The 72,089-nt window shown below is 35.1% G+C and overlaps 1 pseudogene; it reads right to left on the bottom strand.

Moving 5' to 3' along the window:
* Positions 1 to 44,323: 44,323 nt before the first annotated feature.
* LOC119505156 lies at positions 44,324 to 56,514 on the bottom strand (annotated as a pseudogene).
* Between the last annotated feature and the right edge of the window lie 15,575 nt (positions 56,515 to 72,089).

Below are 72,089 nucleotides of genomic sequence, written 5' to 3'. Positions count from 1 at the left end.
AAAATCCCTCAGGTCCCATCCACTTTGCAAACAGCAAAGCCACTGTGTCTGACTGCTCTCAGGACACTCCCAGTCAGAGAGCATCAAACTCCCAAAGCCAATCCAATCCATGGCTCTACCTTCTCAATCTCCTGTCACTCACCTTGGACAATTGAAAATGCCTGGGTACAAAAAAGGCTCCAGTCACCACCATCACCCTGATGGAACCATGGGTAATGCTCTCAGTTGCAGGTAAAAATGTTTCATTCCTTTACTCTCCAAGCCACTGACTCACTCCTCAGTCTCTATTATGGGAATAGATGGCATACTCTCTAGGCCCCTGTAAACCTCTCCATGAACTTATGCCTTTCATAGTATACCATTTTCTCACTCCTTCTTAATAATCCCAGAATATCCCACTCATATTTTGTGAATTCTTGTTAAAAACACGTAGTTCTCTTTGAATAATGCATTAACTAAACTGTTTTAAGTATTTAGCATTATTCTAATAAGTTTAATTTTAATGGTAATAGTATGTTATAAAATGCTTGCTTAAGAACCATTTCCAAGATTGTTTTAATAACCTAGATGGAAAGGGTATGGGAAATGTTTCATTGAAAGAAAAAAGAAAGTAGTTTATTTTAAAATTTTGGGGGGATGAAATCTAAAAATGGGTACAGGATATTGCAGAAAGTTTACAAAAAGGGAAATTTATGTCTGTGGTTGAAGTTAGAAAATGGTAAAAATCTAGTGCTATCGGTGCTTAATAGTAAAACATCACAACATAAGTAGTTTTGCAAAACAACTTTGGCATTTAAATATTCTAACCACTCACTGCCATAGGTGGTACTTGTGCTTTGTGTGCATGTGTCTAATAATCCACAAAATGAAACCCAGTTTTTTTATCCTGTGTAAAATCACATGCAAAGTATTAATCATTTATCTGATAATCCTTTCTTTAAATACTAACACTCACTAACTTGTCTATAGCTCCACTTATTAATAGAATTGCTGTCCATATGTACTAGTTACTTGTACTCTGTTATATTTTTTGCTGCAAGTTATAAATGCAAAGTCTGTACTATAGTCAACACAAACTGTTGTGCAGAGGTAAATTGTGGCAGTCACTTGTCTGAGTAAAACAAGCATGTGGGCCTTAGTCTACAGCAGTCTATGTGACCTAGGCAGCAAATGATTAACTTATCATCTTTGTAAGCCAGGAAAGAGATGATAGTAAATTAACCTTAAAATGTAACTTTAAATATAAGACAGAATGTAAGCAGGAACTGAAAAACTCTTGGTCTCACAGAGGAGCAAGATGTCAATATACCCCAGACCTCCTACCCTCAAATGTTAGTCTAGTTCACATGCTTCCTAGGTCCCAAATATTATCACACTTAAGGTTACCTAAAAAGCCCCATCCTATAATTATCCTTTCCTTCCTGCATCACCCTCATGTCACAGAAGCCTATTCCTACATCTATGTTCTCCAACCCTTAGGAATGTCTTTACCTTAAACCCTTATATCTTTCTTGGCCACTTCTTTAAGTGTGCAGCAACTTCCCTGTGAATGCTGCACTGACCTGGTGAGAAACCACCATCCTAATCTACCTCTACATGACTTCTCACTGTCTGTACCAAACATCACCACATTGCTCCAACACCATACACCAATTAAAAGAAAAAGGAAAATAGTCTAAAATTCTATATATCCCACTTTGATAATCCTCTATCAAGACATGACCATGAATAAAGCTTGTAAAATTTGTCATCTTAAAGGTAAAATAAGAAATAAATCCTTTTATCTCAGATAGTCAAACCTCCACAACTTAAAACATCAAAATGGCTCAAGAATAAAAATCCCTCAAAACCTAGCCTCTGAGCCCACCAGACCTACAGCAAATGGGAATATAGGAACTGAAAAGATCCATGTAACTTTTTCTATGACAGAACTCAAGCCCCATCAATGACCTTATAAATACTGTTCTTTCTCTCTAATAATTGGGACCAGACTGCAGAGGAGGAGAGAGCAAGAAGGGACTGGACAAGGCAAGGCTCATAGCTTTAGCTGTAAGCAGTAATCAGCCATCTCAGGGACACCCTGGGGTAGAAGATACCAGGAAACTGTCATCAATGCAGAGAGACAGGGTGCTGGAAATGACAGTGCCCCCAAGAATGAAAGGAGCCCTGAGAGTGGAGAACCTCCATGTCCCTGTCCACAGTGTGAGAAGCCAGAACACTGGGCTTGATATTGCATTGATAACCCAAGGGGGAGTGAGGCCTCTCCAAAAGCCCTGTTGGCCACCCTGACCAGAATTAAAGGGGCCCAGGCAAATGGCTCCCTGGATCTCACCAAAGAACACTGAGATCATTGAGCTCTGAGTGCTTCTTGATGTGGTGGTTAAGACCATTTTTTTTTAATTAACATGGGAGCCACATATTTTGTCTTAAACTCTTATTCTGGTCCTCCCTCCTCTAAAACCTGTCCCATAGTGGGAATAGATAAAAATCTTGAGTCCAGGCACTTACCCCACCTCTCCCTTGCCAAATGGGGAAAAACCTGTGCTTTGTTTAATAATTGAATTAACATCAGACAAATTAGAATTCAAAAGTAAAACAAATAAAAGAGACAAAAAGACACTATATATTAATAAAAGGGTTAATTAATATAGAAAACATAAAGTCATAAATATTTATGCACCAAGCCAGAATCCCAAAAATACATGAGGAAGACACTGACAACACTGAAAGGAGAAGTAAATCCCTCTAAAATAATAGTTGGAGATTTCTGTACAGCACTCTCATCAGTAAATAGAAAATATAGACAGAGGATCAATATGAAAATGAAATTTTGGATTCTACAATAAATGAACTAGACAGACATTTATAGAATGCTACTCCCAACAACAGCAGGATACACATTTTTCTCAAGTGGTCATGGAACATTCTCTAGGATAGACCTCATGTTACATCACAAAACAAGTCTCAACAAATTTTAAAACAATAATATAGAAAACAGTTTCTCATATCATAATGGAATGAAGTTGGAAAAAAATAAGTCATAATGACATAAAATTCACAAATAAATGAAAGCTAAACAACAATTTTTAGAAAACCAGTGGGTAAAGGAAGAAATTACAAGAGAAATTAGTAAATACCTTGAGGCAAGTGACAATGAAGACACAGCATATCAAAACTTAAGGGATGCAACAAGGTGTTGCTGTGAGGGAAATTTGTGACATAACCACCTATATTAAAAGAGAAGAGAGAGCACAAATCAAGGAATTAACTGCTTCCCTTGAGGAACTAGAGAAAGAACAGCTAGCTAACCCCAAAACAAACAGAAGGAAAGAAATAACAAATATTAGAGCAGAAATAAATGAAATTGAGAACAGGAAAACAACAGAGAGAATCAACATACTAGAAGCTGGTTCTTTGAGAAAATCAGTAAGATTGATGGGCCCTGCCTAGGGTAACACAGAGAGAGAGAGACAGAGAGACAGAGAGAGAGAGAAGATGCAAATAAATAAAAGTAGGAAAGGGAAAGGAGATATATCTACTAATAATGTAAAAATAAAGGATAAAATGATAAGATACTACTAGCAACAATATGATAAGAAATTAGGCAACTTAGATGAAATGGACAATTTCCTAGAAAAGCATAAACAAATGACACTGACTCAAGAAGAATTAGATAATCTCAACAAACCAATTGCAAGTGAAGAGATTGAGTCAGTCATCAAAAAGCTGCCCAAAAATAAAAGCCAGGACCAGATGGCTTCAAGTGTGAATTCTACCAAGCATTCAAGATGGAATTAGTACCAGTCCTGCTCAAAATCTTTAAAAACAATTGAAAAGGAGGGAAAGCTACATATCTCATTCTGTGGAGCCATCACCCAAATACCAATGTCAGACAAAGATACTACAAAAAAAAAAAAAAGAGAAAATTATAGACTAATAACTTTAACGAATGTAGATGTTAAAATCCTTAGCAAAAGTATCACAAATTGAATCCAGCAGCACATTAAAAGAATTACATTGTACAAAGAAGTAGGATTTATTCCATTTATGCAACACTGGTTGAACACAAGGAAATCAATTAATGTAATACACCACATAAATATATCAAAGCAGAAGAACCCCAGGATCATCTTGATAAATGAAGAAAAGGCTTTTGACAAAATTCAACATCCTTTTTTGGGGAAAACACTTTAAAGGATAGGAATAGAAGGGGACTTTTTCAGTATGATTAAGGTAGTGTATGAAAAATCCAAAGCTAACATCATACTCAATGAGGAAAAATTAAAAGCTGTCCCTTTATGATCAGAAACAAGACAGGGATGCCAAGTGTCACCAGTATTGTTCAACATTATGCTGGAACTTCTAGCTAGAACAAATGAGAAACAAAAAGAAATAAAAGGCATTCAACTTGAAGAGGAAGAAGCAAAACTTTCACTGTTTCCAGATGACATGATTCGATACTTAGAAGATCCATAAAAATCTACAGCAAAGCTACTTCTATTAACCAAGAAATACAGCAAACTGGCAGGCTACAAGAACAACATGCAAAAATCTGTAGTGTTCCTGTACACAAGTAACTTGCAAGAAGAGGAGGAAATCAGGAATAAAATTCCAATTACAGTAGCAACCAAAAGAAATAAGTATTTAGGAATAAATTTAACCAGGGCCACAAAAGACCTATACAGAGATATGTGGAGGCATGGAAGTTTCCCTGGCTTGGCAAGTTAGTCAGGGAGCCCACCTCTGAAGCATTGTGTTCCTGAAGGCAGGCAGCAGGTTGGGAGAAGTCCAAAGCATCACGTGCCTGAAGGCAGGCACCAAGGCATTGTGCACCTGATGGCAGGCAATTAAGTTAGAGAATGATGCCAGGCTCCTTCTGTGCCCCTGCTTTCTCATCTGGTTCAGAAGTGATCATTCCCTGAGATTACTATTGTTCTCAAGCTTGCACCCAAAGATAGTAAACATGCTAGTCTTGTGATTTTAGAACAAACATGCTTGCCTTGGGAAATTGGAAAACAATTATGCAGCCCAAACAATGCTTATGCTATGTAATCCTGTGCTAAAAAGTGAATAAAGAACTTCTTGCAGGAACAGAGAGACAGTCACCTCCCTTCTTTCACAATTGGTGCCCCATGTGAGAACAGTTCAATTTTCAATTTCCTGCTAGTCATTTATTAACCTTTTTTCACCTTACACCTTTCGTCTTTCTTCATGTTACTTCTACTTGTCCCATTCCTCATGCTATCACAGTTTTCACTGATGGATCAGGAAAAACCAGTAAGGTGGCCATCTGGACCTCTACTCTTTCTCGCATTGAACATGACTATCCTACCATCCAACAAGCTGAACTTGGTGCTCTCGTTTTAGCATTTCAAACTTTTCCAAATGACCCAACCAATATCATCTCTGATTCTGCCTATGCAGATTATTCTATATAACACCTAGAAACTGCTCTTTTTAGTGCTAGCTGCTCAGCACCTATTCTTTTATTTCTTCAATTGCAGACTTTAATCCATGCTCATCATCATCCATTTTTTATCATGCATATTCACTCTTATACTTCTTTACCAGGCTTCTTAACACAAAGCAGTCAGGAAGCTGACCTCCTTGTGTCATCTCTCTTACACCCCACTATTAGATCCCATCAATTTTTCCAACATAACTGGTGCAGTTTACAAAAACAGTTTAGTTTAACAGCTCAACAAGCCAAGGATATCATCCACAGCTGCCCTTCCTGCCAGTTACATCATTTAGCACCACCTATCTATGGCACTGATCTTCACAGCCTTCAGCCCAAAGCCTTTTAACAGATGGATGTCACCCACTTTGCCCCATTTGGTCACCTCTGTTTTCTTAATGTTGCCATTGATACATACTCTTGGTTTCTCTTTGAACTTCCTCTCTCAGGCAAAAACACAGCTCATGTTTGTCACTTTCTGTTACAGGCTTTTGCCATCCTTGGATGCCTGCATCAACTCAAAACTAACAATGGCCCTGCCTACAATTCCTGCTTCCATACATTTTGTTCTCAATCATCTATACAACACATAAATGGTATTCCCTTTAATCCTACAGGACAGGCTATCATTGAACGTGCTCATCACACACTAAAAACATGTCTTTTAAAACAAAAAGGTGGGAATATGGATCCCTCTGCAAGAAGAGCTAAAGCCCTATTTGTCCTTAATTTTTTAAATCTCACAGATGATGGACTGACAACAGCACAGTTCCATTTCCACATACCATGTGAAACAAAAGATACAGAAATGGTGAAGCCTCCTGTGCTTTGGAAAAATAGACAAACTAGACACTGGGTAGGACCAGTGCCCTTACTAACCTGAGGATGGTGATATGCTTTCGTTTCCACCTCAGCAGGTCCCCAGTGTATCCCCATGAAACACATCAAACCATGGTATGGCATGGATGAAGCCAAATCCAGTTCCTGAACTCTGAAACTTTCAGATAGAAGAGACCACACTACCAATGATGAGGCTGCTGAAAACCCAGCAAGCCCAATTGATGACATGGGGAGTCCTGAAGAAAACTACACTAAAGGCTGAGGTGGTGCTGCAAAAACCAGCACCCCTGTAACTCCAGAAAAACTGTTTCTGGCAATGATTTCTACTATCCATTGCCAGAGTGTGGTAACCTTAGTCTTCCTTTCCTTATTCTCTTTTCTATCCCCATGTGTCTCTGCCCACCTGTATTGGGCACACATTTTAAACCCCACTCTGTTCTGCCCAGTAACTTGAGGTTGGCTCCCCTTTCCCTGTCTCCTATGATGTTATCACTTGGCTAGGTTGGGTACATGTGCCACCTAGCAGTCCTCTGGTTAATGGCAGTCAATGGACCTTAGCTAACAATAGTTTATCTTTCACCTATTATCATCTTCCCATTTGTGTATCTTTAACCAGTGAATATTGCATCAAATCCCATAATCATGTCTGGCTACATAATGCCTCCCAGTCACTTTCATATCCACAGGGAGCCTCACTTATGGAAATGAAACTAACCAGAATAATGTTTTCATGCCAGCTCCAGATCCCACAATTAGTTCATTGGGTGAGAAATCACTCTGTCCTTGTGGCAGACTCCTCTGAACCTATCATTTGGACCAATGGCTCATTAAGTCTTCCCACCTATCAACTTGACCCCTGGCTGCTGCAGCATACTGTGTGGTGGTTAGGACATGTCTTCCACAAAGTATCTGTCTGGCATGGTAATTATAACTCTTCCAAGCATACAACTATTACTTTCACTTATAACTTTACTCTTGATGTCCTAGTCTGCACTATGCATCTTTACATATTCCTAATCAGTGATTCCCTTAATATTACCTATTCTGATCATTACAACATTACCTTCTCAAACAACTCATATTTTACTTCTTGTATTTCAAACACTAACATAACTGAGAGGAATATAACAAGTATATTAGACTTAAAGAAACAAGCTGAAATATTTCTACCAGTGAATCTGACTCAAGAATGGCAATCTTCCTCCTCTCTTGCTGTTCTTGAACAGGATTTGCAAAAAATTCATGTCCCCCATTTCATATTTACTCTAAATGCAGTTCTTATATCCACTGTTGTAATTTTAGCCTCCACTACTGCATCTATAGTAACTATCACCCAAACTGTGCAAACAACTCACTTGTAAATTCTGCTATTGAGAATGTTAGTCAACAATTTATTGCTCAACAAAGAATTGATCAAAAAATCCTAACCTGACTTCAAGCCCTAAAGGCTGCAGTTGAATTTGTAGATGAATGGCAAGATGCCCTTGCCTGGCACCTTACCTTAAGATGTGACTGGCAGATAACATCCTTCTGCTTAACCCCTTTGCAATGGGACAATACATGCCACACTTGGAGTGATGTCAAAAAACAATTGTGGGAAGTGTTTCATGATAATTTAAATAGTGATGTGGATAATCCAAAAACACAAATTTTAGAAATGCTCAATGCCATCTGAATCAATGAAGAGTGAACCAATGCTATCAATACTCTACAATATCATTTGCAATGGCTAAATCCAAGCTCCTGGGGTCACATATTTTCTCTACCCTGTATAGCTAAATGGCTCTTACTTAGTGCTATATCTTGTGCTTTGCTTTTAGGACTCTGGTGCATGTGGACCAGCCTAACAAGATGTTGTGCCCATTCCTGGAACCCCTGTGATATCGCTATGAATGAGCTTTATGTTATTACACAAAATTGTAATCATAATCAAAAGTGGGGAGATGTGGAGGCATGGAAGTTTTCCTGGCTTGGCAAGTTAGTCAGGGAGGCCACCTCCTATGCATTGTGCGCCTGAAGGCAGGCACCAGGTTGGGAGAAGTCCAAAGTATTGTGTGCCTGAAGGAAGGCACCAAGGCATTGTTGGCCTGAGGGCAGGTGCCAGGGCATTGTGTGCCTGAAGGCAGGCACCAAGACATTGTGCACCTGACTGCAGGCAATTAAGTTAGAGAATGACTCCTTCCATGACCCTGCATTCCCATCTGTTTCAGAAGTGATCATTCCCTGAGATTACTACTGTCCTCAAGCTTGCACCCAAAGATTGCAAACATGCTAGTCTTGTGATTTTAGAACAAATGTGGTTGCCTGAGGGAATTGGAAAACAATTACATAGCCAAAAGGATGCTTATGCCATATAATCCTGTGCTAAAAAGCCAATAAAGAACTTCTTGCAGGAACAGAAAGATGGAGTTGGCTCCCTTCTTTCACAGAGATAACTACAAGAAAATGACAAAAGTAATTGAGCAGGAGCTAAAAAAAGGAAGAGCATAATGTGTTCATGAATTGGAAGACTAAATAAAGTTAAGATGACAATTCTACCTAAACTGATTTATAGATTCATGCAACACCAATTAAAGTCCCAAAAACTTAATTTGCAGAAAAAGAAAAACAACCAAATTTATATGGAAGGCCAAGGTGCCCCAAATAGCCTAAATATCTTGATGTATAGGAACACAGTTTGAGGTCACACAGTACTTGACTTGAAACATATTACAAAGCTACAGTGCTCAAAACAGCATGGTACTGGTGTAAGGATAGATATACCAAGCAATGGATCAAATTATGTTCAGAAATAGACAATTGCAGCTACAGAAAATTGATTTTGATAAGGCAGTTAAAATGAAACAACTGGGACAGAGCAGCCTCTTCAATAAATGGTGTTTGGAGAACTGGATATCCATTTCCAAAACAATGAAAGAGGACTCCTAACTCACATCTTATACAAAAATTAACCCAAAATGGATCAAAGACCTAAACATAAGCACTAAGACCATAAGACTCTTAAAAATATTGTAGGACAATATATTTAAGATCTTGTGATAGGAGGTGGTTTCCTAGACCTTTCTCTCAAAGCATGAGCAACCAATAACAAATAGACAAATTGCATCTCCTCAAAATTAAACACTTTTGTACATTCAAGATCTTTGTCTGAAAAGTAAAAAGGCAGCCTACACAGTGGGAGATAATATTTGTAAACCACGTATCAGGTAAGGGTTTCATATCCTGAATATATAAAGGGATCCTACAACACAACAAAAGAAAGACAAACAACCCAATTAACAAATGGGCAAAAGACATGGACAGATATTTTTCTGAAGAGGAAATATAAATGGCTCAAAAACATATGAAAAAACTCTCAACTTCACAGGCTATTAGGGAAATACAAATCAAAACCACAATGTGATATCTCACACATACTAGAATGGCCATTATCCCCAAAACAGAAAATTACAAGTGCTGGACAGGATGTGGAAAAAGAGGCACATTTATTCACTGTTGGTGGGACTGTGAAATGGTGCAACTACTCTGGAAGACAGTTTGGCAGTTCCAAAGGAAGCTAAGAATACATTGGCCACATGACCCAGCTATTCCATTATTAGGTATATGCCCAAAGGAATGGAAAGTTAACACAGGAATGAACATTTGTAAACTGATGTTTATAGTGGCAATATTCACAATTGCCAATATATGGAAATAGTCCAAATGTCCATCAATGGGTGAATGGATAAACATACTGTTATATATACACATGATGGAATATTACACAGCTGTAAGACAGAATAAACTTATGGAATATACAACAACCTGGGTGAATCTTGAGGATGTTAACTTGAATGAAATTAGCCAGAAACAAAAGGACAAATACTGTATGTTCTCACTAATATGAACTAACAGTAATGAGTAAACTTTGATAGTTGAAAGCTGATAACACAGGCTATCAGGAGCTAGAAAGAGGGTAGGGACAAGGCATTTGAAGCTGAAGGACTACAGAATGTTCAGCAAGATTGATTATGTAGGCCCAGAAAGAGATAGCATAAAACTTTGTGATAGTAGAACAATATTGTAAGTGTACTGAAAAAAATGTTTGTGAGTCAAGCTGAAAGAGGAGAGCTAGGGGAATGCATGACACCAGAGGTAAAGATAGACTAAAGACTGGGAATGTATAAAAGCAAAAACTGCAGTGGTCAATGATTGTGACTAAATCTGAAAATATAAAAATATTTTTACATGTGGAAGAATAAATTAATATCAACCACACAGAGTGTTGACAAAGGGATGTTATTGAGGAATTGTACAATCAAAACAAACTGGAATCTATGGTCAACAGTAACATTGTAATATGCTTCTGTTAAGTGTAACAAAGGCAGTATATTAGAGCTAAATATGTATGAGAAGGAGATATAAGGAAGGGACATGGGATTCTCGGTATTGGTGTTGTCTGATCTTACCATTATATTGTATGATATTTTAATTTTCTTTAGTTAGCTTCTTCATTATTTTAAAAAGTTTTTTTCATAGTAATTGATATGCTCAAGGGCTGATTGTGGTGCATAATGCGAAATTATATGATGATACCATGAACAACTGAATGTACACTGTGGATAATTGTATGGTATGTGTGTGTATCTCTACTTATTATAGGAAAAAATATAAATAGGATAAAAGTGCTGGAGAAAATGTGGAGAGAGCAGTGTACTTAATCATTGTTGGTAAGTATGCTGAATGGTGTAGCCTTTCTGGAGGACAGTGGTGGTTCCACAAGACACTAAGTATGTGAGTGCCATAAGGTCCTACATCCTCATTATAGGGTATATACTTGGAAGATCTGAGAGCAGGGACATGAATGGACATTTGCACAGTGGTATTTATGGAGGTAGTATTCATGGGGGTGTCCTAAGGGTACATTGATGAACTGAATGGTGAACTGTGGTATATCCATACAATGGAATATTGAGCAACTGGGAGGAGTGAAGGTGTGAGACACAATGACATGAAAGGATTGAAGATGATTCTATAACTAGGTAGCCCACAATGACATGAAAGGATTTGAGTGAAGTACAACAGAAACAAATGAAAACATAATGCCTCACCAGCATGGACTAACTACAATGTGTAAACTCAGAATTGAACTCTAGAGCACAGCTTATCAGGGCAATGCTTATTGTAATGGTCCCTAGATTTTAAGCTCTTACAGCAGTCACATATATTACTGAATTTTAATGGCTAACTCCAAATTCTGAGATGCTGATCCCTTTGTGTATAACCTGATCAGTCTCTGGAATTTTGGGTGTCTGTGTGACACCTGAAACTCAGAGCTAGATCTTGACAGCTATGAATTTCTGTATTTCCACATACAGTAACTGTTTAAAAAGCTGAAAAGGAGTCCAGACTTCAATTAGAGATATGTGTGAATTCAATCTGGTTAGGACTAGGGCAAATCAGGACAAAGGGTAAAGGTTTATACTGTGTTTTCAAACTTCAATTTCCATGTGAGATCAAGTGAAGAGATGTTCATTTTGTGCAGGATCTATATTTTCTGTAGTACATGAAACAATTTTATTTGTACAGTCATCTTGTTCAAACACCATAATTACATGGAACTTTGAATAGGAAGTGAGATCTGGTAGGGTGGTACAGGTTAGTGTGAAACAGCAACACATCCCAAAGTAATTTGGGCAGGACATATATACAGGGACCTCTGAGGATCTGAGGGCAAAAGTGGAACGGTTGGACTTCCTCAACAGGGTTGTTGCTGATGTTCTCACAAACATTGAAGATTCATGGTTTTGTATGCCAATCAATGGTGGGGCTTGCCCTTATGAAGCTCATTGCTCCAAAAGAGAGGCTAAATCTGCTTATAATTGTGGCCAAGAGTCTCCCCCTGAATATTTATTTGTTGCTCAGATGTGGCCCTCTCTCTCTAGGTAAGCCAACTTGGTAGGTAGCTCACTGCCCACCCCTCTACATGGGCCTTGACTCCAAGGTATGTAAATTTTCCTTGCATTACAGGATATGACCCCCAGAGGTGAACATGGACCTGGCATCATGGGATTGAGAACATCTTCATGACCAAAAAGGAGACACTAAATTAAACAAAATAAAATTGCAGGGACTGAGAGATTTCAAATGGAGTTGAGAGGTCACTCTGGTGGGCATTTTTACACATTATATAGACCTTTTTAGTTTTAGTGTACTGGAATAGTGCATTGGAGTAGCAAGAAGTAAATACCTGAAACTATCAAAGTGTAACCTAGTAGCTGTTAGGTTCAGAGCCATTCAAGAATCAACACAAATGCAGTGAGTCATGGTTTAAGTAGAGAATTTAAGGTTTATTAGAGGAAGAAAGCAGAAGAAAGCAGGTGGGAGCCATCAGAAAAGAAAGAAAGGAAAAATGGCTCTGGCCCTTTCTGAGAGCAGCATTTTTTAAAGGAAAAACTCACGTTGGGTATTGGGGGGGGGGAAGGTCCTGCTGAGTGTGTTCTGGGCCTCCATTGGGTGAGTGCTTATCAGTTTCTGCTGACTGGTTCCTAGGGTTTTAACACACTCCTCTTTTTTTTATGAAATTCAGTTTTATTGAAATGCATTCACACACCATACATTCATCCATCGTATACTATCCACTGTCCACAGTATGATAACATAGTTATTCGGTCATCACCACAATCTATCTCTGAACATTTTCCTTACATCAGAAAGAACCAGAACAAGAATAAAAAATAAAAGTGAAAAAAGAACACCCAAATCATCTCCCCATCCCACCCCATTTGTCCTTTAGTTTTTATCCCCATTCCTCCACTCATTCATACACTAGATAAAGGGGGTGTGATCCACAAGGTCTTCACAATCTCATTGTCACCCCTTGTAATCTATATTATTATATAATTGTCTTCAGAAGTCCAGACTGCTGGGTTGGAGTTTGGTAGTTTCAGGTATTTCCTTCTATCTATTCCAATACATTAAAGCCTAAGATGTGTTATCTATATAGTGCATGAGAATGTTCACCAGAGTGACCTCTTGACTCCATCTGAAATCTCTCAGCCACAGAAACTATTTCATCTCATTTTGCATTCCCCTTTTGGTCAAGAAGATACTCTCAGTCTCACAATGCTGGGTCCACATTCATCCCTGGGAGTCATACTCTGCATTGCCAGGGAGATTTACATCCCTGGGAGTCAGGTCCCAAGTAGGGGGGAGGGCAGCATGTTCACCTGTCAAGATGGCTCAGTTAGCGAGAGAGAGGGGGCCACATCTGAGCAACAAAGAGGTACTCATGGGGAGACTCTTAGGCACCATTACATGCAAGTTAATGCATTACAAGCAACTTTCCTTTGAGGTAATGAGCTTCATAAGGGCAAGTCCCATGCTCGAGGGCTCAGCACATCAAACTGCCAGTTCCAATGTTTGTGACATCAACACCAGTCCAGGTGAGGATGTCCAACACATCCACACCTTCCCCAGATCCTTGGGGCTGGGGAGGGGGAAGCTGTAAATATATTTTTTATCTGCCCAAATTGGCCTAGGATGTGTCACTATTTAATTCCAGCCTATACTAAACTATGGTATCTCACTTCCTATTCAAAGTTCCATGCAATTGAGGTGTTTGAACAAATAAACTGTAGAGTTGTACCATTTAGAAAATTTAGATCCTGTACCAAATGGATATCTATTCTCTTGGTCTCATACGGAAGTTGAAGTTTTAAAACACAATCAGTTTCAACCTTTACCCTTTGGCCTGGCTTGCCCTGGTCTTAACCAGAACTGCTTCATTCATATCACTAATTGAAGTCTGGGCTCTTTTTCAACTTTTTTTTTTTTTTTGACAGTGGCTGTATGCACTAATACTGTCATTCATATCTGCTGAGCTCTAGCTCTGAGTTTCAGGTGTCTCAGAGATATGCATTGTTCCAGAGACCAATCAGGTTATACGCTAGGGGATCAACATCTCAAAGTTTAGAGATAGGCTTTACAATTCAGGGATAGAGTTAACTGCTGTAAGAGCTTACAATCTAGGGACTATTACAATTATTGTGTCCACGTTAGGCTATGTTCTAAGATTCAATTGTGAGTGTACACATTGTAGTTGATCCATATTGGTGAGGCATCATCCCCCTCACCATGTTTTCTCCAACACTTTTACTCCTATATATATATATTTTCCTACAATTTTATAGAGTTATATTCACATACCTTACATTTATCCACAGTGTACAATCAGTTGTTCATGGTATCATCATAAACTTGTACATTTATCACCACAATCAGCACTTGAACAGACTGATTACTACAAGAAAAATTGTTCTTTTTTAGCAATAAGGAAAACAATGATAAAAAGAAAAATAACATGTCATACAATACAATATACTAGTAAGGACAGCAAATAACACCACTACCAAGAATCTCATATTCTTCCCCTATATCCCCCTGTCATATACATTTAGCATTGGCATATTGCCTTTGTTATATTTAATGGAGGTATATTACAATGTTACTGTTGACCATAAACTCCAGTTTGCTTTGATTATGTTTTTTCCTGAATACCATCCCCTTTTCAACTCTCTACATGGTTGACATTCATTTGCTTTCCCACATGCAAAAACATTTTTATATTTGTATATTTAGTAACAGTCATTGGCCACTCCATTTTTTGCCACGTTATACAGTCCCAGTCTTTATCATCTATCTTTCCTCTGGTGTCATATATTCTCCTCTCCCACCTCTTTCAGCTTTACTCACAGACATCTTTGTTCAGTGTACTTAAAATTCCGTGCTACCATCACACAGTATTATGCTATTTATTTCTGGATCTGTGCAATCAATCCTAAACATTCTGTAGTCCTTCAGCATCAAATGGCTGATCTCAGCCCTCTTTCTATCTCCTGGTCACCTCTGTTGTCATCTTTTAACTCCCAAAGTTTGTTCATTAATATCTGTTCACATTAGTGAGATCATACAGAGTCTGTCCTTTTGTTTCTGATAAACTTCACTCAACATAATGTCCTCAAGGTTCATCCACATTATTACATGATCCATGTCTTTGTTCTGTCTTACAGCTGCATAATATTCCATCATGTGTATATACCACAGTTTGTTTATCCACTCTTCCTTTGATGGACATTTGGGCTGTTTCCATCTCTTGGCAATTGTGAATAATGCTGCAATAAACATCAGTTTACAAATGTCTGTTTGTGTCTTAAGTTTCAGTTCCTCTGAGTATATACCTAGCAATGGAATAGCTGGGTCATATGACAAATCTCTATTTAGCTTCCTGAGGAACCTCCATACTGTCTTCCAGAGTGGTTGCACCATTCTACATTCCCACCAACAATGAATAAGTGTGCCTCTTTCTCCACATCCTCTCCAGCACTTGTCATTTTCTGTTTTTTGGATAATGGCCATTCAGGTATGTGTGAGATGATATCTCATTGTGGTTTTGATTTGCATTTCCTTAATAGCTAGTGAAGTTGAGCATTTTTTCATATGCTTTTGAGCCATTTGTATTTCCTCTTCAGAAAAATGTCTGTTCATGTCTTTTGCCCATTTTTTAATTGGATTGTTTGTCTTTCTGTTATTGAGATGCAGGATTCCTTTATATATTTGGGATATTAAACCCTTATCTGATATGTGGTTTCCAAATATCATCTCCCATTGTGTAGGCTGCCTTTTTACTTTTCTGACAAAGTCCTTTGATGTACAAAAGTGTTTAATTTTGAGGAGATCCCATTTGTCCATTTGTTCTTTGGTTGCTCGTGCCTTGGGTGTGAGGTCTAAGAAACCACCTCCTTTCACAAGATCTTTAAGATATTGCCCTACATTTTCTTCTAAGAGTTTTATGGTCTTGGTGCTAATGTTTAGGTCTTTGATGCACTTTGAGTTAATTTTGGTATAAGGTGTTAGATGGACATCCTCTTTAATTCTTTTGGAAATGGATATCCAGTTCTTCAAACACCATTTATTGAACAGGCTGCTCTTTCCCAGTTGCTTCAGCTTCACTGCCTTATCAAAGATCAGTTGTCCATAGATGCAAGGGTTTTAACACATTACTCTTCTTTGATGTGCACTATATTATCTATGTGGAGGAAGCAGGCCTTTTGGCTTGTTTGTGGTCATTCATCTTTATGGGCATATCTGATCTTGCCTTGTCTGCCCCCTGTTGTATAGGTGCCACTGTGACTGGGATTCCTAAAACAGCCTTCAACCCTTAGTTTATGGCACACCTGGTATTTATGAGATAAGCAGCAGGGCCCATGGATCAGACATTCCTTCTATATGTTAGACTCTACTTCTGGGGCCTGACATTCCTGCCTTTTATTTTTAATAAAAAATTGGTATGGGTTTGGGTAGAATTTTGGGTTAATGCTTTAACTTAGCTTGAAGCAACTTTTATTGGGGAAAAGGGACATCGCAGTTGTCTCTTAGCTGCTTCCAGCTGGGTTTGGATGGAGTTGGGGCAGAGTTGCTTTGAACTAAGTTTTAGCATTATTAGATTGATGTTTGGATATTTTTTCCTGGAACCAGCTGTTAGTGAGACTTTTTGCTGCAGGAGCAGATTTTCAATTTCTTTGTTGTAGCAGGAGCATGTTTTCAGAGTTTTGCTGGTTAGTCATGGCTGCTATTGACCTATTGATAAATTTAATTAGACATTGTAAGAAGTAAGGAGCAAAAAGGAAAATTAATATAAGGATAATTACTGGCCCCATAAGGGGGAGTAGAATAGCTTGTAGAGGCATGGAGAAGAATGAAAGAAAAATTGAGAGAAAGTTTTATTGAACATTTCTTACTTAGACTTACTCAGCAATTAAATTTTTCCTTTTTATGAGACATTTTCTTAGTTTTAAGAAACAGTATCTTGTGAACATTTTCTTTAAAGGGAAAGTGGGTGGAGGTTTTTTCTTGTAACTGCTCTTTTGCTGAGCAAGGGTTAATAAGTTTTTATATTAATTTGGAAGATGCTCTGGACATAAACTTAAAGATACAATACAGCCAACAATTAAGACAAACAAGTGACAAGCATGACACAAACTATGGTAATAAGGGCCATTTTCTATTTTATGGTAACTTCTTTAACCACTTAGAAAATGCATTTAATTCCCTATAATTTTAACATTATTACTATTTTGCATATAATTTAATATTGAAGAGACATTGTTATATTTATTTGGTATATATGTGTATCACTGAATACTAATGAATGTTTAAGTTTTTCCGGAGCTGCATTGGGTGTTAAGTTTATAATACCATATATGCTGTCTCCTCATAAGAGCAGGCCTTAGTGTTAAATTATATTTTTAGGTTTCAACCATACCACACTGGCAATTACAGCTCTGGGAGGTATCTTCTTTGTACAGTTTTAGTGCAGCATCATTGGTCCTCTAGGAAACAGGACGGTGGGCTCCAGGATTTCATTGGGCTGTTCCATAGCACCCTCTGGCACCATGCAGCAGAGCTTGTCTGGAGGCAATGTTCACCAAAAAGCTTAAGTGATTGAGTCTTTTCTGGCAGACAGAGGCAAAGGTGTCTGTAGTAAAAGGTGTTTGCAGTAACAGCATGTGTCCATTTACTTCTGGAGCACATCCATGTGATGTGGTTGACACACTTATAGCTTTAGGGACCACAGAAATGGGTCTTACCATTAACTCTGATGGGGAGAGAGTATGCAGGCAGAGTACTAGGAGCTTGGTTTAAACATGCAAGCACTTTAATTAAAATAGAGGTCTAATTTTTCTTTACATTTTTAGTAGGATTATGTTAGATAATGGGTAGAACACAATTTATATATTTGCCTTGCTTATTTTTAAAAGTGTTTCTTTGTTGTTGTTGAAGATGAAGCTTTGACTTGTAGCTAACTGCAAGCACTTTCAGGGAAGCATTAGAGTAAACAATGTAACTTATAAGGAAATTTGGCTGTTTTTGTGACAGATCACACTTTAAAAGTAACAAATTATAACTAGCAGTACTACATTGTTTGATATTATGCACATTAGTAACCAAAAGGTTAGAAGTTTTTAATTCTTATAACATTGTCTAAATGTTTCTTCTGCAACTTATAACATATTACATGAATTTAATCATTTTGCCTTTTATGTTGATTGAGGAAAACATTTTATAACATTTTTCTAGAAAATATAGGTTTAAACTTGTTAGAATGTTGCTAAATAATTAAAACACTAGTTAATGCATCTTGAAATAGTAATAATTATTTGCAAGGATTAATGGAATGTATAGGTGTTACATTACTTCTTTTTTTAAAAAAATGCACACGATTTAACTTTGCATGAATTTTGAAATTCATGAAAGTATTTTGTTTTTTTTTAGTTTTGTTAAATTTTGATAGCATATTGGCTTTATGAATATGTTGATTACTGTATTACTGAACACAGGTGCACGTACAAATAAGCTTTATAATCTTGTATAACAATTATTAAATTAGAGTATTTGAGAGGGTTTTACTGATTGCCATTTTATGGCTGCTTTTTATGCCCACCTTTTTATGTGCTTTAAGGTGGCTTCCTTGGTAGGTTTGGGACATATTAAGAGGATATGGGTTAAAGCTTTTGCTTTGTGATTACAAGCAGATGTTTTTCTAATTTAATTAATTAATTAGAGAAGTATTCTCTTGGATATATTTATTTGAGGCATGGATAGCTTAGAAAAGAAATAATAATTTTATACATTTACAAAGTTTTATTTAATATAAAATGAGTAAACATAGTTTTATTTACTGGCTAAACAAGGCTGTTAAAGGGACTTTGTGCTCATGTTACAGGTTTGTTTGTTACAATTTAAAACTATGGTTTCTATTAGAAAAGGTCTGAGACTTATCAGGTCATTGTTTAGCCAGTTTGGGTTTTATTAAGTAATCTTCCATTCAAATAAGAGTATAGGGACAGAGAATAATTTAAATGTAAAGATAATGTTATCATGATGCACATATATTTAATGTAAACATAATGTTAACATGAAGTGCAAGAAGTTATTTTGATAAAAGAGACTTTTGGCATCCTACCCTGATTATTTAGAAAAACACTTGTACAACCTTTTGTTAAGAAATAACACCTCAATAATTTAAGGAAACTTTTTCTTAATAAAACAGCAAGAGATTTAAATGTGAGAAGCTTGCAGTACAGTGAGGAATGTTTTATTTTGTGAATTATTAGGCACATACCCACAACATTGCATATTACTGCTTTGGGTGGTGGTTAAAATATTTAATGCTATTTTGTTTTATAAAACCACTTTTTTCATTAAGTTTTGAGGTTTTGTTGTTAAGCAGTGTTATTACTAGTTTTTGCCATTTTTTAACTTTGACCACAGAAATAATTGTTTTTACAAACTTTTTACAGCTTTCTGTACCTATCTTTAAACGTTGACTGCAGAAATAAATTTTCCACTCTACAAACCTTCTACAACTTTCTGTATTCATCTAAGCTTTATCCCACATTTCTATCCTTCCAGGCTTTATTTTAAACAGTCATTTAGGACAAAGCTACTTGCCTTTTTTCCTTAATTAGAAAAACATTCTTTATATCTTCTATACAACATTCTATTACCACTAAAATTAAGCTTGTTAGAATGATGCTAAATGTTTAAAACAGAACATACTTTATAGAGAGAGTCAAAGTTTTTATTATCAGATTCCTTAGTAGAGATATTATTTTATGACACTGGTTTGATAATTTGCACTTTTGCTGATTTTTAAATTGTATTAGTTACTTTTGATGTTCTCTCAGCAATTTTAGATTTTTGCAAGGATGCTTTTGACTAGGTTTTTTGACTTCTTAATTTTAAAAACTGATAGGCTAGCACATTTACATAATTACTATAATTTTTAATTGCTTTGGAAGTTGCGATATTAAAGCAGAAGTGGAATTTCCACATATATATTTAAACTGTAACTTTTCTTTTAACTTATAGATTTTTTTTTCTTTTCTTGTGACAGTTTGCTATAGCTAGCCATACCACACATAAAGGCCAGCTGGCTGCAGCTGGAGCTTATTAACAATTTTAATGACACTTTCTAAATTTAGAGTAATTATTAAGAATAGTTTTTAAGAAAGATGTAACTGGCACATTTTGAGAGTTACCCATGGCTGAACAACAACAAAAGAAATTATAAAGACAGAATATAGGAGTAGGAGCTGTTTAAATGTTACTGGTTTTTTACACAAAGGCAAACTGTGCAAACTGCACAAAATTTAAGAGAACTACAGAATCTGGGGCTATGATTAGTGGGGCTCAAACCCACTGAGTTTGCATGCATGACCTTTGGATTAACTTAATTAGCCTTACCCACAGTAGACTAATTGAAACAAAAGAAAGCAGAGTGAACACAATAAACAAAAAAATTACACACTTACCAAGCACAGGGAAAGTCCCAACCATAAAGCTACCTCAACTCAGATGCGTTCGGCACCTGCCTGCAGTGGTCACCTTTCACCCGTACTTCTGAGTCCTGGTACTCTAGGAAAAATTTCTGGGTAGCTGAGGGGAGCTTCACAGCCCACGAGACATGGATTAGGGCATTTGAAAACATGGTTTTAAATAGTTAGGCTTGGCTGACCTCTCATTAGATAGAGAAATAAGTTTTCTTTTTGTTAGGGGAGACAGAAATTTTTAAGTGACTTGTGGCTTAGAAAGTTGTTTTTTTATTTTTGGAAACTATATTCTTTTTGTTGGAGGGAGTTAAGGCTAGGGCAGCTGCACAGTAGGAGGTCATTCACACATGGAAGCAGCTCACTGGGATGTAAATTTAGTGTTTGTAAATCAGAGGCTAAACATTGTTAGGGATGGGATAAGTTTGTTGATAATAAAACAGCAGCAGACGGTAATTGAGGAGTTCTTGGCTTATTCATTTCTCCTCTGGTTATGCCAGTTGTGCATGCTCTGAGTTTGTACTGCACTCTCCTGCCTAGGAGAGGTGGGCTGGAGCAGGAGATGGGGGAAGAGCACACAGGCAGTGAGCGTGCTGCACATGGGTGGGGTGAGGTAAGGAGGGGGCAGCAGTGATGGGACGAGAAGTGGAGGAAGGGGTTAATTGCAAGGAGAGGGGAGCAGAAGGGGTTAGAGAAGAGTTACAAGGGGGATGATTTGCAGGGTTAAAGAAGAGAAACTGCTTAAAGGCTTTTCAGGGTTAACTGTAGTAGAGAGGAAAGCAGAAGACTTAGAAGGATTTTTTTTTTTGTGAAGGAGGAGGATTTGATGACAGGCAATACTGTGGCACAAGGATGGCCAGGATTAAAGAGTTTAAAAAGCTTGAAAATAAGGGGATTCAGACCATTTACCATTACACCAAATAAAATTATCAAGTTCAGTGAGAATTTGCCAATTAAAAGTGCCATTTTCTGGCCAATGTTTTGGTTGTTCTAAAGGATACTGCGGCCAAATTGTATTCATTCTACTTCCCCTTTTAATTGAAGTTTAAACATCTGAGGGGGTAGATGTAGGAGGAAATGCAGTTTTGGAGTTACTTAAAAGTGACTGTAAATTTCCCATGGTTATTTAAGAAATTTGAGAGGCTTGTGGTATGTTAGGGAACTTTGCTCACCGGAGGCTTACAGAGATCACCTATGAAAGATTTACAGTTTTCTGCTCCTTCAGGGGCTTACATTCTTCCCAAAAGAGGCTGAGATGAATTGTGGCTATGCTTATGGGAGGCTTACAGAGATTGCCTGTGAGAAACTTGCAGCTCCCCCGCTCCATTGGAGGCTTACAAAGACCACCCAAAACATTGCTGAAGTGAGACTAATGGCCCAGATCCATATGACCCAGTCACAACAACAAAGCAGGCATCCCTGGTTTGCCATTGGGGGTCAGGAAATTCATGCAGTCTTTTGCCCAAGTCATCCCCCAGTTTACTTTGACTGCTGCAATGGGGAAAGACACTCACGGAGTGTTGGAGAGTTTTGACTGAGCACTCAGGTTTTCCTAGGCTTACAAAGCTGGGTGTCACATTCAAGTGAGCTGAGGTGCCACCATGTGGTGGGCCGGGGTGTCCACAGGACACCAAACAAACTCCCAAGGGGGAATCTGGGCAGAAACATCATCACTTACATACCTAAGGCTGAATTAGTTGTAGAGATTTGAGAGCCATGAGGGTAAGCCAGCATCGCGTTAAGGTGGTCTGAGTTGATGGACTCAAGCCGCTGAATGCATGGAAACCTGAACAACTGCAGTTTGGGGAATGGAGTTGACTGGGAGGTTGCCCCATTGTCCTGAGGTGCCAGGAAACTTAAACCTCAGTCAAACCTCTGTCCCGGGTCTTCAGCACCAAATGTTAGGTTCAGAGCCATTCAAGAATCCACACAAACACAGCAAGTCATGGTTTAAGTAGAGAATTTAAGGTTTGTTAGAGGAAGAAGGCAGAAGAAAGCAGGTGGGAGCCATCAAAAAAGAAAGAAAGGAAAAATGGCTCTGGCCCTCTTTCTGAGAGCAGCATTTTTTAAAGGAAAAACTCACATTGGGTACTGGGGGAAAGTCCTGCTGAGTGTGTTCTGGGCCTCCATTGGGTGAGTGCTTATCAGTTTCTGCTGACTGGTTACTAGGGTTTTAACACACTACTCTTCCTTGAATGTGCACTATATTATCTATGTGGAGGAAGCAGGCCTTTTGGCTTGTTTGTGGTCATTCATCTTTATGGGCATATCTGATCTTGCCTTGTCTGCCCCCTGGAGTCTAGGTGCCACTGTGACTGGGATTCCTAAAATAGCCTTCAACCCTTAGTTTATGGCACACCTGGTATTTATGAGATAAGCAGCAGGGCCCAAGGATCAGACATTCCTTCTATATGTTAGACTCTTTTTCTGGGGCCTGACAGTAGCCTTGATGTTTGAAGATGATTCTATATCCATGTAGCCCACAAGGGCTGACAGTGTGGTGAAAACCTCATGGATCCCAACCCATTATTCAGTGTATGGATGGATGAGTAGAAAAATGGTAACAAAAACCAAATGAAAAATAGGGTGGGATAGGCGGATGATTTTGATGTTCTTTTTTACTTTTAGTTTTATTCTTATTTTTATTTTTTTGTGGTATAAGGAAAATGTTCAAAAACAGATTATGGTTATGGATTCACAACTATATGGTGGTACCGTGAACAGTACACCATGAATGATTGTATGGTATGTGAATATATCTCAATAAAACAGAATTAAAAAAAAAAACAGCAAGAGGGAAATGGCTTTATACTTTCATGGGGACCTAAGTTAAATTAACCTCCAGGTTCTCAACATAAACAGGAGAGCCTGAAATGTAGTGGGGTGTTAGATTTAAATAATGAAAAGATAAAGAAGTCAGTCAAAATTCTGTATCTGTCAAAACTGTCCTTTAAAATGAGAGAGATTAATACCTTTTCAGATCAGCAAAAACTGAAGGAGTTTATTACCACTATACATGCTCTTAAAGAAATCCTTAAGAGAGATTTTGAAGTTGAAAGAAAAGGACATTAGACATTTACTTGAAGCTGTAAGAATCAGTAACATTCTCTAATAGAAGAAACACATGGGTAAATATGTGTTTTGGCAATTGTGGTTTGTAAATTTTTTCATTGTTTTTTACTTTATAAACCATTTATTTTACATTTTTTTATGTTCACATTAGCAGGAGCATATAATATTTCTCTTATACTGCCTGGCTTATTTCACTCAGCATTATGTCTTCAAGGTTCATCCATGTTATCATGTTTCATGACATCACACCTTCATACTGTGGTGTAGTATTCCATCATGTGTATATACCATGTTTTATTTATCCACTCATCTGTTGAAGGAAATTTGGATCATTTCCATCTCTTGGCGATTGTGAATAATGCTGCTATGAACATTGGTAAGCGTATATTTGTTCATGTCACTGCTTTCAGAACTTCCAGGTATGTACTGGGAAGTGCAATTGCTGGATCAAAGGGTAACGCTATATCTAGTTTTCTAAGGAACTGCCAGACTGACTTCCAGAGTGGCTGAACCATTATACAGTCCCACCAACAATGAAGAAGAGTTCCAATTTCTCTACATTCTCTCCAGCATTTGTAGTTTCCTGTTGTTTAATGGCAGCCATCCTAGTTGGTGTGAGATGATATCTCATTGTGGTCTTAATTTGCATCTCTCAAATAGCTAGTGAAGCTGAACATTTTTTAATGTTTCTTGGCCATATGTATTTTCTCTTCAGAGAACTATCTTTTCATATATTTTGCCCATTTTATAATTGAGCTGTCTGTACTATGGTCATTGAGTTGTTGGATTTCTTTATATATGAAAGATATCAATCTTTTGTTAGATATATGGTTTCCAAAAACTTTTTCCCATTGAGTTGTCTGCCTCTTCATCTTTTTGACAAATTCCTTTGAGGTACAGAAGCTTCTAAGCCTGAGGAGTTCCCATTTATCTACTTTTTTTTTTGTTGTTTGTGCTTTGGGTATAAGGTCTAGGAAGTGGCCACCAATACAAGGCCTTGAATGTGTTTCCCTATATTATCTTCTAGGAGTTTTATGGTACTATCTTTTATACTGAGGTCTTTGATCCACTTTGAGTTAATTTTTGTGTAGGCTTTGAGGTATGGGTTCTTTTTCATTCTTTTGGGTATGGATATCTAACTCTTCCAGCCCCAATTGTTGAAAAGACTGCTATGTCTCAGTTCATTGGCTTTGGAGGCCTTATCAAAGATCCATCGGCTGTAGATCTGGGGGTCTATCTCCAAATTCTCAATTCAATTCCATTGATCAATATGTCTATCTTTGTGACTGTACCATGCTGTTTTGACTACTGTGACTTTGTAATAAGTTACAAAGTCAGGTAGTGTAAGTCCTCCCACTCTGTTTTTCCTTTATAGAGTGTTTTTAGCAATTCAAGGCATCTTCCCTTTCCAAATAAATTTGTTAGCTAGCTTTTCCAAGTCTGTAAAGAAGGTTGTTGGAATTTTGATTGGGATTGCATTGACTCTGTAGATGAGTTTGGGTAGAATTGATATCTTAATGACATTTAGCCTTCCTATCCATGAACATGGAATATTTTTCCATCTTTTAAGGTCCTTTTCTATTTCTTTTAATAGAGTTACATAGTTTTCTTTGTATAGGTCTTTCAGATCTTTGGTTAAGTTTTTTTCCTAGGTACTTGATTTTTTTAGTTGCTGTTTAAAATGGTATCTTTTTCTTTAGTGTCTGTTTACTCCGTTCATTTCTAGCATATAGAAACATTACTGACTTATGTGCATTAATCTTGTATCCTGCTACTTTGCTAATTTAGTTTATTAGTTCTAGAAGCTGTATCATTGATTTCTCAGGTTTTTCCAGATACAAGATCATATCTTCTGCAAATAATGACAGTTTTATTTCTTCTTTTCCAATTTGGATGCCTTTTATTTCTTTCTATTGCCAGATTGCTCTGGCTAGCACTTCTAGCACAATGTTGAATAACAGTGGTGACAGTGGGCATGCATGTCTCATTCCTGATCTTAGAGGGAATGCTTTCCATCTCTTGCCACTGAGTACTATGCTGGCTGTGGGTTTTTCATATATGCCTTTTATCATATTGAGGAAGTTTCCATTGTCTCCTAGTTTTTGAAGTGTTTTTATCAAAAAAGGATGCTGAATTTTTTTAATGCATTCTCAGCCTCCATTGAGATGATCATTTGATTTTTCCCTTTTGATTTGTTAAATGAGTTGTATTACATTGATTTATTTTCTTATGTTGAACCATCCTTGCATGTCTGGAATGAATCCCATTTGGTCATGTGTGATTTTTTAATGTGTCTTTGGATTCACCTTGCAATTTTTTTTTGTTGAGAATTTTTGGGTCTATATTCATGAGGGAGATTGACCTGCAGTTTTCCTTTCTTGTGCCATCTTTACCTGGTTTTGTTATTTGAGTGTTGTGAGCTTCATAAAATGAGTTAAGAAGTTTTCTATTTCAATTTTTTGAAAGAGTTCACATAAGACTGGTGTCAATCCTTTTTGAAAAGTTTGGTAGAATTCCTCTGTGAAGCCATCTGGCCCAGGGCATTCATTTGCGGTAAGATTTTTAATAACAGATTGGATCTCTTTGCTTGTGATTAATTTTTTGAGATCTTCTATTTCTTCTGTGGTAAGTCTAGCATGTTCATGTGTTCCCAGAAAATTGTCCATTTCCTCTACATTATATAGTTTATTTTCATATAGTTGTTCATAGTGTCCTCTTAAAAAATTTTTTTAAAAATTTCTTCAGGATCCTCACTAATGTTACCTGTCTCATTTATTATTTTGTTTATATGGGTCTTGTCTCTTTTTTTATTTTGTTAGTCTAGCTAGGGGCTTGCCAATCTTGTTTGTCTTCTCAAAGAACCAACTTTTGCTGTTATTTATTCTCTATATTTTTTGTTCTCTATGTCATTTATTGCTGCTTTAATTCTTGTTATTTCTTTTCTTCTACTTGGTTTAGGATTTGTTTGTTGTTCATTTTCTCCCTGCTTCAGTTTTTCCATTAGTACTTTGACTTTAGCTCCTTCTTCCTTTTTTAATGTATACATCTAGGGCTATAAATTTCCCCTCAGTACTGCTTTTGCTGCATCCCATGTTTTGATATGTTGTGCTCTTGTTTTCATTCATCTCTGGATATTTAGCAATTTCTCTTGCTATTTCTGCTTTAAACCTCTGACTGTTTAGGAGTGTGTTTTTTAACCTCCAGATATTTGTGAATGTTCTAAATCTTTGATGATTACTGAGTTCTAGTTGTATTCCATTGTGATCAGAGAATGTGCTTTGAATAATTTCCATTTTTAAAATTTATTGAGGCTTGTTTTATGGCACAGCATATGATCTATTCTATGGAAAGTTCTGTGAGCAATAGAGAAGAATTTGTTTCCTGGTGATTTAGGATGTATTGCTCCTCTCTCTCTCTCTCTCTCTCTCTCTCTCTCTCTCTCTCTCTCTATATATATATATATATATATATATATATATATATATATATATATATATATATATATGTATACACACACACACACACATACACACACATATATAAAGTCAAATTTATATCTCACATTGTTTAGGTTTTGAATTCCCTTATTGGTCCTCTGTCTGGTTGATCTATCTATAGAAGAGAGTGATGTATTGATATTTCACAAGTATAGTGGAGGCATCTATTGCTTCCTTCAGTTTTGCCAATATTTGTCTTTTTCACAGTGGGACACCTTATTGGGTGCATAGACATTTATGATTGTTATTTCTTCTTGTTGCTTTTTCCCTTTTGTTAGTATATAGTGACTTTCTTTGTCTCTTATGACATTGTGCATTTAAAGTATATTTTATTGAAGATTAATATTGCTACTCCTGCTTTTTTTGGCTGTAGCTTGCATAGAATATTTTTTCCATCCTTTCACTTTCAACTTCTTTATGTCTCTGGGTCTAAGATGAGTCCCTTGTGAGCACAAAATTGATGGTTCATTTTTTTAATCCATTCTGCCAATCTATATATTTTAATAGGGGAGTTTAATCCATTCTCATTCAATGTTATTAGTGTGGAGGCAGTTCTTCAATCAGCCATCATATCCTTTGGTTTTTATTTGTCAGGTATAATTTTCCCTTCTCTCTTTATGTCCTTTAATGTATCCTTACCAAAACTCTTTAATTCTGTGACCTTCTGAAGACCTCTCTCTTTTTTTTTCCCTCAGTTGGTAGGAGTCCCTTTAGTATTTCTTGTAGGGTAGGTCTCTTGTTAGCAAATTCAGAATTTGTTTGTCTGTGAAGATTTTATTTTCTTCCTCAAATTTGAAGGAAAGCTTTGCTGGATAAAGAATTCTTGGTTGGCAATTCTTCTCTTTCAGAATTTTAAATATATCATACCACTGCCTTCTTGTCTCCATGGTGGCAGCTGAGTCATCACTACCTATTCTTATGTTGTTTCCCTTGTATGTGGTGTATTGCTTCTTTCTTGCTGTTTTCAGAACTTGCTCCTTCTCTTCAGTATTTGACAATCTGATCAGAATATGTCCCAGAGTCAGTTTATTTGGATTTATTCTGTTTGGAGTTCATTGGGCATCTATTATTTGCACATTTATGTCATTTAGAATACTTTGGAAGTTTTCCCAACATCACCTTTGAATTCTCTTCCTAGTTCTTTACCATTCTCTTCCCCAATGGAAAACCATGATTCTTATATTTGTGCACTTCATGTTGTCCATCATATCACTGAGATCCATTTCAGTATTATTTTTCTATTTTTCATTTGTTCCTTTGTGTTTTCCTGTTCCAACCTGCTTTCTGCAAGTTTGTATATACATTTTTCTACTTCTTCTAAACTGTGCTATATGTTTCCAGAATCTTTTAAACTTGATCAAGAGATTCTTTTACTTCCATAAGATCATCTATTTTTTTATTTACTCTTGCAAATTCTTCTTTATGCTCTTCTAGGGTCTTATTGACGTCCTTTATATCATGATCAATGATATTGGTTTTTGTGATTCTTTATTTCTCCACATTTTGTTCTCTTCTGTTTTTTTTTAATTTGGGCATTTGAGTTATATGTATTTCCTGGTTTATTCATATGCTTTAAAAATTTTCTGTTGTTTTGGGCATCTTTGCCTTTGCTTATCTTGATAGGGTTATTTTAGGATATGCAGGCTTATTTAAATAATTACCTATAATTTGACAGAGCTACAGCTTGATAGCGTGAGCTTTCCCTGATCTACCAGCAAATGGCACTCCTGGGCCTCCTTTTACCCTCTGACCAATTCTCCCAAACTTTGTCTATGTAGTGAGTGGGGGTCTAAGCCATTCAGATGTCCAATCAGTGCACCAATGTTCTGTATGCAGTTATCTGCCAGCCCTGTGGGTGGGGAGTGTTCCCTGTGCACTTTTGCAGGGAAGATGGCTTTAAAACCTAGTAATCCCTGCCATTCTTGTGCCTGCAGCTGGAATACCCTTGGGCTGCAGCATGTGTCTAGACCTTCAGTTCAGAATCCCTACTGTTCCTCTCTGCCATGGGCCCACATATCCCTGGGATTATTGGAGGGGTCCTGGCACTTCCATGCTGCACCCCTGCCTCTGGGCTCTGTGTTCCATGGGCTTCCATGGAGGAAGAGTGTTTGCTGCCACAGGCCAGCAGAATCCAAAATTTCATAATGAAGCTCTCAACCATGGCACTGTGAAGTGTTTTTTCCTAGCCTGCTGCCAAAGTGTTTATACAGGGTGTGGAATCTACCCACTTCTGTGACCTTCTGCATGCTGTAGTGGCCTGTTCCTGGCTCTGTAGCTCTTAGCTGTGGGTGTGCAAATGGCTCTCATCCATGCCAGAAACTGAAGTGGGTGCCTGGAGCAAGGAAGGCACTCCCCATCATGCTCAACTGTGGCTCTTGCTAATGGCTCTCCATCCACTTTCTGGGTTTTACAATAACCCACATCTGAACACTGTCTCTTGATTTCTCCCCACAATAGCACAACTCTGGCTGATGTTTCCCCAGTAGCCTCCAAATCAAACACTCACATGATTCAAACAGTTTCTCAATTTCTCCAAGTGCACAGTCACTATGGATGTAGAAGTCCCTGCCCAGCTGGTGGAACTCTGGAACCACTATTCTAGAGCACTTTGAATCTTTTACCTCATATTTTTCATGGAAGAGAATTTTGCTCTGTCTCTACTAATGCACCATCTTGGATCCCTCAATCTTTTTCTTCTGAAAGGTATTATCCATCTGATGAATTCAGTTTCTTCTACAATTAAATTACTCTGTAAGTAAATACTAATTTAGAAACTGCACCAATACATTCCCACCCAGAAAATATAATCTTAAAGTATCTTATCTTCCTAGCAAATTTCCTTTTTATAATGCAGACTTTAAATCCCTGTGGCTTAATTTTATAATTTCTGACCCATGAATTCTTGCTATGAGAGAAAGAGCATGATAGAGTGGACACTGATTTAGAACATATAATGTCTTCTACAGAATATTTCCCAAGCACTGACAGGTATTACCACCCAGTTGACATCATAATTGATTCTTCAAAAGGCCATTCCACCATTCTGTCAATCTAAATGTTTCAGGATGATAGAAGTATTGTAACACCAGTGAGTTGCATGACCATGTGCCCATTTATGTACTTAATTTGCCATGAAGTGGGTTCCTTGATCAGCAGCAATGCTGTGTGGTGTACTATGACTATGGATAAGGCATTGTGTAAGTACATGGATAGTAGTTATGGATAAGCACTGCATGCAGGGAAGGCAAACCCGTATCCAGAGTATGTTTCTATTTCAGTTAGAACACAATGTGCCCCTTCCATGAAGAAAGTGCTCCAATGTAATCAACCTGCCTTAAGAGAGCTTGTTGATCATTCCAGAGAATGCTGCCATATTAGGTCTTGGGCAAGTGCTTGTTTAATCAAACAAGAGGTAACATAACCTAGCGAAGTTGACACATGAACTTAACCATCATTGGTTTGTTACAATTCCTAATTACACAAATTTCCATCAACTTTTATGATAAATGACTGGATGCATTATGACTATCAGTTATTATAGCTTACCAGAACTATTGTAAAATTCTGGAGAATATATGATACTAAATTGATCAAACTTCATTCAATTTTCAGGCATTGTCTTAGGCTGGTATGAATAGAGCAATTCAAAGAAATAAATTGTGGTTGTAGGCAAACAATAAAGAATAAATATATCATGTACATATAACATCTTATACTTTAATGAATGAGTATCATGAAAAAAATAAAAGAATTCAAGCATTTAGGAAATCAGGGATGTGCCAAAACTTTAAATAGGATGTTCAGAAGAAGCCTCACTAAGAAGGTAAAATTATTCCTCAAGTACTTGTGGTAACCAGCCTTTTAGTTATTTTGTGGAAGGGCATCCCCAGCAGAAAAAACAAAATTGCAAGTGTGAGACCTTGCAAGTGGGGCATACCTGACTAAACCTAGGAGCATTAGTGGATCTAGGTGATAATGAGATTGGAGCAGTTAGAAAGAGGATGAGATGAGGTTGAGGAGTTGGCATAAAGGGGATGGAAGGACATAGTATATAATGTATGTTTTCCATTGCACAGATGTTTCTTTTTCCTAACATAGAATGACAATTGCAGAGTTCTTAGCTTATCTTTGTAAAATGTCATATTGATTTGTTCTTTGGGAAGTCCCTGTACATGGGGAAGGGTGGATATAAAGAGAGTTGTAGGAGGAATTCACAATGAAGTGGAAGATATACCATGAGAGTTTGGATTAGGTGATAGTGGTGGTGCTGAGAAGTTTTATAGATTGTGGATATATTTTAAAGCAGAACAGTCAGTTCCTGTCCAAGGTGTGGGAATTCAAATAAGTGAACACTGGATGCTTAATGGTTTATGATCAAGGGAGAGATACTGAAAATTAACAGAAAATTCTAATAGAGTGTGTGTAATAGTTAATTTTATGCATCACCTTAGCTAAGTTATGGTATCCAGTTATTTGGCCAACTAGTGTTCTAGATTTTCCTGTGCAGGTATTTAATAAATTATAACTCCCCTTTTAATTTTAGACTCAAGACTGCAATATCATCACTCATAAATATTTCCAACCTGATGACCTGCCTTATGGATCACTGATATGCAAGCCCCCACAATTTCCTTTTCTCTGGAGAATGTGACAGACACAGTGCTGTAATATACTTTCATATTGGGGATTATAAGAGGTTATTCAATTGTACATTTTTTGACCTCCTGTTTGTGAAGTTCTCAACTGAATTTTGAACTTCCTTCTTTGTTGTTGTCTCATTTGAATTTTGGTGGTTATTTTGGCACTTCCCTTCAGTGTGAAAAATTCTTTCTTCTAAATCTCCTTCTCTGAAGATGTATTTGGCTTATATTTTCTGTCACTGTAGCACTAACACTGTTCTTTCTTGATGGCATAATTTCACTAAGGAATTCTAAAAACTTTGATTGCCTCTTTGAGATACTTGAAATTTTGAAAGAGGGTTTATTTAAGACCTCTACCTTACCATCACCACCCCTTCTTTCTTATTTTTAATTCAGTTTTATTGATAAATATTTGTATTCCATGCAGTCATATAAACTGTACATTCAGTTGTTCACAGTATCATTATATTGCTGTACATTCATTACTGAAATTAATTTTCAAACATTTTCATTACCACACACACACAAATAATAAGAATAAAAATTAAACTGAAAAAGAAAAATTACAGGAAAAAAGAATGTTGGGTGCCTTTTTTTATGCCCCCTTTTTTCTACTTATCCATCCATACATAGGACAAAGGGGAGTGTGGTCCACATGGCTTTCTGAATCACATTATTGCCCCTCATAAGCTACATTTTTATACAATCATCTTCAAGATTCAAGGGTTCTGGTTTGTAGTTTGATAGTTTTAGGTATTTATTGCTAGCTATTCCAATTCATTAGAACCTAAAAATGGTTGTCTATATTGTGCATAAGAGTGCCCACCAGACTGACCTCTCAGCTCCTTTTGGAATCTCTCTGCCACTGAAGCTTATTTCATTTCCTTTCACATCCCCCTTTTGGTCAAGAAAATGTTCTCCAGGGCTGGGCAATATGGCAGAGTGGTGAGGAGCAGAATTTCATCTCTTCTCTAGAGCAGCTGGCAATTACCCAAGAACTACATGAAACAGTATTTTTGGGGTCTCCAGTAACCAGTCACACATTGGGTGCAAGTTTGGAATTGGAGGAAAAGCTGAGATCACAGTGAACATTGTAAGTTCTCCAGACCAGGGGTCTGGTGCCCCTCCCCACCCAGACCTCACAGACTGTCTTGCTGCTGGCTCCCTGAAAGGGGGGGGGGGACCAAAAAACAGCAGTCTGCTGAGGGCAAGAAGAGAGGCTCAACCCAGCCTCAACTGAAGAATTAATTAACAAATTAAGTAACTAATTTTGGGAGCTAGGGTGCTAAAGAAGGGCCGGGATCTGAGAAGTGGGGGCACATAAAAGCGGACACCCATTCCCAGACTCCAAAAATGCCAATTTTTCCCCTACATTTTGTCCCTTCTGGCTTCTCACTGATCCCTTATCTTTTTGCATTTCAATAGCACCCTGCAGGGGTGGAACTGAAGCTGTTGGAGAGTAATTATCAGACAATAGCCCAAAGCATATCTTTAAATGCTCTATTCTGACACTGACAAAACTTCCAGGCCAGGGAAAGACTTTTAAAAGAGACTCTTTTTTTTTTCTTTTTTCTTTTTTCTTTTTCTTTTCTTTTCTATTTTTTTTTTTTAATCTGGAAGTAATATATGTGGTTATTTTCTATCAGAAAGCCCAGGTTGAGGGACTAGGCTGGGCTTGGGGGGAGACAGAGTACCCACAGTGTCTTTGAGTTCCATATTCACTACTGAAGGTCTCCACCCCTCTCTTTAATTGGCAACTCAGGCTGACCAAGGAATCTACCTGGAGAGGCCCCAAAGAGGAGAGGGGAGAAGGGAATAGTGTCCCTGAGAGACAACTGGAGTTCTGAGGATTGGGAGAGTGGAGGGAGGTCCAGCTCAACTGGCAGTCCTCCTTCTGGGAACTCAGACCCCAGGGCCTGGAATTCAGATTCTGGCTTCAGTCAGCCATGCCCCCGACAGGATCAGAGTCACCAGGAGAATTAAAGTCTACATACCTCCTTACACTGCTTGGGGAGCTGCAGGCTGGCAAGTGCCACCTGCTGGACAGGAGAGGAAAAGCACCAATTCTAAAGGCCACATAGGAGGTTCTCATTGTCAGGAAAACTCCATACCCTCCCAATGAGACCTGGACCTCACTAGACTGGGAAAATCTGACTAGGGTCAACCATATCTGAGGAGACCCACTCACAAAAAGTTAAAAAAACAAATGGCAGAACTCATGGGAATGAAGGCCACAATGGAGGAGATGAAAAACACAATGGAGGGAGACAACAGTAGATTTCAACAGGCAGAAGAAAGGATCAGTTAACTGGAAGACAGGTCATTCGAATTCATACACACAAAAGAACAGATGGTGAAAAAAAATGGAAAAATATGAGCAGGCCCTTAGTGAGTTGAGTGACAACATGAAATGCACAAATATACGTTTTGTGGGTATCCCAGAAGGAGAAGAGAGGGGAAAAGGGGCAGAAAGAGTAATAGAAGACATATTCACTGAAAATTTCCCAACTCTTATAAAAGACAGAAAATTAGAGATTCAAGAAGTACAATGTACCCTGAATAGAATAGATCCCAATAGACCTACTCCAAGACACTTACTGGTCAGACTGTCCAATGTCAAAGACAAAGAGAGGATTCTGAAAGCAGCAAGAGAAAAGTGATCCATCACATACAAGGGAAAGTCAATAAGACTATGTACTGTTTTCTCTGCAGAAACCATGGAGGCAAGAAGACAGTGGCATGATATATTTAAGATACTGAAAGAGAAAAACTGCCAACCAAGAATTCTATATCCAGCAAAAATTTCCTTCAAAACAGAGGGAGAGATTAAAACATTTTCAGACAAACAGACACTGAGTGAGTTTGTGAATAAGAGACCGGCACTACAAGAAATACTAAAGGGAGTGCTACAGGCTGATAGGAAAAGACAGGAGAGAGAGAGTTGGAGAAGAGTGCAGAAATGAAGATTATCAGGAATGGTAAAAGGAGAGGAAAAAATAAGATATGACATATAAATTCCAAAAAACAAAATGGTAGTAGAAAGTACTGCCCTTACAGTAATAACACTAAATGTAAATGGATTAAACTCCCCAAGAAAAAGACACAGACTGGCGAATGGATTAAAAAACAGGACCCATCTATATGCTGTCTACAAGAAACTCACTTTAGACACAAGGACAAACATAGACTGAACATAAAAGGTTGGAAAAAGATATTTCATGCAAACAACAACCAGAAAAAAGCAGTAGTAGCTATATTAATATCAGACAAGTTAGACTTCAAAAGTGAAACAATTAAAAGAGACAAAGAAGGACACTATATATTAATAAAAGGGTCAATTCATCAAGAAAACATAACAATCATAAATATTTATGCACCAAGCCAGAATGCCCCAAAATTCATGAGGCAAACACTGTGATCACTGAAAGGAGAAATAGATACCTCTACAATAATAGTTGGAGACTTCAATACACCACTCTCATCAATGGATAGAACATCAAAACAGAGGATCACTAAAGAAACAGAGATGTTGAATTGTATGATAAATGAACTAGACTTGAGAGGATGTGGAGAAAGAGGCACACTTATTCATTGTTGGTGGGAATGTAGAATGGTGCAACCACTCTGGAAGACAGTATGGAGGTTCCTCAGGAAGCTAAATATAGACTTGCCATACAACCCAGCTATTCCATTGCTAGGTATATATGCAGAGGAACTGAAACTTAAGACACAAACAGACATTTGCAAACCGATGTTTATTGCAGCATTATTCACAATTGCCAAGAGATGGAAACAGCCCAAATGTCCATCAAAGGACAAGTGGATAAACAAACTGTGGTATATACACATGATGGAATATTATGCAGCTGTAAGACAGAACAAAGGCATGGATCATGTAATAATGCGGATGAACCTTGAGGACATCATGTTGAGTGAAGTTAGCCAGAAACAAAAGGACAGATTCTGTATGGTCTCACTAATATGAACAGACATTAATGAACAAACTTTGGGAGTTAAAAGCTGACAACACAGGCGACCAGGAGATAGAAAGAGGGCAGAGATCAGCCATTTGATGCTGAAGGACTACAGAATGCTTAGGATTGATTGCATAGATCCAGAAATAGATAGCATAATACTGTGTGATGGTAGCATGGTATTGTAAGTACACTGAACAAAGATGTCTGTGAGTAAAGCTGAAAGACATGGGATAGGAGAATGTATGACACCAGAGGTAAAGATAGATGATAAAGACTGGGACTGTATAATATGGCAAAAACTGGAGTGGCCAATGACTGTTACTAAATATACAAATATCAAAATGTTTTTACATGTGGGAAAGCAAATGAATGTCAACCATGTAGAGAGTTGAAAATGGTATGATATTCAGGAAAAAACATAATCAAAGCAAACTGGAGTCTATGGTCAACAGTAACATTGCAATATACCTCCATTAAGTTTAACAAAGGCAATACGCGAATGCTAAATGTATATGAGAGGGGGATATAGGGGAGGAATATGGGATTCTTGGTAGCAGTGTTACTTGCTGTCCTTACTAGTATATTGTACTGTATTACATGATATTTTTCTTTTTATCATTTTTTTCTTATTGCTAAAAAACAATTTTTCTTGTAGTAATCAATATGTTCAAGTGCTGATTGTGGTGATAAATGTACAAGTTTACGATGATATCATGAACAACTGATTGTACACTGTGGATAAATGTATAGTATGTGAATATAACTCTATAAAATTGTAGGAAAATATGTATATAGGAGTAAAAGTGTTGGAGAAAACATGGTGAGAGGGATGATGCCTCACCAATATGGATCAACTACAATGTGTACACTCACAATTGAATCTTAGAACATAGCCTAATGTGGACATAATAATTGTAATAGTCCCTAGATTGTAAGCTCTTATAGCAGTTAACTCTATCCCTGAATTGTAATGCCTGTCTCTAAACTTTGAGATGCTGATCCCCTAGCATATAACCTGATTAGTCTCTGTAACAATGCATATCTCTGAGACACCTGAAACTCAGAGCTAGAGCTCAGCAGATATGAATGTCAGTATTAGTGCATACAGCCACTGTCAAAAAAAAAAAAAAAAAAAGCTGAAAAAGAGCCCAGACTTCAATTAGTGATATGAATGAAGCAGATCTGGTTAAGACCAGGGCAAGCCAGGCCAAAGGGCAAAGGTTGAAACTGATTGTGTTTTAAAACTTCAACTTTCATATGAGACCAAGGGAATAGATATCTAATTGGTACAGGAACTAAATTTTCTAAATGGTACAACTCTACAGTTGATTTGTTCAAACACCACAATTTCATGGAATTTTGAACAGGAAGTGAGATACGGTAGGTTAGTATAGGCTGGAGTGAAATAGTGACACATCCCAGAGTAATTTGGGCAGGTAATAAAAATTATATTTACAGCCTCCCCCTCCCCAGCCCTGAGGATCTGGGGGAAGGTGCGGATGTCTTGGACATCCTCACCTGGACTGGTGTTAATGTTGTCACAAACATTGGGACTTGCAGTTTGATGTGCTGAGCCCTCAAGCACGGGACTTTCCCTTATGAAGCTCATTACCACAAAGGAGAGTCTATATTTGCATGTAATGGTGCCTAAGTGTCTCCCCCTGAGTACCTCTTTGTTGCTCAGATGTGGCCCTCTCTCTCTCTAACTGAGCCATCTCGACAGGTGAGCTCGCTGCCCTCCCCCCTACATGGGACCTGACTTGCAGGGGTGTCAATCTCCCTGGCAATGCAGAATATGACTCCCAGGGATGAATGTGGACCCAGCATCGTGGGACTGAGAGTATCTTCTTGACCAAAAGGGGGATGCAAAATGAGACAAAATAGTTTCAGTGGCTGAGAGATTTCAAATGGAGTCGAGAGGTCACTCTGGTGGACATTCTTATGCACTATATAGATAACACCTCTTAGGTTTTAATGCATTGGAATAGCTAGAAGTAAATACCTGAAACTAACAAACTCCAACCCAGCAGTCTGGACTTCTGAAGACAATTATATAATAATGTAGATTACAAAGGGTGACAGTGTGATTGTGAAGACCTTGTGGATCACACCCCCTTTATCTAGTGTATCGATGAGTAGAAAAATGGGAATAAAAACTAAAGGACAAATGGGGTAGTATGGGGGATGATTTGGGTGTTCTTTTTTCACTTTTATTTTTTATTCTTGTTCTGGTTCTTTCTGATGTAAGGAAAATGTTCAGAGCTAGATTGTGGTGATGAACACATAACTATGTTATCATACTGTGGACAGTGGATAAGTGGATGATTGTATGGTGTGTGAATGTATTTCAATAAATCTGAATTTAATAAAGAAAAAAAAAGAGAAAATCCAAAAAGAAAAAAAGATGTTCTCTATCCCACAATGCCAGGTCTAGATTCCCTCCTTTGGAGTCATATTCCATGTTGCCCGGGAGATTTACCCCCCTGACCACCCCTTCCTCTTTGCTTCTTCTTTTAATCATTCTCCACCTACCTATTAGCTTCTTTGACTTCTTTACTTCCCACTCCAGCCCCCTATTTCTTATAGCCACTGGGGTTTTAGGAACCCTCTTCATGTTGGGACCCTGCAGGTGATTAGCAAACTCTAAAGCAGACATCTACTTTTCATTGGCAGGCTGAAAAAGTTAATTGGAAAGAGAATGAATATTCTGTCCACTTAGAAAGACTGTGGAGACACCCATATGGCCACCTCTCCTCAGGCTGTCATCAAAATTTAGTCTCCAGCATACATATGATTACATATCAGAGCAAAAAAATCATAAAGTTCTGCTCCCCAAATGTTAGGATTCTTTAACTTTCACTTCAAACAGTAAATCTCAATTTCTGCTATCTGACAGGAATACCATCATGATAAAATATCAAAGTCGGGCAAAGGCAGAAGCCAGCTCTTTAAAAGAAAATAGTGAATTCTGTATTTCTGTGTTTTTGTCTGACTTATGACTAGAAAGTTTAAAATTGAAACTATAATCTATTTGGGTCTATCTGTATGTTTATGTATTTATGAATGTATGTTATTTATTTATATTTAATTAATTACAATTGGCTTTACAAAAATAACTTTAAAAATACCTTAAATGAGTAATATTTTAATTAGATTAAAGATATAATCATGCTTAGAAAAGTTAAATATTCCTGAAACTCCCAGATATTAAAAAAAAGTGCTAACACTTATAAGGTAAAAACGTACTCATAAAAATTAACCACAATTATTTTAAGTATTTGATTTCACATAATTTAGGTAAGCTATTGGTCGTCAGTATTATTTTATATTTCTAGTTTAGTAAAAACATTTCAGTATTCTGAATTGTCATTAACTATAATACAAGTATATATTTTATCCTAATTGAGTGTGTACTTAAACTTTTACAGATTTACCAATTTTGCTGGTTTGATGTATTATGTCCCCCAAAATGCCATTTTCTTTCATGCATTTTGTGGAGGCAAATGTATTATGTTGATTAGGTTGCAATCTTTGGATTATGTTGTTTCCATGGAGATGTGACCCACCAAACTCTGGATAATAACCTGGATTATATTATTTCCATGGAGTTGTGGCTTCAACTATTCAGCATGCATCTTGATTAGTTTACCAGAGCCCTATAAAAGCTCAGAAAGAAGGAGCTAAATATAGCTGCAGCAGAGAAAGTTATTTTAAAGATGACTGTTGAAAACTAATGCTGACATTGTGGAGAACATCACATGAAACACAACCTGGGAGCAAGCAGACACCAGCCACATGCCTTCACAGATAACAGAGGTTTTCTGGATGCCCATGGCCTTTCTCCAGTGAAAGTACCCTATTTTTGATGCCTTATATTGAACACTTTAAGGACATAAGTCTGTAACTTTGTAACCAAATAAACTCCATTTGTAAAAGCCAATCCATTTCTGGTGTTTTGCAAGATAGCAGCATTAGTAAACTGGAACACCAATCAAAAAATCTAGCATTACATCAACTAGATACTTAAGAAAGTAAAAATTCTAAGTTTTCATTCATCCAAACTGAGTCATGATTCTGACAATAAACACATGGTAATTTCAGTTTGCAGAATGTCAATTTGAAGATCCAAGAACTTTTCATTACTTAAGACCTTAAATTTATGAAAAATTATATACACAAAGCAGAAAAGATGTGTTTTTTTAAGGAAAATGTGGGTAGATTTGACATAATTTGATGTGACTGGTTGTTGCTTAATGAGAAAAAGTAATCTGTAGGACAAAACTTGAATAGATATAGGATGTTGTAAAAGATTTCCAGAAAAATTACTTTATTTCTCCTGGTCAATGCTGAGTAAGATTTTATGGTTTATCTATAAGAATTTTAAGAAACTTAGTACCAAATGATATAGAGATGAAAAACTAGGAATTGTTTTTCTCTCAGTTAAAATGACAAAATTTTCTTGGATTATTAGGTTATAAAATATTATAAAAGTTTTTCTTTACCTTCTGGTTAATCACCTGAAAAGATGATTTCCTTATCTTCTCAGAATAATTTCGTGTGATTATTTTGACTTTACTGGAACCAAGTATTCTTTTTTAAACAAAAAAAGTTTTTTTTTTTAATTCTATTACCTCTTATATTCATTATAGTTAGAGAGCAATGCATTTTTTTTTTCCACAGTGACACAGGATCCTATTTAACTGAGTGTACCTTTCCTGTTAACTTTTTATATTTCATCTTCCAAAAATTAAATTCTAAATTATCTCTTCATGATCTGAAATTATCTTTGGGATTTTCCAATAGGTCTCTGAAAAATTTCAAAAGATGTGTTCTTTCACTTTGTAAAAAGAGATTTTCTAGAAATAGATATATTTGATATGTTATGAGTTGCATAGGAATTGTTGCCAAATTAAAAGAAGACAGCTTCCTTTGGTTAAATTTGTGTGGGACAAATGTTAGAAATATAAATATTTTAGAAACTTTGTGAAATTCTTAGATATTTGTCAATATCTTCAATCTCCATAATATCTCCTGGTACTGCTTTACCAGTAAAGAGTGTTGTCAGTCATAATTTCAATAATTTTATAAAAGTTACATTCCAGAGAAACAACCAAATTACCTTCATAGTTATATTATTTTTGTAATGATTCTCATCAGATCTTTCATTTTGGCAAAACTAATATATTCACTATGTTCATTTTAAGTTTATTATCATCTAAAGACATTTCTTTGTTTTACTGTGATGCTTCCCTTAAAGTCCTTGCAAGTAGGTTCATTTTGTAGAGATTTGTCTTCAATATAAAAGGGTATATCTCAAAGACACATGGAAAAGACTAAGCCATGTATTCTGGAGGAACACACTTCTAATGCTATTGCATAAATGACTTTGAGGCCGTACCACTGGACTATTTGAAAATTTCCAGTATTTTAGTTGTAAAGCTAACAGATTCATGATATTGCTAACACAAGATTGAGTGAAACAAGTATCAATTACACAAGACTGAATGAACTGATACAGAATGATTTTGGGTTTTGTCTAGAATGTGCTTATGTTACAATGTTCTATTTCTTCATATAATGTACTTATTTCTCTTTTCCTTTAAGCTATCTATATAAATCATTACTATTTAGTAGATTATGCTTTTATAAACAGAAATGAATCATTTTTTTCTCCATGATTGATCCTTGTAGAATTCAGACACTATTGAGTATTCTTATTTTCATGGTGGTATAATTATGTAAGTTAATAAGAATCTGCCTTCCTTGTTGACAGGATTTAATTAGAAATATTGGTTATATAAACAAAACTTTGACTGAAATCCTAGTTCCATCTTTTCCAATTTATGATTCCTTATTAAAATTTCCAGCAAATTTTATGTCAATGATATAAATGATATGTCAATGATAAGGACAAGTTGAACAAAATAAGCCTATTTTATGATCAATAATAAACTTTCTTGGAATTATCTTTGACCAAAAAGAGGATGACTATAGAGACAAAATTTGCATTTCAATGAGAAACTAAAGCACAACTCTCAAGATTATCAGATACTTGTGCTTTTCAGCTAGTTTTTGTAAGCTGCAGATTTATGACATTGTCACCTATGTGTAAATTTTACTAGATCCTGTCATGTTGCACATATTGTCAATAGTTATGAAATTTTGAATTATTGCATTTTTTTCAATATTAGGCTCCAACAATCCAAATAAATGTTTCCAATTTTCCTCTCAACCTTGGATTTTGCTTCATGATAAACTGAGAATTGACTACCTAGATCCTTATTGAATCTCTAGGTTGCCTTTTTTAACTGACCTTTTCCCAAGGAACTAAAAGATCACCCACAGCTAAAGCCCAATGAATTAATAATACATAAAAAAATCCTTTGCTTCAGCAGACCATGCAAGGGCTGCATTTGTCCCTAGACAAGCTGCCCAATGGCTCACTAGGAAGGTCTGGTAAAATGCTGTCATGTATGCCCTGATATGTGAGACAAGCCATGACCATGGGCAACATCCCCTAGAACATCTACATCTTAGCTTCAAGAAACTCAAGGAAGAGTGCAGCATAATAGGAATATTTCATCCACTGACCACTTAGACTTTAACACAACCTTTATATTAATATTTCTTTTTTTAGACATCCTTCCTTTGCCCTAAGAAAAAAATTGACTTTTTCTGTCACTCCTCAACAGATTGTTCAACTAATTTTATAGGAGCAATGTCAGAAACAGTCTTCATGAAACATGTCTTGCAGTACACTCAGATCTGTGTCCTTGCAAATTGTTCAGCAATGAATAAAGCTTATTTAACTTTAATGAAAGGAGGATTTAAACAAGATGGTGTTAATTTTTCTTTAGCTTGACAAAAATTTGGAAAGGCTTTTCCCTGTCTCCAAATCACTGAGCTCCATCTTTAGACTTTTATACATCTGGATCCCTGACAGAGGCTTAAACAAGGTATTCCTTATCTTGCTCCTCTCTGCAGGCCCTTAGGAAATCTGTGTAACCTAATCACAGCGAAGAAAACATTCTAAACCAAATTGCCCTAATTTCATACTCAGTGAATAACCAACTCATTCCACTGATCATCATCCCTTAAAGTCCTCAAATTCTTTTCCAATAGCCCACCCTGCACCTTAAAATCCCCACCATTCTTCATCTCAAATTTCTAGTCTTTATTCCCTGATACTGTAGTCCTTGATTAAAATAATCCTTGCCTGTTTAACTTCATCCAGTACCATTTTTTGACACTAATTGGTACTGAATAAAACTGTTCCCTTTGTACTAGACAAAAATTATCCAAATTAATATTATCTTTTTGAAATGTGGATCTTTTCTAGTCTGGAAAATATCATTTCCAATTCTAATATGTGGTCACCCATCATTGTTGTGCTTTGGCTAATCCATACTTTTTCTATCAAGCTGATAGGAAGTTGCTTCTTCCCACCTGCCAAGAGAATGAAGAATATATCAGTAACACTGTGTAACACTGTGTCCTAGACAGTGATGCCCCTTCACTGGTCATACACACACACACACACACACACACACACACACACATATATATACATATATATATATATATATATATATATATATATATACATATATATATATATATAGTGGGGTTTGATTAGATATGTCACCAAGAATTTATGGTTATTAAAAACACCAGTGCAGAGACATTGACTCATCACTCTCCAAACTTTCTAGGTAGAATCATGGGAAATATGAGTGGAGAAAAAATTGCTCAGCACAGGGATTATATTCTACAGGGGGGTACCAATGGTTACTTTGGATGTATAACTTGAATGCAAAATGGGGGGTGCTTGAGGAGTGGCTTTATAGTCTAACATGCCTCCATTAGACTGCAACTGCTATTAATCATAGTATGAAGTAGTATGTCATTCTTATATAGCACATTTGTAGTCTGCTTAGCCTAATTTTTGAATCTGGTTTAAGGAAATTAATAAATCATTTCCTTGGGATTTATCCATATTCATCCAGAACCTATATCATGGAAGATATAAATTTGTTGTATTTCCTCCATAATGGTGTAAGGTCTTCTAAATTCCAGAAGACTTCTCTGCATTATCTCTTTATAATATAGTTCTTTTGAATGTCAGGAAAAGGAATAATCAGTACACAACTGTTAAGGGTAAAATATAAGAGAAAAAAGTCAAAGTTTCTTTTTCTTTTAATAGATCCAATCCATCCTAAAATATTTATTGTTCTGTTGTATTAATTTAATCATGTCAGGAGATAACAAATATAGTAGTACCATTGTGCTGAAGGATAATTTCAATTTAGGCAGTTTCCAGTTTCATTTCTACATACTAATATAGGCATCATTTTGCTCATGTTTTAATGGAAATTATTTTCCCTTTATATTTACAGAAAATATCATTATAAAAATAAAATTATGGTTTGGGAATATAAAACTATGTTTTAAGAGTTAATTTTTAAGTCCTTTAAAAATTATTCTCTCTCTTCAAAGCAACTGCAATATTTTTCTTAATTACATAATCTGTTGAATGAATGAGTACCTGATACTTTGGAACTAGGGCCAGAATCTTTGTCCACATCTTCACAAAGAAGATTTTATATGAATCATTCTTCAGGGCTCCCATCACATCTCTGTTTCACAGGCTGTAGATGACAGTGTTGAGCATATGGGTGAGGATGGTGTAGAAGACAGTCATAACCTTAAGTGTCCTCTGTTAGAAAGTGAACAGATTTAGGGTGTAGATACGAGTTAGCAAAGCATGCATAGTATAATACCACCACAATGAGTTGGGTACTACATGTCAAACAGGCCCTCTTCTTCCCAACTGTTGACTGCATGTGTTGAACACCAAGGAGAACTTGGCCATAGGAACATGCAATGCCAATAAAAGAAAGCACGTGGAAGAGGGTCATGCTCACAAACACTGTGTACTCGTTGACCCAAGTGTCCATGCATGCCAGAGTCAGCATGGCTGATATATCACAAAAGAAACAATTGATGGACCTGTATGATTGCAATACAGGATGTGGAGTGCCTATGCAGTGTGGGCACAGGCAATGAGAGAACACATGATCCAAGATCCTGTGATCATCAGCACACCTTCTTGTTTGCTCATACAAATGGGATAGTGGAAAGGATATCAGATAGCTATGTAATGGTCATAGGCCATAAATGAAAAGAGAAGACCTTCTGCACCAGCTAAATTCATGAAGAAGAAACTCTGAATCATGTATCCAATGAAGGAGATAGACTTGTTTCCAAACAGATGACTGTAAGCCATCTTTGGGGAAAAGGTGGAGATGTAATTCAGCTCCATGAGGGAGAGTTGACTAAGTAGGAAATTCATGGGAGTGTGGATATGGATGTCCAGGAAGATGAAGAGGATCATAGAGAAGTTGCCAATCAGAGCCATTAGGAAAATGAAAATGATGAAAGTGAAGAGGAAGAGACCAGTTCTTGTTGCTGGAAACAACTCCAATAAGATGATTATAATATTCCAATGGAAAATCAACTGCACTTTCCTAAATGTTAAATAAGTTATGTATAAATCATTAACTGATCTTTAATTCCTTTGTTAATCACACAATGATTAATTTTAGAATTTTATCATTCCTAACAGGAGATAAAATGATCTATTTTGTTAACAGAAAACCTATTTCCTGACACATACATACAATTTGAGGAGGTATGAACTTATGACAAAAATATTTTGAAAGGGATCTGTGAAATTATAAGAAAAATACATTTCTATAACAATAGCAAGTTATTGATGTTTTATTGTCCTACATAAATTCAGAGATCAAGTACAGACATTAAAATGAAAATATATGCATCAAAAATCAATATAAGTGCATATATTTTACATCCTTATAATGAAATATTTTTATGTTAATTTTTTGTGTAGATGATGTTTTTTTCTCCATATACATTCTGTAAAAATTACCTCTGAAACTGCAGCAACCTCTCCACTCATGGTGAGAAGTGTATTTCCTTCCTGAGTGCTTTTTGCAAAATAACGCCATATCAAACTTCCTAGAAGTCTGTTATCAGTTTGGCTTTTCTGTTCAAGAATCTAAAGTGAATTGTTTTTGCCAAGTATCACATACACAGCCATTTTATTCATATTCTCAATTTCCAGCTTTATTCCCTGTGCATTTTCTTCTAACTCCTCACCAAATTCCTGTATGTTCTGTTAATGCAGGCCAATTATCAGAAAGTCTATATGCTATGTGCATTGTACATTCCATGATTATGATCCATTTCTTCCAAAAGAGAAATTGTAGTTTGTCCACTTCACTAATGCTTAGGTAACTTTATACACTGATATAGGGTATCTTTTTCTTACTTTCTCTCCTTTTATCTCCAATGTCTTCTTTCATTTAAAGACATTTCCAATTTCAAGCATTTGGGGAGATGATATTTTCTTTCCTTCTTAAAACCCAAATATCATGTTGATAAAATCTAAATATATTATACATTTTAAAATTAAAAGGCATAGATAATGAGTGAGATAGGAGGAAAAGAGAAACAGAGAAAATGGGAACAGGGAAGAAGACAGTGATAGATGAAATATTTCAGGAAATTTTGAAAGAAGGAATTTGGATAGTGATGCTATCACACTTAAATAGACTTAAGGCAATAGCCTGGATGGATCTGCAGGAGATGACTCCCCTCCAGAGGGAAGAACATCTCTTGATAAACTCAGTATACTATGCCCAAAAAGGGCTATAGTGCTTCAGTCTTTCATATTATTCTGGAAACAAAAGTCACCAGAATTTTGAGGGTGTCTCCATGATGAAAGAAGTGGAAATCCACACATTTGTGCATGCAGACATACTCAGACATTGTATGTAAACTTATATAAAATGGATCAGAAAAATGCAGAATGAGTAGGTATATGTAAAAGAGAATAAATTTCTTCAGAGAAGCATTAGAAGTTACAAAACTCACAACACAAAACTCATATGATATATAAAATGAAGTTCCAGAAAACAATAAAATGCTCTTGGAAATACAAAATAAAATGCCTAGCAAAAAAAATCAACTAAAATTTTCAAAAGATAAAGTGGAGCAATTCTACCAGAAAAAAACAAAATACAAAACATGCCAAAATATAAAAAAAATAATTATTTAAGAAACATAAGAAACTTGAGAACCAATATACCAGGACAAGCATATGCTTACAGACATTCCTAAAATATAGATACAGCAAAATAATAAATGATTGAAATTATCAAAGACATTTTGTCAGAACTAAAATATCTGGGCCACCATACTCAAACATCAAGCAAAAACACACAAAAAAATGAAAAATATTTTATTGACATATTTTATTGAAAATTCTAAAGGTCTTCTTGAAATATTTTCTTGAAAATCTCAATATCATGTATAAAAAGAAAATACTGAATGCATCTTGAGAAAAATAATGACAAAAATAATGAGAAGAAATATATTTCTTTATAAGAGCAACTAAAATATCAGGATATATAATAACCTTATATTTTATATTACTAGTAAAATTTAGAAAGAGAAATGTTGACAAACATTCCTCTCAAGACAAAAAGTGAATGCAACTAAGAGAAATGTATGGAGGTGGTGATTGGAGGAAGGGACAGGTCCCCAACCACAGTTATCTGAATCATAGGAAGGTAATAGTGATTTAGAAATGAAGAATCAGGAAAAAAAAGCCTACTGTTTGAAATTATAGGGGTAAAATATAGAGAAAATGATAAAATATTTTAGCCATTTTCTCAGAAGAGTATATTTTGGGGTAAGGATGAATGGGTTATGGGTCCATCAATTTTCCTTGTGAGAGCTATTGGTGTCATGTTTATGCAATACTTGAATAAACATACAGTGATTTAAAAAATTGTGTCACAGAGGATTGTGGGAGATATTTGTGGAGGAAGCTTCAGAATTCAGTCCTCCCACCTAAAAAAACAATTAACTAGGCAGCAACTCTCTGAAACAACTATTTAAAACTCTGGAGGTCAGAAGAACATGTTACAACATTCAGGAAATAGTGGAAGGAAGAGGCTGAAAAATTAGGATGCTAAAATGCAAATGTATAAGAAAAATTTAAAAAGTAATGTCACAGTTATGAATTTAAAAGTAGTTAAGTTATTCCAGATGTGACTCTCTAATTAAACTATAAGAACCTTAATCTCAGAGTACTGAGCTTGTATGGAATCAACTGATAATTATTGTGTGACCTCTGACAAATTCCAAAGCCAATGTCCAGAGAACAAATGTTTTCTTAAATGTCAGTTGGATTCAACTGGAGAAAAGAATATTAGATTTATATCAGAAGATACTTAATTTGTATTTTAAAATATTGACAAGGTAGACAATGTAAAAATTGTAAAGATCAATGCAATTTCTATACAATCACTCCTATATTTGTGTTTTGCATAAGACTATCTATGAAGAAGTTTCCATGATGTAGTTAATATCCTAATTTCAAGATGAAGAAAAAGAATCATGGAAGAGAAATAATGAATAGCAAATCAGATCTGTTATTTGATGCTGTGTCTTATGAATTCTTTGGAAGGTTGAATTGTGTACCCAGGTTTGACATGCTCCTGGTCTTTCTGGTTGGTGTGGATCCACTATAAAAAAGATCTCTTAAAGATGTAACTTCAGATAAGGTGTGAACCAACTGATTCAGGTTGGCCTTTAATCCAGATAACTGGAGTCCTTTATAAGCATAGTGAAAGTCAAACAGAAAGAAGCTTCACAGATCAGTCAGAATCTGTAAGTCAATGGACATGGGGAGACAAAGGAGAAGATACAACCATGTTCACTGCCATATAACAGAAAAGCCAATGACAAAGGATTACCTGCAGCAAGCTCCAGAATGCAATAGTCTTGTCAGAGAAAGCATCATCTTGCTGGACCTCAGTTTTGGACTTCTCCTAGCCTTAAAACTGTAAGCTAATATATTCCCATTGTTTAAGCCAACCCATTGTATGTTCTTAGTTTTAGCAGGTAGGAAACTAAAAACTGTCAATGAGGACTTTGATTATCCATGTCTTGCTGTTCTTTTGTACTAATATCCTGCTGTGTGATATAATTTAATGGAGAGCTATGCATCATAGATAAGGAAGCAGCTGCAAAGAATATCTTTTGCAAAGCTGGAAAAGAAAGTGTTATTTTTTCTCATATAAAATAAATCCACATAATCCATTTTTGTCCTTTTTGATTTTATCTACTGAAATAACAATAAATAACTTATTTAAACCTATGAATAAATTTCACATTTTGATTTTTATTTCTCCCCTAAAAACTTTTTGATTTTGGCATCAGCATTTATGATATTATACCCAGGAGAGAAGAACAAGTAGAAAACTCCTAAAGGTCCTAAAAGTGTTTAAATGTTGGGTAGGTGAAACTTCAAAAGATAGATAGAAGTATACACTTTCATTGACCATTTCTACTGGGTGGCACTTGATATGTTTCAGTATTTGTTCTAAGATTAAACTGAATTAAATCCTTTCCATAAGCTGTTGAATTTGAAATCATCACTGATATCTTGAAATCATGGATTCAGCAATTTTAAGTGATTTTCCATAGATCCAAGATAGTAAGTCTTATATATAATTACATATTAAATTTTTATCTGAATGAATGTCCTATATTTATTTGCCTGCAAATATTTTGAAATTTTTCTGAAATTATGGTGTTTAACTCTTTAACCTCCCAAAACTATTAAAAGAAAGAAAAAAAAGTAAAGCACATAAAAATAAAGCTAATAAAATAGAGATTCTCTATAGGTTATAGGCAGTGAGAATATAAAATGAATAGTGACTTTCTATCATAATAAATTGTTTTATTGTTTAAAATGCAAGATTTTCATCTTTTACCCCTATTTCTCATGTCTCCTGGCTTTGTCATATTCTCACCCATTCTTTGCAAGAAACCAACTTTCATGAATTGCAGAAGATAACACACACATCATCATAGAAAAATGGTTTCTTGGTGCCTCTAAATGAAATTCAATTCTTGCATTGTTTCCAATTCCAAAGCTTCCCTACCTAGGAGATATTGTCTACACAGGAACAAACACACTCTCATCTCTGTAATTCAGGTTGTAAACATTCTTATTTATGTATGGTGAGGAATATCCTTCAACTGCTACCCAACTGTCAAAATGAATTATATATTGCTTTCATAAAAATAAAGAATGCCCTTTCTTGTATAGACATTTTTCCTTGGAGTCTAATTCAGTGTTGAAATTTAAACTGAACTGAATATATTTAAGTAATATATTTATATTATATATTTACATTGATTACAAAATGTATAGATTTTTAAAACATAGTCACATTGATATAAGATGAAATAAAATGAATATCAGACCTGTGAAATTAGTTATTCAGCACCATAAAGTGACCTAGAGAAATAGATACCCTGTAGGAGTGTAGAAAATGAGTTGTTTTCCTCTGAAGCATGTGTCTTTTCATACACTCACCTCAGTGTTGATAAAAAGTAATCTCATAGAACTATCATTCTTGATCACAAAAAAAGTCTCCTGTCTTTGGGTTTGGCTTGATCATTTACATGGCAAGCAAGACTATGAAGTTTACAAATAACCTCACTAATTTTCTTTTGCTGGAAATTTTATGGAATCTCAAACTGGATATTTAAAAGTCTTAAAGAAGCTCAAGTCTTTAAAAGCTCAAGAAACTCCCCACCTAGTTTCACATAAATTCTCATCAATTCCTCTTTTCTGAAGGTCTCCAGAGTATCCTAAGAATATAGGTCTTTTGAAAGTGAACCTCCTTATTCACCTTTAAAGCTGTGAAACTCTGTATGTCATGTACAAGTTCAGTTTTCCTGGGAGGGCTTTGTGTTCATTGGCCCTAGAAAGTCAACCTTAGTTCCCTAAGTGTGTCTGACCATATATGAACCTGCATATCTGTAAACAAGAACTCTTTTTCATTACCATCAGATGTCTAGCATTTACTGTATTGTAAAATGACTTTCTTCAAATCAGATTTAGATTATTCAACAGTGCATTCTGAAGTTAGACAAAGCTCAGTTTTGCCAGTATCCTTGCATGTGATTCCTCACTACAACAAAAGTTTCAAAAACAATACAATTAGAGAAGAAGCAAAAATGCATAATAATTAATAACTTACTGGCTAAGGAATTGAACTTATTTAACACAAACAAAGCACATACAAATATATAAAATGACATAGAGATTAAGTACAATAAAATTGTTAAAGTAGAAAGAGGTCTAGACTAATCAGTGAATATTTTTGTGTGTGTGCATGTTTGTGTGTTTATACATTATATACCTCCATGTGGTGAATCAGTATTAATAGCGAGGTGAATAGATAAATATATAGATGGTGATTTTGATAGATAGAAACTGATTTCTAGAATATCACCTTAGAATTTTGATTCATAATGAGATGGATGTATTCTACTTCATTGTGCAAATAGACTACCAAATGTTTTAGATCAAAACTAGATCTAATTATTATGGCTCTGAAATTTGCAAGATATGTAAATGTGGATTAGTAAATTTATCTCTTTGAGATTTTAGCTTATAAATAGAACAGCTACAAGGAAAATAAGGATGTTTGCAAGATATGTATGAGATAATATATAGTGGATTTTTAGTGAAAGCCTGGGTAGAAATCATCATTGAATCATAGCTGCAAATTTTATCATCTTCATCATCATTTCTGCCATCAATGAATTTGATCATTTTTGTTCACATGCTAGTCATCCATAAGACTACTATGATACAGTTTTCAAAATTTCTCATATAACAATTCATTGTATACTTTTGATTGATTGTATGGTATGTGAATAAAACTATTAATTTTTTTCTCATATACTACTCACTTTTGATTAGCATAAAAGCTCCACCAATTTACCAGAAGAAGTATTATCATTACCCTGAAGTTTAGTGATGTATACAGGAAGAAAAAAATAAGGTGTAAATTTAAAAGATGAATCACTACCAATTTTCACAGTTTGTGTAAGGGAAAAAGAAAACATAATTGTAAAAAACCAAAACACATTCTCAAATCCTATGATTTTCTGCATTATTTCCAGAGGTGTTTTTTATTTTTAAGAAATATTTCATTTCCTCTTTGACACAAAATTTTATAATTTAACTTTACTGTAAGGTCCATTTTATAATTTCATATAGACATTATCAGCAGATATTTAATTAGAGATAATTCATAAAAGACTGACAATGGTAAGAAACAGTAATAAGACAACACAGGACACTGCATAACCACTCTTCTTTCTATGGAAGAAAAATGAAAATGTAATGGAAAATAGGAAATACTCCCCTGAAGATACATCCTGGGTGACTCATTAAAAAGTGATTGTAATTTGACCCTCTGTCTCTCTTCTAATGATGCTTACCTCTTTTTAAATCCAAATAATACATTTATGAATTAGTTCACAAACCAATTCTCTTGTCTAAAGTTCATACTCAAGGATTACTTCTGAACTGTGTGCAATAATGTAGTGACTGCCCTAGAACTCCACTTCATGTCTTCTATTTTTAAACTTCACCAACTTTTAAATGGCTTATGCCATCCATTTCTAACCTGGCCATATTAAATCCAGAATCATTTAAATTATGACACTGATCCACACAGCCAAAAGTTTTAATACAATGAAGCTAACACCAATATGATCAAATCACACACCTGCATGAAATCACTTGTATTCCTGAAGTATACTCTTCATGTTACTCATGCCATATTACAACATTCTCAACTTGTCTGCACTCTTTTCCCCTTCTCAGAACTTCTATTACAGGCTCTAGAAACAATGTAGCCTTACTTCCTTAACCAATCCTAGTTATCCTTAAATAAATTTGTGTTAATTTTATTTAAGCATCAAATAAATGCTTAATAATTTTTTTCATACAAAGTTATCTTTAGACTTTTAGACAAATTTATTCTTTCATTTCTGGTTTCATTTTAGTTCATATAAACTTTTATTATATATTCTATCATATATTATTTATTTTCAAGTGACCATATTTCCATAAATAGGTTAACTTTAAGGATAAGCTTGAGTCTTAGTAGCTATAAATTGAGGTAAGTCACTCAAAGATAAAAAACATTTGACTGGATTTTCAATTTCAGTAAATTTCATCATCATTTCAGAGTTGATTATTCACAATCATACTAATTCTTTCCAGAATAGTATAACTTGTGTTTTAGGTTTAAGAAGAGATTTATGTATTAAAAAGCATACAAGCAGCCTTGCAACCCATGCATTTTGAATTTTAATGATATACATTAAAATTCATATTTTCATAAATATAATTTTAATTATATTTTTTCCAAATTCTATATATGTATATGCATATATAAATATGTAAATATTATACATACATTTCTATTTTATTCCCCTTTCATCAAATAAAATTTTTTGAAGTTGTCTTATTAGTGAGATTTCTGAATATCAACTCCTCATCTCCCCAAAGTATAAACAATATATTTTCATTCATTCTAACTAAAGTTCTTTAACACACTTGCAGAAGCATCTATTTACTTATATGATGAATACACATATACATATGATTAAATTAGGTTTAGTACCTTTTATTATCTTTGCACTTTTCAAATTCACTGCCTTGTTCAGCTGACAGTTGTCCCATAGTCAACACATGAAGTCCTTCACTGAGTTAAATTATTTGGTAATTTTCTAACAAAATTACATATTCATCTCTCATGCCAGCACTTGACACTTTAGTTACCATCATGGAGACTCAGCAGCCTCCAGGATTCCAGGGCTCTTTAACTGGAGCTCTTGTTACTTGTTTTCTGATCCCTTGAGAATGCCCAGTGAGACTTGGGAAATGTAGTGTAAGTCACTAATAACACAGGATGACCTCAAGTCAATGCTGTTGAGGAATTCTGATATTTTTTCTGGTTGTTCTCTCACACGTTAAAGGTCAATTCAGTGGAGGAAAGAAACACATTTGTGCATGCATATATTAGTTGGCCTAAATTCATAAAATATTACAAAATTTGGGAGTAATAATTACTTTAGGTATTACATATTTTCAATCTTTTGTTGGAAATGTCTTAAATTATTACAAAAATTGATATAAAAATAGGTAATGAAAATTATAATATCAGTCACATTGGTAAGTAATGTTTAGAAAATATGCAATATTGTCTTTTGCATGTGTTCAGAGAATGACTTAAATATTTTTAGATTTATCATAGTCTACAGTAACAGAATTACAGTCTACAGAATTAATTACATGTGCCACTTAGGGTGGAATAATTTTGGGTCAGTTTACAAGTTTTTGTTTTTAAATGGTTTTGAAAATATTTGAATTTTAAAAATTCCCAACAAAGGCAATTACTCTAAGTCAGAGTGCACCGATTTTGAAAACATCTGACCTTTGATGTTTGTATTTCCATATTAAGATTAAATAAACAAAACCAAAAACTCCCTTTGAATTTACAACCATAACTCATACCTAGCATATTCAAGACAACTTTATGTCAACTTTAAAATTCAAAAAACACTTGTGATGAAAGAGAAAGCAAGACCCTTACTTACCATGGGGCAGAAAATGGAGCTTTGAGAAAATTGCTTTAAGAAAATAAATAATTTTGGACACTGCTTATTTGTGTTATGAACAGAGGTGTAGCAAGCTGGACTTGGAGATTTTAAACTGAGAAACCTGTGGTCTGGATTTCAGAGCAAAATCATCCTCAGGGGACCCACAAAGACCAATGTATGAGGCAGCCACAAGAGAGTAAAGAGGTCAAGATGAGTGTGCATTTAATGAGATAGGTATTGAGTAAACACCTACCAGTCCTATCCAACCCCACAAACCCAGGGAATAAAGGGATTCTGAAATATGCCACTTCTCCCCAAGATCCAGTGGAAGGACTTGAGAATTAAGAGCTGCATACCTTTCCCAGAGACACAAAAGTATTGTGTAGGTACATGGCACTGGCATTTGCTGTCTCATGAAGTAAGAGAGTATGAAGAACATTTGAGTTGTATATATAAATAAGAGTTTTGTGATCAGTCTAACAGAATTTTTTATTAAATTACACTACTTCTTAAATAAATAATCAAATTTACTGATTTTGAAGAAAAAATCCTGTGACACAATGATGGAAGATTCAGGCAGCAAACACATATTTCCAACAATTTTTGTAAAGGATTCATGAAATTATAAAAGAAAAATATTCTCCTTTATACATTAATCAGATATAGATGGTTTTCTTCCCTTCATAAATTCATGTATATTGGTTGAGATATATTTTGTTAATTGATGATAAGAGTTTATTCAGAAAAGATTTCACTTCTTCCACAAATCCCAATTTTTTTTCTGGTGGACACTTAGCAAGCTGATTCTAATTATGTGGAGATTCAATGGTCAAAGAACAGACAAAATCTGCCTTGAGGAGCAAATATTTTGAAAGACTAAGAAAATTATAATTAAAATGTAATGTTCCAGGAAAGAATTGTTTTGATGGTAGATGGTTTCAAGATTGTGTGATGATATGTTTTGATGTTAGGAATGATTGTCATCTATAAAAGCAGAGATGAAGGATCCAGTGGGTGGAGATTAGGGATGCTTCCTTATGGAGATGGTCTGATAAATGTGAGAATATGAACTATCTTGTAAAATAACTTCATGTGAAGAGAGTGTGTAATGTCTCCTGGACTAACATAACTTAACATTATAATAAAGGGCTGAACTTGTCATCATTTATTCAGAATGATTCAATTTAGTGTGAAGTGGATATACATTTTTAGGTGAGGAGTGCAAGCATATGATCCTAGAGATGTGGAAATGGCTCACTAAGGGATTGTATCACTAAGGGATTGTATCAATAAGGAGTTGTATCACTTAGAAATTTTATCAGGTTACAATTCATTTAGAATTTTATAACTAAGGAAAATTATACCACTAAATTTTATCTTAAATAACCCCAGGAGCCAGTGTGCATTCAGAGAGAAAGAAAAAATGAGAGATTTCTCTTGGGAGACTACATTTATGGTAACACATTCATCTCTAGATTCCACTAGCTTGTGAAAACAGATGGAAACTGCTGTTGGGAACCTAACCAGGAAGGCTTGATTCCATTGTAATATGAAAAATGGAGGGACTTTGGGATGATAAAGAGAGGGTGAGAGCACTCAGATTAATGCACATATTTGCTGTCAAATGTGTCCATTATCAAAGTGAAGGGATGGCCTTTTAAACCAGCTATGGGTCACACTTGGTCACAAGGACCCCAGGGTACTTACCTAGTAGTTCCATGAATTCCTTCATGACAACAATTTTTCTCTTCCATCAGCCATAGTTTCTATCCAATTAGAGACATATATAGCCCTTGTGGCTTAATTGGGTAATATATAAGTCCAGTGATTTCTAATTTTCCATCCCACTTGTCTATTTCCTAATCTATACTTTCTAAAACTAATTCCTCATGTATTCCTGTAGCTCATCTGTAATGGTGGATTGAAAAGAAAAGCTAGAGGACATTTCCTATACTTTTTGAATCTGACCACTCTTCAGAAGTATCTTAGAATGGAAAAGTTTCAATATCTATTATAGAACTTGAATACTCACTTGTCTATGTGACTCAGAGCTACCATTAAAGCATCCACTCCAGACTCTGAATTTGACATTGTGACCCAGGACTTTACTTTTGAGGTGAAGATGGTTAGTCAAGAAGCAGGGCATATTTGCAACCAGTAAGGAAACATGGATGAAACATTAAATTCATTCATTTTCCATGGGTGAAAATCATGATGTTCTGAGAGCTGTAACTGGTTTCAAAGATGGCAACATTGGAGGCTTCTCATGACACATTCTCAGGCATATTGGGCATTGCTCAGCATTGTAAAATCTTCAAACCTTACTCACATGTACTTCTGGAGATTCTAGCCACTCAATCTCTTTCAGTATAAAACTTTCCTGCTTATACTTTACAGAATTTGTTTCTGTGCTTACAGTTAATGACTCATACTGATAACATCAGGCTCCAAATCCCATGTAAATTCAGATGCAAACCCCTAAGAGAGAAAAGTGTAGAAAAGAAAGAAGTAGGACCTGATGTAAGACTATGATTACAGATATTGAGGAAAAGAGAAAATTCCTAAAATGTTCAGTTGACAAGGTTAAGAAGATTATGTGATTAATTGGATTTGTTGCAATGAAAGAAAATAAGTTAGGTAGATTTCCATTTACCATATTGGTTCACCATTTTGTATGATTCCTCAGTCTTTTTCTCTCCCATGTAGTAAGTGCTCAATATATAATTTCTCATGAATATTTAGCAGCAGTATCTGTTCCTTTTTTTAATCCAAATGTGAAAGTCTAGTAAGTTAAGGGAGATGAGCTAAATCACCCAAAAGCAAGAAATATTTACCTCTACCACATCAGTGTTATATTATCATGTAATTCCTTGTTGTAAAAAAATGTGTGCTTCATTTAAACTAGGAGGAAAGCAACTATCGATCATTTGATATCCCATAAAACAAGTTTTTAATCAGCAACTACATGTGAAAACTCTATTTTAATTTGGCATTAGTATATAAACATCCACATTCCTATCATCTCTTCAAAATGTGAATCTGATAGTCTGGAAAAATCTTTATTTTAAATGCAAATACTGTGACTCTCCTGGATTAACAAATCCAGGCTTTTCCTGAAATGTTCATTCTTTCTTCTTCCCACCTCCTTTTAGACAAAGAAATTTATATCACCATTATTATCTACTGGACAGCAATGCCACCTCCACTAGAGTATACATGTAAGATAGTATGCTACCAGAAATAAGGGGGGAATTGATCAGATTTATTTATTAAAATACTGCTCCAGATAAGTTTATTCTCTACTCCCTAAAATTGTTCAATAGAATTATTAGATTTGTGAGTTGAGAATAAATTTCCCATGACACATTATTCCATATAATTGTCCCATGTTTACTTGAGATATAAATATAAATTTGAATGTGTCCTGGGGAATGATTGAAGACTGGATTGGTTAGTCTGTCATGTGCTCATTAGACTGTAAATTCTAAAAATCATCTTATAAAGCAGTCTTTCATTCCTTTATAGCCCAGTTGGAATCTCCCACCTTAATTAATTAAACAAAAGTAGAATTGTTAATAATTCAATTAACTAGGATTCACCTACATAATTATTCTTTAATGAAAGTTATAAACTTGTTGCATTTCCTCCATAGCGGTGTAAGGCTTTCAAATTTCTGAAATAGATATCAATATTTGTGAGTTCCTTTGAATATTGGGAAAACAAGAAACAACACACAACCATTAGAGTAAGCTATAACAAACCTGATTCTTCTGCTTTCAAAGTTCATCCATATATCCTAAAATATTTATCATTCTGTTGTCCTAATTTAATCATATCACAAAATAAATATAGTAGAATTGTTATTCTGGAGGTTTAACTTCAAGTTATGCAGTTTCCATTTACAGTTCTATATATTAAATGAGCCTTCTAATTTAAAAGTTCTTAGTGGACTATACATATTCTTTATATTTATGAAAAGTATCACCAAAAAGAAACAAAATCATGACCTTATAATATCAAATTATTTTGTAATCCCTTAATATTTTAAATCATCTTATATAATTCCCTTTCCTTGAGCTAGGATAATATTTTTCTTAATCACATACACTGTTAAAAAGACAAGCACTTGAGGCTTGAGGACATATGGAGAAAATGTGTGTACACCTTCCCAGAGCAGCTTCTCTGAATCACCATTCTCAGGACCCCATCATCTCCATTTTTATTGGGCTGTTGAAGACAAGGGTGATCATGAGAGTGAGGATTGTGTAGAAGACAGTATAAAAGCATAAATTAGAGAACCATGTTATGAATAAAATTTCATGACCACAAGGATCATTTTGTCTTTCTTATTTATGTTGTAAGACTTATCTCTAAAACTGCAGCAGACTATTAGTTTATGCTGAAGAACAAGTACCATTTACACAGTCCAACTGAAGGCAAGTGTGGGAATTAAAACATACATACTTAATATCTCTCCCTTTTGAAACTCAACTTGCTTGTTGTAATGATAAATATGTTACAAATAAGAAGTGAAAGAGACAAGAGATGGGAAGAGGGAGAGAGGAAGAGAAGGAGGAATGGAGAAAGGATATGAGAGAGAGTAGAAGAGACAATGAGGGAATGAAGGAGTTTAGGATATTTTGTAGTAAGAATTTGGATGGAGGAACTGTCAAACACTAAAATGGAGATAATGAGATAGCATCCTGAAAGTCTTCTAGATGGAATGTGAGAGAAATCTCCTCCATATTGGAGACCATCATTAGAGAATCTCTGAACAGTATGTCTATAAAGTGTTGGTGTTCTTGACTTAAATATTGTGCTACAGGGAAATGTCACTAGATTTTGAGAAAGTCTCCAAATTGAAAGAGGGAGAGCCATATTAGTGTACATATGAGTGTGCATATGCACACACAATCATATGCACATACACCCATTCACCAAATTATATAATGAGTTATAAATGGGAAAAAAAGAGAAAAATATTTGAATATTCATATTTTGAAAAGTGTGATTTGTCATTAAATCCACAATGCAAAAATCAGTTGTTGAATAAATGATGTGTTATTTAATGTTAAAGAACTTTTGGAAATTAAAAATATAATAATTTAAATGGAAGATTTAATGAAGATTTCAAAAGCAAAAATTGACAAAATCTCATGGAAGAATAGAATATAACAAAAACATAGTAATATTGGTGTTTAAAAAAGATAATTCAAAAATTAATAAAACATATGCCTATGAATGTTCATAACATAAACTCATGTGAGTTCCTAGAAATGCATATAGCAAAAGAATAATGGAATTAATATTATCAAAGAAAAACAGTTTCTTGTAACAGAAATATTCTTCATATTGCAACAGCATGCAAAGAATGCAGAAAAACTAATGAAAAATATTTTGATAAATATTTTCTTGAAAATATTTCTTGAAAAATATTTTCTTTAAAATTCTCAATATCAAGTACAAAGAGAAGATCCCAAAAATCTTCTTCAGAGATACAATAATAATAATAATAAGATATATATGTTGGAATGACAACTAAAATATCATCTGGTGCTCCTCATTTGGTGTTGGAAAACTTTCTATTTTTATATTTTAATAACAAATAGTAGAAGAGTGAAAAATGCTGTCAACCATTCTCCCCAAGACACAAAGTGTGTTGTAAATATGTCTGAAGAGTGGGGAGTGGAAGCTGTGTGTAGTACTATGTAAGGAAAGATAGGTCCCCATCCACAGCAGTCAGAGCTATGGGATGGTATCTAATATTTAGGAATCAAGCATTAGGGAAGAAAAACTATTGTGAGAAAATATATGGGCAAAAATAGAAGAAAACAGTAAAAATCCTTTGAAATTCTTTCCTCTGGGTAGTATTTTCTGGAATGAGGAGTGGGTTGTAGGAACTTCATTTTACCTTGTAGGCTACAGATGCCATGTTCATCCATTATTTGAATAAACAAAGTGTTTCAAATATCTCAAAGTCAGTATTTAAATATTCTCAAATTATTCCTGGTTGAAGCTCCACATAAATTGTAAGATACCAGTGTAGAGCCAATTGATCCTTGATTATTCTATGTTCTCTGACGACTTGTGAAGGAAAAATTGGGAGACCTTAGCTGTCATTTTACTTCTTAGATGTCATTTGTATTCAACCTGAGACCACCATATTAGACTAAGATAACATTATATGAATTGTATTAGTAGTTTAAAATAATTCAAGGTAGAAAATATAAAAGGAATTACCAATGAAGTTGCCATTACAATCACTCTTCTAATTTGTATTTTTTATGGGGCTTTCTATAACAATGTTCTCATAGGTAGTTAAGATAGTTTCAAGAAAAGTAAACTCACAGAACAGAAATAAAGAATGGAACATCAGATTTGTTATTGATGCTATGTCTCATGACTACCAATGCAGCATCTTTTTTATTTTCCATTTTCTATGCTCTCATTGTTAATGTCTTATCACATGATATCATTTAAAGACTAGATGAATGTGTCAGGGAAGCAGTCTCATCAACTAATTACCTGTTTCAAGGTCTAAAGAGAAGAGGATTTGTCTTCTCCTGCAAAATAAATCTCAATATGTTATTTTTCCCATTTATTTTGCTTTCACTCAATGATTAAACAAAAAGTAGGACATGTATAGAATATTTGTAAAACATTTTCACCTGTCTTCATTTTAATTCCCCCAAAACCTTAGTGATTTGGACATAAGCATTAATGCCATTAAACCCAAGATTTAAGAGCAAGTGGAAAACACCCCAGTGATGGTTACACAGTGATTAAAAAAAACAGATCTTGAACCTAGACTATGTCCATTATACATATCCACTAGGTGAATTTGAAATGTGTCATGGTTTATGCAAGGATTAAAGGGCATTTAATCCTTTCCCTATCTTTTGGTTTGGTATCACCAACATCTTATAGATTAAGAGGTTTTAAGTGACTTTAAATCTTAGATTCCTATGTTACAAATCTTGCATATATTTTATACATATTATTAGCTTCTTTATATATATATATATATATATATATATATATATATATATATATATATGTTTACATATGTATATATTCTTTATTTAAATGAATGGCCAATCTTTCCCCACAAATATTTTTTGGTAATGATTATGTCATATGGTTGTTCACTTTTTAAGTACTCAAAATACAAAAAGGATAAAAAGAAAGAAAGAAAAAAATAAAGCTATTAAAATAGAAATTTTCTATAGGTTCTATGTGTTCAAAATTGTAAATGAAGTTTCTTTATACCACAAAACTTGTGTTCATATTTCAAATGAATGTTTTTGAATATATTCTTCTTCTATTTCTTCATGTCTCCTGGATTCACCATACTCACATTTGTTCTCTGCAGCAACACAACTCTAATGGAGGATGAAAGAGGAGTCCCAGATAATCATAGTAAAATGGTTTCTTGGAGTCTTTGAATAAAATACAATTCTTCTGGTACTCCAATTTAAGTGTCATGATCTAATAGACTTTGTTCATAAAGGACAACCAATATTAGTTGTTCTTAAAGTCATGTTGTAGATATAGTAGTTCCTAGAATATATCAACCATTAACTGCATTTCCAATTCCACTACTTTTCACTATCATTACACTCAAAATAGATTATTGACAATCACACCAGTTCTTTCCAGAATTGTATAATAACTTGTCTTAGGTTTAAAACAGCTTCATATGTTAAAAAAGTTGTACAAGTTTTCAAGCAACCCACTGTTTTGTCTATTTTATTTTTAGTTGTATGGATGTGTGTGTGTGTGTGTGTGTGTGTGTGTGTGTGTGTGTTTTCCTTTAAAACATACTTCATCAAATAAAATTTTCTTTTTGGAGTTCCTTAGTAAATATGAAACAAAAATATACCATGATGAATGAAAACAAAAATATAATTAAGATTAGTACCTTTCCTTATCTTTCCATTTTCACAAAATCAATGATGTAAGCTCACAGGGACTGTACAGTGATAACATGAATTAAGTCATTTTTTTTTTCCAAAAATTGCCTTGAATTTTTTTCTAACAGAATACTTGTTCATCTCAGATCCCTGCACTTGGTATTTTAGATACTTTCATGAAAAGTAAACAGAAACCAGAAGTCCAGGGCTTCTTTATCTGGAAACAGACTTTATTACTTGTTATATTTGTTTTTCCTTGGGAATACTCGCGTACACTTGGACAATGTAGGGCAAGTCACTAATAACACAGGATAGACTCAGGCCAAGACAGATGAAGTATTCTGATATTGTTTTTTTCTTGTAAGTTTCACAGGTATGTTAAAGGCCAACTCAATAGGTAAAGAAACAAATACATTTGCTGCTCAGATTTTTATATTAATATCTCACTGAAGTTTAATGGAATTATTTTATAAAATGGCATTCATTTAGTGAATAGTAATGATGTGAGTGCATTTACCAATTTATTTGCCCATTGTGATTATATTGGCTAACAAACTTAATAAATTAAAAAAAATTAGATAAATTTAATAAAAAGAAATAAGTGTATACATATATTTGTGTAGTATAACTTGACAGAAATTCTTAAAATATCATATAATTATGGAGTTATCATTAATTGATCTTAGGCATCATACATTTTCATTTTCCCCCATTCTGTTGGAGTGTCAATTAAATTATAAATAATCCTTATTATGAAAATTAGTAATGAAAATGAGATTACTATTGAACTTGTTGGGATTATATGTTAAAACATGTAGTAGTGTGTTGTTACTGAAGATAAGATCATTAATAATTCTTAATTTTCTTATGGGTTCCAAGAAATGCAATAATGCTAATTTTCAATTTGAGAGACTTACTGCTTGAAAAGTATTTGTTTTGTTTCCTTTAAAGTATAGAAAATATTTTAATTCTGAAAATTCATGTAAAAACTACCTAGAATTACCTGAAGTCAAAATCTGTTTTTTGAAAAGTTAAAGGGTTATTTGAACAATATTAAAACACTGCCTTTGAATGTAGAAGAACACAACTGCTTAGTGGATTCAGGACATGGTAATGATATCATCTTTAGGGATAAAAACATTTGTGCTGAACATTTTTAAAAAGAAAGGTTAGGCTACTAGGGGAGGACAACATAGAAAGAATACCTACTAGAAAGGCATCTTTGACCTGCCTCCCAATATCCATTTGGAGTCACAAAGCTAGGTGTAGGGGATCTGAGATAGAAACCACCAGATGGATTTGGGGATTTGAAACCAAGAAAACCTGTGGTCTGGAACTCATGGCAGAAGCATCCCACAATCACCAGTTCATGGGAAGAGTACAGGAGAATAAAGACATGTCAAGTTGGCTCTTTGTTCTATCAGAGAGGTAGTTAGCAAGCTCCTAGAAATCCCATCCTTGCAAACACAAGGAATGAAGGAAAACCAAAATATCCATGTACTCCCCTAAGCACTGAGGAAGATGTGGGACTTGAGAGCCCTGCACATCCCCAACAGAAACCATAGCAGACTATGGCATGCAGCACTGGTTTTTACTAAAAGAAGAGATGGTACTCTAAAAAAAATACAGAAGAGTAAGGTTTTCTCATTTATTTTTCTTTGTTTTTAATTTCTATGTTCTGCCTAATATGTGAAGTATTAATTAAATCACCCAACACCTTAACTGAATAATGCAATTTATTCATTTTGAAGAAAAAACAATCCATGTTCTAAAGATGTAAGAATGAGGATGCAGAACTTTGTACCCCCAAATCTTTTAAAATAAAAGAAATTACCCACATAACTACTTAAATAGGATGTAGTGTTCAGCCATTCATAAATTCTCACATATTTGGCAAGATATATTTTGAAATAAACTGAGTCTATACTGAATATAATTATTTTCTCCATGTATTAATCTACAGATTCAATGCTATATCACTCAAACAATGAACACTTTTTAGTGGAAAATTTTCAAGCTGATCCTAATAATTAGGTGGAAATACCATGAGCTCAGAATTCCAAAGATTTGCATTGAGGGCCAACATTTGGCAGGAGGTTAGCCAGTCATTAAGCAAGGTCTAGGCATAAGAAGAAGAAAGGACCAAGCCATTTACAGCTGATACTTAACCATCTAGGAAGGAATACTAAAAAAAGGTGATTACAATAATGTGTGATAATATTCTTCATTATTAAAAATAATGGGATCTATGAGAGTAGAGAGGAACACTATAGTAGAAGCCTAGGTTCATTTCAAAGATGTTTCCTCAGTAAGATGACATCTGACCTTAGCCTTGAGAAATGTGAGAAATACAAATTGTTCATCCAAAGAAAATTATGTAATAGTGGGTCATGCATTCTAAAAACAGGCAATTGCCTTGAATCTCCTGGAACCTGGGAGATTTGAACAGTAGAACTGCCCTTCCTCCCTGGCCACCCATACACATGCCCCACATTCAGGGCGGACAGCTCCAGCAACACAACCAAACTGAGTTCTCCAACTGAACACACAAGAATCATTTCCCCACACACAGTGGAAAAAAGATTGAGAACTGACTTGAGGGATATAGGTGACTCACAGATGCCATCTGCTGGTTAATTAGAGAAAGTGTATGTCACCAAACTGTGTCTCTGAAAAATTAGATCAATATCCTTTCTTTGATACAACTTGAAAGAACCCTATCAAGCAAAACAAATACCAAGAGGCCAAAAACAACAGAAAATCTTAGTGCATATGATAAAACCAGATGATATGGAGAATTCACCTCCAAACTCACAAATCAAGACCTTGGAAGAAACATTGTACCTCAAACATTTAATCAAAGAACTACAATTGAAGTATGAAAACATGGCAAAGGATTTAAAGGACATCAAGAGGACCATGGCCCAGGATATAAGTGCCATAAAGAAGACCCTAGAAGAGCATAAAAAAGACATTGCAAGAGTAAATAAAAAAATAGAAGATCTTATGGAAATAAAAGAAACCCTTGGCCAAATTAAAAAAGACTCTGAATATTCACAATACAAGACTACAGGAAGCTGAACAACATCTCAGTATCCTAGAAATCCACAGAACAGAAAAGGAAAGAACAAAAGAAAGAATGGAGAAGAAAATAAAAAAAATCACAATGGATCTCAGGGATATGATAGATAAAATAAAACATCCAAACTTAAGACTCATTGGTGTCCCAGAAGGGGAAGAGAAGGGTAAAGGTCTAGAAAGAGTTTTCAAAGAAATTTTTGGGGAAAACTTCCACAACCTTCTACACAATATAAACACACAAAGCATAAATGCCCAGCAAACTCCAAATAGAATAAATCCAAATAAACCCACCCCAGGACATATTCTGATCAGACTGTCAAATACTGAATAGAAGGAGCAAATTCTGAAAGCAGCAAGAGAAAAACAATTCACCACATACAAAGGAAACAACATAAGACTAAGTAGTGACTACACAGTGGCCACTATGGAGGCAAGAATGCAGTGGCATGACATATTTAAAATTCTGAGTGAGAAAAATTTCCAACCAAGAATACTTTAACCAGCAAAGCTCTCCTTCAAATTTGAGGGAGAGCTTAAATTTTTCACAGACAAACAAATGCTGAGAGACTTCACCAATAAAAGGCCTGCCCTACTTCAGATTCTCAAGGAAGCCCTACCAACAGAGAGACAAAGAAAGGAGAAAGAGATATAGAGAATTTCAACAAACATATATAGCACCTTACATCCCAAATCAACAGGACACTCATTTTTCTGTAGTGGTCACAGATCTTTCTCCAGAAGGGAACATAAGCTGGGACATAAAACAAGCCTCAAGGAATTAATAAAAAAATGAATATACTCAAAGAACATTCTCCAAACACAATGGAATACAAATAGAAGTCAATAATTTTTGAACTATAACTCCACTATTTACTTCCTACATGATAAAAAATACACAAACTCTAAGGACTAATCAGTGGTTTTGAACTCAATGTAAAATATGTAATTTTAGACAGCTATATAAAGGTGGGGGAATGAAGGAGTATAGGAACATAGTTTATGTGCCCTATTGAAGTGAAGGTGGTATCAAAGAAAAACAAGATTGATAGGAATTTAAGAGGTTAATTTTAAACCCCACAGTAAACACAAAGAAATTATCAGAGAATATAACCATAGAGATGAAAAGTAGAGTTTGGGTTAAGAGAAATGGGGGAAGGGGCAATAGGGAGTTAAGAAATGAGTGTAGGGTTGCTGTTTGAGGTGAAGGGAAATTTCCAGTAATGGATGGGGGAAAGAGCATAACATCATTATAAATGTGATTAATCCCACTAATGGAAGGCCAGGGAGGGGGTGGAATGGGAAGATTTAGGCTGTATATATGTTTCCACAATTGAAAAAAGAAAAAAAAAGACAGTCTAACTAGATGACAATTGAATGCTAAGGATGAACTTGGATGGGATTGGAGGGTGGAGGACAGGTGGCCCGAAGGGACACAGTTGAGACATAAGGAAAAGGAAATATAGAATGCAAGCATTGTATCATTGTTGAATCTCTTATACTTCTTAGCTGCACTTATTGGAATTACATAAAAGAATGTTCTTGTTCATGGGAAGTACATACATGAATTACAGTGTATGTTCAAGGATGTGTGCAGCTAACTCTCATATGTTCAGAAGACAGAGCAATAGATGATGGATGATAGATAGGGAGGGAGCGAGGGAGGGAAAGAAAGAGTGATGTGACAGCATGTTAAAGTTGGTGGATTGAGCTATTGGGGGAGGGGGGTCAGGGTATGATGGAATTCTGTGTATGGGGCTAGTATTGTTTTTGCAACTATTCATGTAACTTTGAATTTATTTCAAAATAAAAAAACAGGCAATTGCATAACCGAATTCATGATGGGTTGAACTGATTATTACTTGTTGAAACACCAGATTTCAGTTTAGCACATAGAGAAAAAAATCTGTAGGTAGGTTGTGCTGGGATTTGATCCTGGAGAGGTAGATAATGGAGTTAATTTTGTAGCCCACTAATAAAAGTGACCTCATGAAAACTAACTTTAGTTAGGTCACTTCAGGAGCAATTTCAAGTCAGTCCATACTTAAAGAGAAAAAGAAGATGAACAGGGAAACATACTGGGAGTTTACAGGCTTTGTAACACAGTCATTACCAGATTCCACCAAGACTGCATTCTAGAAAATCTGAAAAATGAAGGGCACTTGAGATGCTAATGGGAAGGTAAGATCATTCAGACATCTCCATATTTTTGTTAGTGATTTGTGATCATTTCTGAAATGAACAGTATTTCTAACCAGCTCTAGGTCACAGTGGGGTCACCGGGCCCTAGGGGCACCAATGCTTGCCTGGTAGTTTTACAAATCCCTTTGTGGCAATGGTGTCTCTCTCCTTTTCATACATACTCTCTAGCAAAACTGGTCCATAATATATATTCAAAGTTTAAAAAGGAATGGGAATTAAATAATTTCTACTTTTCCATATTCCTATATCCCTTTCTTAAGCATTGTGCCTAAAACTAACAACTTACATATTTCTATATCTCACTAAAAGAATGTAAGTAGATTATTGAGTGTAAACCTGAAGTGGCTCAAATTCTTCTATTGCCTAGTTTGCTTCCCCAAAGCCCTAAATTTTGAGCCCAAGATAGACCTATTAAGAAATCATTCCCCTAAAATTCACCCAGACAAACCCAGGTTCCCTTTGAAGACAGTCACAAACATGTCATATTTCCTACCTAGTGGTGGCCTCCTAAATCTCTGAGATCTCTGCTTAATCCCTATATGTGTATGTTCAAAAAAAATTTAGGAAGGAAACTAGTACACACCTCACAAGAGCATATAACAATAGAAATTAAAAATATATTATTTTGGTTTAAATTAGACCCAATCATCCTGAAACAGTTATTGTTCCATTATACTAATTTAATGATATTAAGAAATAAAATAAAGGTAGTAGAGCTGTTATGCTGAATGATAACTCCAACATATGTCATTTACACTTTGAATTTTTTATATTAACACATTCCTATTTTCCACAATTTAGTGAAATATATATGACCTTTATATTGATGGGAAAAGTCATCACAAACAAATATTATGACATGAGAATATACAATTGTTTTCTCAAGCTTCATTTTTATCATTTATATTAATGTTTCCCTGTCTTTAAGCCTGGAATTGAATTTTTCTTGCTTTTTATACATGGCTGGACTGTCATGTACATACACCTTGGAGACTACTGGAGAAAATTTGTCTACCCCTTAACGGAACACATTCTCTGAGTCACTCTTCTCAGGGCCTGTACCACCTCGTTTCTCAAGCTGTAGATGATAGGTTTGAGCATGGGGGTGAAGATAGCATAGAAGGGAAGATAGCATAGAAAACAGCCAGAACTGTGTCCTCTATTAGAGATTGGAGGGATCTATGGTGCAGATAGGTTTAACAAAGTGTGACCAGTATAAATTCACCACAGTGAGGTAGGAACTACATGTTGAATAGGCCTTCTTCTTCCCTTCCACTGACTGCTTGTGGTGAACAGCAAAGAGAACTGGGTCAGAGGGACATGTAATGCCAATGAAATAAGGTATATTCTCTATGGTAACTCCTTAGGTGTTATGGTGTTTTGAACTAACCAAAGCTCAAGAACAGATGCTCTCTTAGGCTTCCAGGAATGTAATCTTCTGTAAGATATCTCATTCCATTACAGCTTTCCTCTACCAATTCCGAGATAATAGAGACAAAAAAAAAAAAAAAACAATGTTGTGTATTAGTTGAGTGCTTTATACATTTAATTACTGTATTTGGAAATTTAATATTTATTACTAAAAGAAACATTTTCAATTATAAATGTAAAATTAGAATTTGTACTTGTGTACGTATTTCCATAAAATTCCAGCAATTAAAATTGTAATTTATATATTATGTAAACACTCACAATCACACACACATAAAAGCTATACAGAGATGGAGAGAGAGAGAAAAACATATAGATATTACTAGAAAATATCCATTGAATTGTGTGTCAGTTTGGGAAATGGATTGACACTATTACGTTTCACAAGTAAACTGTATGTCATTTTGTTTGAAAACTTAGATTGAATTTTAGCACTGCCACTTATTAAGAATTTGACTTTCGGCTACTGAATTTAATTATCTAAGCTGCTATTTTGTAAAATAAACCAGTATAAGAAGTTAAATGATGCAATACATTGTGAGTGCTTATACATCTTACATATTTTATCAGTTAATGCACTAGTTTTCAACCTGGGCATGAATTTGCCCTCAATTTGACAATGTCTAGAGTCATAACTCCAGTTGCCATAGCTGGAGAGGTCCTTAAATTTTCCACTTAGACTACATCCCATTTCTTTTCATAGAGTCAACCAAATTGTTAGAGGATAATTTAAAATGGAATAAAACATATATAATCACATGAGATGCTTGCATATAAACACTTGCAATGGCAAGAATATAAAATCCATGGCAAACAATCTTAACATTGCTGTCACCTTCAGCTCTATCTCAGAGATTCTATAACCTACTCTAGCCATATAGTCTACCTACTATCTGCTCTTCTAAAAAATCCCTTTTCCCTCACATCCTGGATTTCCCTTTACTGCATTGCCTTATGTATTAAATACTATTTATCTTTTAATCCTCATTTTAAATATACCCTTGCAATTCAAATTTCTTTGGTAAATTTAGACTAAAGTACTCAACATATGTGGTTTCATCTATTTCACAGATATTTATATTTTGACATTGATTTCCCCCATCATCGTGTTTTAAATGTCTATCTTTCATGAATGTGGAAACAGAAGTTCATATGTAACATCAACCAATGAAGTATGTTTAACTTCATCACTTTTCACCTTCACTCCAAAATAGATTATTTGTGATTACAAAAGTTCTTTCCAGAAATGAATAGAACTAATGTTTTAGGCACAAGCAGAATTTTTTTAAGTGCCCAATAGTCAGTTAATTCTTTGATTTTTACTTTGTAAAGAACTGTATGTGGAAATTGTATACCATTTGTTAAATTAAAAAAATATATTTTTGACATCCAGTTATAGGGACTTGGTATGTGTCAGTCGCCTATATTAGTACTATACAAAGACCAATTCTTTCTTATTTTTAATGAAAGTTCTTCTAAATAATTTCTATGTTTCATCTCTATGAAATAAAAGAATCAGCATGCCTGCTTTCATGACAGTCCCACATGCTCTACTTGAACAGAATTCCACAAGTGCTTCCTATATGAAAGTACATAGTACTGACCTTGATATTTTAGATATATCTGTGGAGACACAATTGCAACAATTACTCCAGACTTCACTTGAAGATTTATTTTTATAATAATTTTGTTTGTGTTCACTTGGCATTGCCCCATGAGACTTGATGGATGGACGATGAATCATTAAATAAGGCTGGATTGTCTTAGGTCAGGCAAGGGTTTGACAGAATGTATAAGTTAAGGGGATATGGAGGTTGTGACATTTGTTTCAGATATTTCCACAGGTTTGGTAACTGTCAATTCAATGGAAAAATAGCCAAATATTTTCCATTTAACTGCCACAAAATATCATTTCATGGAAATTTTCTCTATTTTGTATACTCATATTCAGTAAATGTATAGTATTTGTGCATCTAAATATATTAATTCATTATAACTCATTTGCCAGTTATTAAGTTGGCAACACATGTAGTAAATTAAAATAGGATGGAAAGAATATAATTTAAACATATGTAAATATATATACATATATACATATATATGCATATGTTTTTTTAACTGCTAATTGATTTGGCTGAAATTTTTTAACATTCAAACAATTTGGGTGATTTTTCCTTTATTTTTTTTTACTTGAAAAAAATCGATTTTGTTTTACCTAGTTTAAAAATTAGACCCTGCTATTAAGTTTTGTTGACAAAATGCTCCTTTTGGTATTTACATCTAAATTTCTGAAAAGGTGATCTGGTGACTAAAGTACTTCCAAATGCATTCATCAACCAGATCCACATGTGATCAGCCCTTTACAAAAACTAATTAGAGATGCCACAGCCTTTACATTCATTCTTACCATACATTACAACATGCAGACACACAAAGAAGGAAAGGTCAACAAGATGAAGTAAACATTTTGGTATCAGGAAAACAAAATCTGTTTGGATGAAGTTAATACAACTTAATAACTGTAAAGGAAATGAAAACACTTAAACAATGGCAGTTCAATATATAACTGTTTCATTATTGAACCATAAAATAAATTACTGTAAAATGCATACACTCTTTACATGTAAAGAATTTGTGCATCACAGTCATGAGTTCAACAGTTTTACACAATAAAAATGAAGCGATTTAAAATGTGTGTGCATACTTTGCAAATAAAATATACTTAAAATGTTTTGCTCTTTAATTTGTTTAAAAAGGAATATTAAATGTAAAAATCCTCAAATGGGAATTATGCAGAAATCTCCATATATTATCTACCACAGGGCTACAGTCACCCTTCCCAATATTTCAGCACCCTCAGCTTATAAACAATTTCTAACTCTTCAGGATTAGTGCCAAATGATTATAGTGAAGCATCTACCAGTGACTGCTCCAGAGAATATCTTATCCCATGGTGATCTGGAAATTTCCAATTTAGGTGGTTTTGGTCCTCTGCATATTCATGTTAACTCCTCATAAATTGAACCACAACACCTTCTGCCC

Source organism: Choloepus didactylus, chromosome 10 (assembly GCF_015220235.1).
Source record: "Choloepus didactylus isolate mChoDid1 chromosome 10, mChoDid1.pri, whole genome shotgun sequence".
NCBI classification, from domain to species: domain Eukaryota; kingdom Metazoa; phylum Chordata; class Mammalia; order Pilosa; family Megalonychidae; genus Choloepus; species Choloepus didactylus.
Note: the sequence above shows the minus strand (reverse complement) of the source record. Positions and strands in the feature narration are given on the sequence as shown.